This window comes from Mustela lutreola, chromosome 12, assembly GCF_030435805.1.
Source record: "Mustela lutreola isolate mMusLut2 chromosome 12, mMusLut2.pri, whole genome shotgun sequence".
In the NCBI taxonomy this organism is placed as follows: Eukaryota; Metazoa; Chordata; class Mammalia; order Carnivora; family Mustelidae; genus Mustela; species Mustela lutreola.
The window spans coordinates 69,507,529-69,579,617 of NC_081301.1; the positions used below are offsets into that span (position 1 = coordinate 69,507,529).

A 72,089-nucleotide genomic window follows, 5' to 3' on the forward strand; every position below is an offset into this window, starting at 1 on the left:
ATCCTTAATAAAAATGGATGCAAAATTCTCCACAAGATACTTGCCAATAGGACCCAACAGTATATTAACAGGATTATTCACCATGACCAAGTGAGATTTAAGAGTAGTAGAAATAAGTCCAGTTACTCTAACAGAAAGATCCTGATCCTGTGGCTCTCAACCCCTGTAGGTGGGCCAAGCCACTGGCCTGAATTTGTCTCTTACCAAGAAGGGTCTGGGTAGCAAATAGAACACCAAACTGATATCATGAAATCTGTGTTTTATCATTATCTTCCTAGCTCTCATCTGTTAGGGAATGCTTGAAGCTTGCCATAAAGAAACACAAAGGCCCTGGAGTTGTAAAGACACAGAATTAATGTTCTGAAGTTATAGGCTTTAAACATACCCCAATTAGCTAAAAGCTTGTTTGCATATTTAACCTTTCTATATCAGCATATTGTAAATTTATGTCATAATTCTTTTAACCAATGTCCTGGTATTAGTCTTGAACTGGTTTTTAAATATTTTCTATGATTACAATGCCATTCTGACTACATTACATACGTATATCCACATCCATTTAAGGATAATTTCTGTTGGATTAATTTTGAGGAATGAGATTCCTACATTAACTTTCTAGGTAAAATGTTGATACATATTACCAAAATGCCTTCTGAATATTTTTTTTTTTCATTACAAGAATAAAAGAGTATGATAGACTTTTTGGAAAGCAATCCAATGTCATTGCCCAGAATAGAAAGGGTTATCTTCATCACCATGGCTACTATAACAAAAATACTGTAGACTGGAAGGCTTATAAACAACAGAAATTTATTTCTCACTGTTCTGGAGGCTGGAAGTCCAAATTCAGGGTGACAACATGGTCATATTCTGGGATCTGGTGAGACCCCTCTTCATAGCTCATAGATAACCTTCTCCTTCACATTTTTCTTCACATGGCAGAAGGGGCAAGGGAATTTTCTGGGCTCTCCTTTATAAAGGCATTAATTCTATTTAGGAGATTAGTGAATGACCTTCATGACTTAATCACCTCCCAAATGACCTCTTGACCTATTCTCCTCCCAAAAGCCCCACCTCCAAGTATCATCACATTTGGGGATTTAATTTCAACATATGGGGCGCCTGGGTGACTCAGTGGGTTAAGCCTCTGCCTTCAGCTCAGGTCATGGTCTCAGGGTCCTGGGATCAAGCCCCGCATCAGGCTCTCTGCTCAGCAGGGAGCCTGCTCCCCTGTCTCTCTCTGCCTGCCTCTCTGCCTACTTGTGATCTCTCTCTCTCTCTCTGCCAAATAAATAAATAAAATCTTTTAAAAAATAAATTTCAACATATGAATTCTGTGTGGGGACACAAATATTCAGTTTATGATAAGGCCATGCTCACTGGCCTAGCAGTTCCACCTCTAGGAATCGCTCTTAAAGAAAAAATTGAATGAGAAATGATTTACTGGGAAGTTTCAGGGCCACTCACTTCATAGACCACAGCTTTGTATATTTAATTCCATAAAACATATTCCTAAAGACCAATATTGTATAAGCTGAAATACCCACAAAATCTAGATCAGAGTGCATAAAGATATAAGTATGTATATAAGTGATTTGTGAAATCAAAATAACTAGAAATAAAGAAAATATTATGTTATATATAGCCCAGGATTTTCTGACCTCAGCACTATTAACTTTTGACCTCAATATTCTTTGCAGCAAGAGCCTGTCTTATAATTGTAAAAGGTTTAGCAGAGTCCCTGATCTCTACAAACTAGGTTCCAGAAGCACCCTTTCCCTCCAGTTGTAACTAAAATGTCTCTAGACATTGTCATGTATACCTATGAAGCAAGATGCTCTCCTTCCACTGAGAATCACTATAACCATACCAAGGCAAACTATGTAGCTATTAAAATGAATGTCATCACTGTATAAGTGGATATGGAGAAAAAGATAAATATATTTGTTTAATGACAAAATCAAGTTGAAGATCTGTAAAAGTAGTACAAGTCCACTCCACAAGAAGTATACCATCCTTGGGTATATGCACATACATTTGTATGCATATGATAGAAAAGCATTAGAAGGATACACAGCAAATTGTTAGCAGGGGTTACATCTAGGAAGAAGAGTGAGATGGGAGCCAGGTGGAAGAAATGATGGTGAAGAGAAACTTTCATGTGTAAATACATCTTTTAAAAAAAAGATTTTATTTGAGAGAGAGAGCATGAGTAGGGGATGGGAGTAGAGGGAAAGGGAGAAGTAGACCCCCCGACACACACACACACTGAGTAAGAAGCCCAACATGGAGTTCTATTCCAGTATCCTGATATACACGACCTGAGTCAAAGGCAGCCATTTAACTATCTGAGCCCTCCAGGCTCCCCTATAAACATATCTTTAGACACAACCTCATTGTTTCAACCTTTTATACCAGTAAATTGTTACACTAACCTTTTACACATCACTGATTACTCAAAGCAACTTATTTCCTAAAAATGAATGAAAACTATAGAATATGCTATTTAGGTTAGGCTCCTATCAATGGAGTATAAGAGTTTCTGTTTCTTGGGGCGCCTGGGTGGCTCAGTGGGTTGGAGCCTCTGCCTTCGGCTCAGGTCATGATCCCAGGGTCCTGGGATCGAGCCCCGCATCGGGCTCTCTGCTCAGTGGAGAGCCTGCTTCTGCCTCTCTCTCTCTCTACCTGCCTCTCTCTCTCTCTCTACCTGCCTCTCAGCCTACTTGTGATCTCTGTCAAACAAATAAATAAAATCTTAAAAAAAAAAAAAGAGTTTCTGTTTCTCCACATCTTAGCACTGGGTGTTATCAATCTCTTTACTGCCAAATAACAGAAAATATTTTAGTACTATTTTACCTGTATTTCTTTAATAATGAGGTTGGTTGGATATTTAAATATTTATTTACTTTGTGAATTTCTTCTATGAGCTACCTATTCTGCCCTTTAGCCATTTGTTTTTGCTCACTGCTCTTAGATTATTTATCTTTTGCTGATTTACATTAACTTTTAACCTGTCTTTAACAGTGAAGGAGACTGCATTAAAAGAAAAGTAATAATACTTCACTTATATTACAGTCTTAGATACAAAAACATCAGGACATAATAAAAATGGAAATAAGATTTTCCTTTACTCGTGATAGTTTCCTCAAATTTGAAATCTCAACTTATGTTTATTTTCTTTTTATTTAATTAGCAGATTTCAAATAACATCTACACGCCAGGCAACATGCCAGGATTTATGGTTATTAAAGTGGGAAATTAGATAGATGGACTTTTAAATCCTTAGGAATCTTAGGAGACATTTTTCCATCCATTCAATTTATACGTAACTGAGATTCTGAGAGTTCAAATGTCTGCGGGACCTCTGTCAGGAATCCAGTTGGGAGCAGACATTTGGGAAGTCTCTGGTTCCCACCACCATGTCCATCCTCTTTTCATTTATTCAGCAATACTCCACATCTTATCATGTTGCAGACAGTTAACTCATTTTAGAATATCTGCACAAGAATTTTCAAAGGAATTGTTTTATTGCACAAAAAAAGAAAAAGAAAAAAAACGAAAGCATAATGATGCCAAAACCTGTCTGGTGACAAAGCATTCTGGCTCACTTTCAGGACTTTCTGGTTATTATGATTTTCCCATAAATCAAATCTCACTGCCATTAACAAAGCACTTACCTGAACAGTATGCTTTGAGGCTTTTTCTGCTTCCTACAAAACAATCTTAATGTAAATGCAGTCAGAAGTATTCTTTTTTGTATTATTTACTTTCTTTTCAAATAGTATACTACAAATAATCATGCAGGGAAAAGCCAGTTTCACACATGTTTCACATTAGAGAATTAAAAGTGGACCCTCAACACTTTTAACTATGTCTATCTTAGCTGTAAGCACTGCCAGACTTTTGGGGAGCATACAAATATTAATCACATGGCTCAGCACACAGTACAAAGGACAAGATGAGCATTCTCTTTTTTTTTTTTTTAGTTCTTTTTTAAAAATTTACTATATTAGCCAATATATAGTATATCATTAGTTTTGAATGTAGTGTTCAATGATTCATTAGTTCTGTATAACACACAGTGCTCATCACAACATGTGCCCTCCTTAATACCCACCACCCAGTTACCCCATCTCCCCATCTTCCTCCTTTCTGTAATCCTCAATTTGTCTCCTGGTGTCCAGAGTCCCTCATGATTTGTCTCTCTCTCTGGTTTCTTCCCAGTTTTTCCTCCCTTCCCCTATGATCCTCTGTGTTATTTCTTATCTTCCATATATGAGCGAAACCATATGATAATTGTCTTTCTCTGACTTATTTCACCTAGGATAATTACCCTCCAGTTCCATCAGTGTCAGTGCAAATGGTAAGTATTCATACATTCTGATGGCTGAGTATTCCGTTGTATATATGAATCATATCTTTATCCAGTCATCTGTTGAAGGACATCTCAGCTCTCTCCACAGTGTGGCTCTTGTGGAATTGCTACTGTGAACAATAGGGTGCATGTGTGCCTTCTTTCACTACATCTTTATATTTGGGGTAAATACCTATAGTGCAATTGCTGGGTAATAGTGTACCTCTATTTCTAACTTCTTGAGGAACTTTCCTACTGTTTTCCAGAGTGGCTGTACTAGCTTGCATTCCCACCAAAGTGAAAGAAGGTTCCCCTTTCTCCACATCCTTGCCAACATTTGCTGTTTCCTGTCCATTCTATTTTGCCATTCTAAATGGTTTAAGGTGTTATCTCATTGTGGTTTTGATTTGTATCTCCCTGATGGCTAGTAATGTGGAGCATTTTTTCATGTATCTGTTATTCCTTTATGTGTCTTCCTTGGAGAAATGTCTGCTCATATCTTCTGTCCATTTCTTGACTGAGTATGTGGTTTTTGGATATTGAGTTTGAGAAACTCTTTATAGATCTTAAATACCAGCCCTTTATCTGGTATGTCATTTGCAAATTTCTTCTGCTATTCTGTGGGTAGCCTCTTAGTTTTGTTGACTGTTCCTGTGCTATGCAGAAGTTTTTATCTTTTTTTTTTTTTTTTTAAGATTTATTTGACAGAGAGAGTAGGCAGAGAGGCAGAGAGTAGGCAGAGAGGCAGGCAGAGAGAGAGAGAGAGAAGGAAGCAGGCTCTGTGCCGAGCAGAGAGCCTGATTGGGGACCTGATCCCAGGACCCCGAGATCATGACCTGAGCTGAAGGCAGAGCCTTAACCTAGTGAGCCACCCAGGTGCCCCCAGAAGTTTTTATGTTGATGAAGTCCCAAAAATTCATTTTTTCTTTTGTTTCTCTTGCCTTTAGAGATATGTCTTGAGAGAGGTTGCTGTACCCAATGTCAAAGAGGTTATTGCCTATGTTCTCCTCTAGGATTTTTGATGGATTCCTGCCTCACATTGAGGTCTTTGTGTGGGGGGTAAAAGTATGGTCCAGTTTCATTCTTCTGAATGTGGTTGTCCAATTATCCAAGCACCATTTATTGAAAAGACTTTTTTTTCATTGGATGTTCTTTCCTGCTTAGTTGAAGATTGGTTGACATAGAGTTATGAAGCCCTTTGAGGATTTGAGGAAAGCTAAGACCTTTTCTTTAGAAAGGAACAATGTACAGATGTACACATATGAAAGTTTCCCAAGGTCAGAAGCCCAGACAAAAGCAGGGACTTAACAAGAATCCCTAGACTTCTCTGTCATTCCAGCTGCCTCTTGCCAACACCCTTAACAGGGTTTAGTGGCTAAGAATGGAAGAGACCTCAGGGGGTCTCAGGTTGGAAAGATATAGCCATCAGGAGAAGGTTAGAAGAATAGGAAATAAAGGCTTAGGGCACTTATGGGAAGATAAGAGGATCTCAGAGTTAGACTCTGCCCAAGTAACCATTTATCTAGAAGCTCCAGTGGCAAGGTTTCTGGGACTATTAACAGTGAGCAGCTGTAACTAGGCCACTGTCAGTGGGGGTGCAGGGCCAACACCCCATGTTTTGAGCTCAGACATTGGAAGTAACAAGGACTATGGTGATGTTATCCAGGAGGATCTACTAGCTGTTATCCATACTGCATTAATTGTAATTTCTTACTTTTGTATTCCTAATGCTCTGATCTTTGGGACCTTGATCCTGGGGAAGCTGGGCCTCCCAGGGCTAGCTAATTGCTAGAGATAGCAAATTACTCCCTTCAAGTGCATCCTTGATCAAATCAACCAATACAGAGACTATATTCCCAACTGGCTCCTCTAAAAAACCATCACATCCCAAGCCAATATTTCCCCTGCCCTAAATCACCCCAGAGCCAGGTACCCAACAACTAGGGACTACCCTTATAGTCTTCAGCCTGCCAAAATTATTTGAACCAGCCAATCCTAAATTTACTCAGAATACTTACCTTACCTCACCTGCTTCTTTACTAAAAAGCCATAAATAAAGGCTCCAGGCCATGCTCTCCCCTCTTGTGCCTCTATCCCTGAATGACCCTGGTCCTCCATCGTGTGATTCTCGGTGCCATCATGCATCATGCCTCCTAATTCTAGAGATCTGTATCAATATCTTCCTTCATGACAGTCATTTCCATTTCTTTGTGCTTTACCATACCTGATAAAAACAAGTCTTAGTTACAAATTTTAACCCACATACCTGACACCTAAACTGGAACTGGTTATCACATGAACAGAACAATTGGCACTCAGACTAGATACGTGGTGATGGGAACAAAGGTTTGGGGAAGGTCAAATGCTGGCTAACTGAAACACAGGCCCAGGCCATGGTCAAATTAAGCCATCAGTGCTTTGCAATGCAAGTTTTTAAACCAGGCAGTTTGAAATAAATCATCAGATGAAAGACTAATAATTCTCCACTTGTTAATGAATGACTTGTTTCTCCTTGCCTCTCATCTGAATTTAATTCTTGGATAATCACCTTCACCTCCAATGCAGCTGGTCCCAGAGGGAGTTATTCAAGGGAGCTCACCAGTGAATCTTCTCGGTTGGAACTAAGACTTCCCAGAGATATATGCTCAGGAGAAGAGAATTAGGGCTCTAGTTTCAGCAGTTCTTTCTCACTGGAAGGCCACTTTTGGCCCAGGTGGTGGCAGATTTTTTTTTAAGGTTTTTTTTTTTTTTTTTTTTTTTTTTTTTTAATCTATTTGACAGAGAGAGAGATCAAAAGTAGGCAGAGAGGCAGGCAGAGAGAGAGGGGGAAGCAGGCTCCCCACAGAGCAGAGAGCCTGATGCAGAACTCGATCCCAGGACCCTGAGATCACGACCTGAGCTGAAGGCAGAGGCTTAACCCACTGAGCCACAGAGGCACCCCAGATTTTTTTTTAAGCAAATATGCAAGCAAAAAATTTTCAAGCAGAACATTACTTGTTCTGTGTTTTTTCTTTTCTGCTTCCTTTGCATCTGACCTGGTCCCAGAGCCTCTGCAATCCTTGGAGCAACTCTTCTCCTCTCTCGGGTAACCCCAGAGAGGCAAAAAAGTAAAGTTCAAAAACTGAAATGGCATAAATCCCATTTCAAAATAGGGAGAAAGAAGAAAGGCTCTGGCTAATAGTAGTAATAGTAATAGTAATAATAGCAACAATCCATTGAATGAATGTCTGTGCCAGAAGCTGTGCTGGGAAATCCCACATTAGTTGTTAAAATGCTGCCAGGGGGTATTTGAAGAGGCTTTGCCTAATTGCATACCCCTACTTCATTCCTGCCCCTATGTGGACCCTGCCTGAGCCACAGAGAGTTCTTTCAGACTCTGATGTACCTTCCAGGAAGAGGGGTCCTATAGGGCCTCTGACCTGAGCCCATGTTCTTTCATGTCTTCTTCTTCTTCCTTCCCTCTTTTTTATTGTAGGGGAATGAATAATGGATGTTCTTGGGGCTTTGGGCAGAGACATCTTCCTTGTAAGTGAACATCTCATTTGAGTAAGAACTTGAGAGTTGCATAGCCTGGGTTTAGATTCAAATTCTGCCGCTTCCTAACTGTATGACCTAACCTCTATGTGCTCTTCTTCTCCCAATCTAATAAAATATAAAAGTAAGGTAAAAATTTGGACATACAGATACTTATAGATTGAAACCTCAGTTAAACTAGGAACATAACAAATGATTAATTGTGCAAAATTCCAGGTTAGTGGATTAGAAATTTACAGAATTGCCATAAACCAGGTGAAATAATACCACATAAGAGTATTTTGATAACCTTTCTCTTGGAATCTTGCTAATAGTTTAAATAAGGACTGAGGAATCTCATATAACCAAATTGATTGTCATGGCTCTAGGAATATTAATGATAAAGAGAAGGAGAGGAGATAAGAAAGGAAGTGGGGAGAGGGGAGAGAGAGAGAGAATGAGAAGAAGGAAGGAAGGAAGGAAGGAAAAAAGAGAGAAAGGGAGAAAGGAAAAGAATCTGTCATCTGCTAGTTATTCAATTTCACTGTACCTTAATAATGGTATATATATATATGTGTGTGTGTGTGTGTGTGTGTGCATGCACGTGTGTATAAACTTCACTCTTGTGGTTTCAATGTACTCCTTGGAAATATTTTGTATTGAGTTTGTCTTTCTTACATAAAATGTAAGTTTGTCTTTCTTACATAAAATGTTTTCAGAATTAACTCCTCTCTTAATGAAAAAAATATCATCTGTAAAATTTGGTTTTGTTGTTAAAGTAGGCATCCAACTGACAGGAAACTGGCTTATTATGGCACTTTCATAGACTCAGCATTAAATATTGCCACCTCAGCAAGATAAAATTTGAATATCAATATTAGTCAAGGTTGTCACATGTCATGTAAATTATAAATTTCTAACCCACTGAACCAAGTAATAAGTATGCAATTCATAGTCTGGTAGAAGGAGCTGATGAAAATCAGAGCTATTTTTGTCATCAGATGAGTGAGTATTCTGAATGTTTTTCCTAAGGACAAAATGTGCTCCTCCATAATGGGATAAGAGCCACTCTAAAATGAGAAGTCACTCTCACTTGGATGCATTTTACTGGAAAATGCTCACCAGGGGTCAATTCCTGCTCCAACTGGTTAGAGAACTAAGCAGACCATGATATGTCATCACCAGATTCCATTCAAGGATTAATGGCTCCAAAGTACAAGATGCCTCTCTAAGTCTTCCTGTAATGTTACACCCAAGGGTGACTTTTCCCACTATTCCAGTCCCCTTTGCACACCGAGGGTCAGAGGATGGCTTTTCACAAGCCTCAGAAGAACAGGCACATGCATAATCCTGTACATGTTCTAAATCATCACTCTTGGTTCAGGCCAAGTCATAGCACTTGTGGGACCAACCAAAACAGAAGCTCGCCTGCCTTGGAGCTGGTCGGGTAGCAAGAGATGGAATTTATTTAAAGCTGTCTTTCACCACAAGTGAAGACTGCAATGTCCCTGAAAAGATATTGTCTGATTCTGCTACTAATAAGGCTCAAATGACCTTGAAAGGCTCAGGGATTTCTGTAATTCTCCACTCCATTTATAAAGGGCTGCAACAATGAGATTGTAGGACAGTGCCTGTGGCCTTCACAAATCAGAGCTGAGGAGTCAGGAGCAGAGCTGTGAAACTTGACCTCCTCTGTACCACAGCAGGATATCAGCTCACCTGCAAATTCATCTTTAAGGTACAGTGTGTTGAGCTTGTGTTGTTTGATGTGGGAACAGCTCACATTTGGAACTGGGAATTGTGATATACTCCTTATACTATGTCTTGTGTTGGCCACTTGGGCTCATTTTCTCCCCAGTTTGCATCTGTTTGAGAATAGATTTAGATAGATGCTTTCCATCTCTGATTTCTGTGTGTGAACAATGCATAGATTTCAAGTTAAAGGGTATGGGAAAAAAAAAAACCCAACAGAAATTAGTGTCGATCTCACTGAGCAAATTTCTCTAAAGATTAAGTAAAATACAAAATATATCCCATATTGATTGATGGATAACTTAGTCCCAAGGAAACATTCACTATAGCTCCCCAAACTATGGACTCTTCTTGGAAAACTATCAGGAGGGTTAATCTTTAATTTGGGGTTTTTACATGACTAAGTAACCTAGGACTTAAGAAATTAAACCGTAGAATTTTTTTTTTTTAATTTCTATGATTGGCCATTATGTAGTCACTTGTTATACAGACATAACAGAGCCTCACACATAGTCAAAGATTAATAAATGTTACTTAATTAAACTAATAAATATTTAAGAGGGAGTTACTCTTTGAGTGTAAATTAATCTCTAAAGTAAATTTAAGAATTGCCATCAGAATTATGACTTTTCAAGTTGGATATGAGTTACTGCAAATAAACTAATCCTCTCAATACATATAAACTTTAGTAAAAAAAAAAAAAGTTGGGGTGCCTGGGTAGCTCAGTGGGTTCAGGCCTCTGCCTTCGGCTCAGGTCATGATCCCGGGGTCCTGGGATTGAGCCCTGCATTGGGCTCTCTGCTTAGCGGGGAGCCTGCTTCCCCTTCTCTCTCTGCCTGTCTTTCTGCCTACTTGTGATCTCTGTCTGTCAAATAAATAAATGAAATCTTAAAAAAAAAAAAAAAAAAGCTTTTGTTATGGGGGATGCAGAAAAATAGAGCTATTCATTTATCAGAGGACAGCCCCCTTTTGCTAAAGGCCTAATTATTGATATTTGTCCTTTCTTTATGTGCAAGGCAGCCAGATATTCTCATTTGGGGTGAAGAAACTGAAATACAAAGCCCCTGTAATGTTGAAAACACAGATTATTCCCTTGAACTTGATGCTGATAGATTTCCCTAACTATTAGAGCTGGAAGGAAACTCAGTGAACCTCAATTCACAGATGAGGAGAATGAAGTAGAATTTATTTAAAACTGTCTCTCATCACAAGTAAGGCTGCAATGTCCCTGAAAAGATACTGTCTGAATCTTCTATTAAATAGGATCAAATGACCTTAAAGGGCTCAGGGATTTCTGTAATTTCCTCCACTCCATATATAAAAGGCTGCCACTGGGCACCTGGGTGGCTTAGTGTTCTGCCTTTGGCTCAGGTCATGATCTCTGGGTCCTAGGATCTAGCCCCGAATCCGGCTCTGAGTTCAACAGGGAGCCTGCTTCCTCCCCTCCTCCTTTGTCTGCCTCTCTGCCTGCTTGTGATTTCTCTTTCTATCAAATAAGTAAGTAAAATCTTTTTAAAAAAAAATGGCTGCCACAATGAGACTGTAGGACAGTGCCAACCTTTGACAAAATCTAAAAAAGAAACATTTTAAACAGGAAATGACATTCATAAAATAAAAACATTTGAATATATATATGTGAAATAACTATATCTTAGTGATAATATGCTTGAAATAGCTATAAGCCAAATATCATCCAAAGAAAATAGGAGAAATAGAAGTTAAAACTGGCCCTTTCAGAATATCCGGTTAGATCCCTGAACATTTCTTTTTACTTATTTCAGACTACATATCTTTCCTATTAGCAAAAGCATGCCATAAAACTGGTTAAAGTTCATGTTTGTTTAAATGATGAGTTCTTTTTACGCGTGAAGCGTTATTTAATTAAAGGACAAACTGACTGTAAATCAGCATACCATCATTTGCTTATTCATTAATTCAACAAATTTAAATGCCAACTACTTTCTTTTTAACACATTTTCATTTAAATTCAATTAATTAACATACAATGTAGTATTGATTTCAGAGGTACAGGCCTGTGATTCTTCAGTCTTATATAATACCCAGTGCTCATTACATCACATGCCCTCCTTAATGTCCATCACCATTACCCCTTCCCTCCACCCTTCTTCCCTCCAGAAATCCTAGGTTCGTTTCCTATGATTAAGAGTCTCTCATGGTTTGTCTCCCTCTCTGGTTTATCTTGTTTATTTTTTTCTTCTCTTACCCTATGATCCTCTGTTTGGTTTCTTAAATTTCAGTGAGATCATATGATAATTGTCTTTCTCTGACTGACTTATTTTGCTGGACATAACACCCTCTAGTTCCATCCACATCATTGCAAACAAGTGCCAACTACTTTCCATGGTCGATCTTGAGGTATGTTCCTCTGAGTACAAGACCAGAAGCTGGGCTTGTGCCTTTTCACTAACAGCTGAATACATTGGCCTTTTTTGCCCTAGTGGAAACTGAAAGTACTTTTTTAGAAGAGGGTCTCTAAGTCCACCAACACTCAAGTAACCAGAGGGAAATATTACACACTCAATATTTAATGCAATTATACTTTAGGAGTTTAAGTTCCAGATATACTTGTACATATGAGAAAATGTATAATTCGGTGCAATTTTTTGTTAATACACTCAGACAGGATTTAATTTAGATATCCATCAATATAAGAATGATTAAATAAATGATAACATATCCCTTAAAAATGGGGAGCATAAAAAACAATGTGGGCTGGTAAAGAAATACCTTCTTATGTGAAAAAAGCAAAAGGCAGAACAACATATGTAGTATTGTCCTACTTGTAAAAAGGAAAATGTTATATACACATATGTATGTGTACATATGCTTTCGTGAAAATGGAAATAACATCATTAATAGCAGATATCTTCAGGAAATAAGCCTACCAGCAGTGGGGAAGGAGGAGACATCCTTGTAATTTTGTATCTTTCAGTACTTTTTAAAGTGTTGTGCTATATACATACCTTTTTTAAAAATGCAGTTTTAGAAGGCCATCTTTGCTAATAATGTAAAACTTTGTAATCCATTGGCCAAATTATTTGGGAGATTTTATGTTGAGAAATATTGAATACATTATGGCATGAATGATTATCCAAATATATGGACCATCACAACAAAAAGATACAAAGGAAAAACACTGTCCTATAATATTCAAGGGAAAAAAGAAAGTGAATGCTTCTCTAAGTCTCCATATTTCTCCTCTCAAATGTCTTATTTTCTTCAATAACACCAAGATGCCAGTTGCTTGATATTCTTGTCAGCCCTACTCAGTGTTCCTTCCTCCCAGTCCAAAATTACTGCTGAATTTGTGCATTTCAATACAGCTGCCTCTCACACCTCTTGAGTTTCCAAGGAATTATGCTTTATTGATCACAATGATCCAGCTTATTTAGAAAGCACGTTCTGTAAGACAGAAATTAGGAAGAACACCATCATGACTTATTTTCACTCAACAGGGCAATAGAGATGATGAAAGAGAATTTGTTCCAGATATCCCATTTGCTAAAAGGGAAAAAACATTTTGGAAACAATGATTTAGGGAAGTTGGAATCTGGTTAAAGCCTACTTTTTAAAAAAGATACACAGCCTATTTTTTGTTCAGAAAAAAAGTAACAATGATTAGTAGTGCCAGGCACTGGGCTGGAAATTTGGCAAAGGTGGGGAGGAGAGAATCAGTATTTTAGCCAAATTTTGTTTTAACCAACTTACCTTTCAAAGTTTTTAATAGGAATAGAATGTAAGATTTGCTAAAGAAGTTATCATTTGTAGCTCAAAATTCTTTGGAGATTTTTTTTTTCTATTAAATTTGCTAATTTTTATAGTAATAACAATCTAGAATTCTATAAACATATATTTTTATCCCCAGGGGTACAGGTCTGTGAATCACCAGGTTTACACACTTCACAGCACTCACCAAAGCACATACCCTCCCCAATGTCCATAATCCCACCCCCTTCTCCCAAACCCCCTCCCCCCGGCAACCCTCAGTTTGTTTTGTGAGATTAAGAGTCACTTATGGTTTGTCTCCCTCCCAATCCCATCTTGTTTCATTTATTCTTCTTCTACCCACTTAAGCCTCCATGTTGCATCACCACTTCCTCATATCAGGGAGATCATATGATAGTTGTCTTTCTCTGCTTGACTTATTTCGCTAAGCATGATACGCTCTAGTTCCATCCACGTTGTTGCAAATGGCAAGATTTCATTTCTTTTGATGGCTGCATAGTATTCCATTGTGTATATATACCACATCTTCTTGATCCATTCATCTGTTGATGGACATCTAGGTTCTTTCCATAGTTTGGCTATTGTGGACATTGCTGCTATAAACATTCGGGTGCATGTGTCCCTTTGGATCACTACATTTGTATCTTTAGGGTAAATACCCAATAGTGCAATTGCTGGGTCATAGGGCAGTTCTATTTTCAACATTTTGAGGAACCTCCATGCTGTTTTCCAGAGTGGCTGCACCAGCTTGCATTCCCACCAACAGTGTAGGAGGGTTCCCCTTTCTCCGCATCCTCGCCAGCATCTGTCATTTCCTGACTTGTTGATTTTAGCCATTCTGACTGGTGTGAGGTGATATCTCATTGTGGTTTTGATTTGTATTTCCCTGATGCCGAGTGATATGGAGCACTTTTTCATGTGTCTGTTCGCCATCTGGATGTCTTCTTTGCAGAAATGTCTGTTCATGTCCTCTGCCCATTTCTTGATTGGATTATTTGTTCTTTGGGTGTTGAGTTTGCTAAGTTCTTTATAGATTCTGGACACTAGTCCTTTATCTGATATGTCGTTTGCAAATATCTTCTCCCATTCTGTCAGTTGTCTTTTGATTTTGTTAACTGTTTCCTTTGCTGTGCAAAAGCTTTTGATCTTGATGAAATCCCAGTAGTTCATTTTTTCCCTTGCTTCCCTTGCCTTTTGCGTTGTTCCTAGGAAGATATTGCTGCGGCTGAGGTCGAAGAGGTTGCTGCCCGTGTTCTCCTCAAGGATTTTGATGGATTCCTTTCGTACATTGAGGTCCTTCATCCATTTTGAGTCTATTTTTGTGTGTGGTGTAAGGAAATGGTCCAATTTCATTTTTCTGCATGTGGCTGTCCAATTTTCCCAGCACCATTTATTGAAAAGGCTGTCTTTTTTCCATTGGACATTCTTTCCTGCTTTGTCGAAGATTAGTTGACCATAGATTTGAGGGTCTATTTCTGGGCTCTCTATTCTGTTCCATTGATCTATGTGTCTGTTTTTGTGCCAGTACCATGTTGTCTTGATGATGACAGCTTTGTAATAGAGCTTGAAGTCCGGAATTGTGATGCCACCAACGTTGGCTTTCTTTTTCAATATCCCTTTGGCTATTCGAGGTCTTTTCTGGTTCCATATAAATTTTAGAATTATTTGTTCCATTTCTTTGAAAAAGATGGATGGTACTTTGATAGGAATTGCATTAAATGTGTAGATTGCTTTAGGTAGCATAGACATTTTCACAATATTTATTCTTCCAATCCAGGAGCATGGAACATTTTTCCATTTCTTTGTGTCTTCCTCAATTTCTTTCATGAGTACTTTATAGTTTTCTGAGTATAGATTCTGTGCCTCTTTGGTTAGGTTTATTCCTAGGTATCTTATGGGTTTGGATGCAATTGTAAATGGGATTGACTCCTTAATATCTCTTTCTTCTGTCTTGCTGTTGGTGTAGAGAAATGCAACTGATTTCTGTGCATTGATTTTATATCCTGACACTTTACTGAATTCCTGTATAAGTTCTAGCAGTTTTGGAGTGGAGTCTTTTGGGTTTTCCACATATAGTATCATATCATCTGCGAAGAGTGATAATTTGACTTCTTCTTTGCCGATTTGGATGCCTTTAATTTCCTTTTGTTGTCTGATTGCTGAGGCTAGGACCTCTAGTACGACGTTGAATAGCAGTGGTGATAATGGACATCCCTGCCGTGTTCCTGACCTTAGCGGAAAAGCTTTCAGTTTTTCTCCATTGAGAATGATATTTGCGGTGGGTTTTTCATAGATGGCTTTGATGATATTGAGGTATGTGCCCTCTATCCCTACACTTTGAAGAGTTTTGATCAGGAAGGGATGTTGTACTTTGTCAAATGCTTTTTCAGCATCTATTGAGAGTATCATATGGTTCTTGTTCTTTCTTTTATTGATGTGTTGTATCACATTGACTGATTTGCGGATGTTGAACCAACCTTGCAGCCCTGGAATAAATCCCACTTGGTCGTGGTGAATAATCTTTTTAATGTACTGTTGAATCCTATTGGCTAGTATTTTGTTGAGTATTTTCGCATCTGTGTTCATCAAGGATATCGGTCTATAGCTCTCTTTTTTGGTGGGATCCTTGTCTGGTTTTGGGATCAAGGTGATGCTGGCCTCATAAAATGAGTTTGGAAGTTTTCCTTCCATTTCTATTTTTTGGAACAGTTTCAGGAGAATAGGAATTAGTTCTTCTTTAAATGTTTGGTAGAATTCCCCCGGGAAGCCGTCTGGCCCTGGGCTTTTGTTTGTTTGGAGATTTTTAATGACTGTTTCAATCTCCTTACTGGTTATGGGTCTATTCAGGCTTTCTATTTCTTCCTGGTTCAGTTGTGGTAGTTTATATGTTTCTAGGAATGCATCCATTTCTTCCAGATTGTCAAATTTATTGCCGTAGAGTTGCTCATAGTATGTTCTTATAATAGTTTGTATTTCTTTGGTGTTAGTTGTGATCTCTCCTCTTTCATTCATGATTTTATTTATTTGGGTCCTTTCTCTTTTCTTTTTGATAAGTCGGGCCAGGGGTTTATCAATTTTATTAATTCTTTCAAAGAACCAGCTCCTAGTTTCGTTGATTTGTTCTATTGTTTTTTTGGTTTCTATTTCATTGATTTCTGCTCTGATCTTTATGATTTCTCTTCTCCTGCTGGGCTTAGGGTTTCTTTCTTGTTCTTTCTCCAGCTCCTTTAGGTGTAGGGTTAGGTTGTGTACCTGAGACCTTTCTTGTTTCTTGAGAAAGGCTTGTACCGCTATATATTTTCCTCTCAGGACTGCCTTTGTTGTGTCCCACAGATTTTGAACCGTTGTATTTTCATTATCATTTGTTTCCATGATTTTTTTCAATTCTTCTTTAATTTCCCGGTTGACCCATTCATTCTTTAGAAGGATACTGTTTAGTCTCCATGTATTTGGGTTCTTTCCAAACTTCCTTTTGTGGTTGAGTTCTAGCTTTAGAGCATTGTGGTCTGAAAATATGCAGGGAATGATCCCAATCTTTTGATACCGGTTGAGTCCTGATTTAGGACCGAGGATGTGATCTATTCTGGAGAATGTTCCATGTGCACTAGAGAAGAATGTGTATTCTGTTGCTTTGGGATGAAATATTCTGAATATATCTGTGATGTCCATCTGGTCCAGTGTGTCATTTAAGGCCTTTATTTCCTTGCTGATCTTTTGCTTGGATGACCTGTCCATTTCAGTGAGGGGAGTGTTAAAGTCCCCTACTATCATTGTATTATTGTTGATGTGTTTCTTTGATTTTGTTATTAATTGGTTTATATAGTTGGCTGCTCCCACATTGGGGGCATAGATATTTAAAATTGTTAAATCTTCTTGTTGGACAGACCCTTTGAGTATGATATAGTGTCCTTCCTCATCTCTTATTATAGTCTTTGGCTTAAAATCTAATTGATCTGATATAAGGATTGCCACTCTTTGGAGATTTTTTAAAATAAAGACATTTATTTATTTAAGATTTTTATTTATTTATTTGACAGATCACAAGTAGGCAGAGAGGCAGGCAGAGAGAGAGAGAGGAAGAGGAGGCAGGTTCCCTGCTGAGCAGAGGGCCCCATGCAGGGCTCGATCCCAGGACCCTGGGATCATGACCGAAGCCGAAGGCAGAGGTTTTAACCACTGTGACACCCAGGCGCCCCAAGTCATTTATTTATTATTTATTTGACAGTGTGCATGCACAAGGAGGGGGAGGGGCAGAGGAAGAAGCGGACTCCCCACTTAGCAAGGAGCCCGTCAGGGGGATTAATTCCCAGATGGGGAATCAAGATCTGAGCCAAAAGCAGACACTTAACCGACTGAATCACCCAGGTGCCCCTCTTTGGAGATTTTTAATTGACCAGATAAATGGTGTCAGCACAAGAGAATCATAGGTGTTTTGTCTAATGGACAAGCAAGTCCAAAATGCATTGTGTGAAGAGCACCCCAAATCAAGCAGCATCCTAGCTTCAGAGTAGTTCAGAGTCCAGCTAATGGGACAAGCACGTGGAGACCTGGCACCTACTCCTACCTCAGCCAGGTGTGGAAGCTCTTCATGCTTCAAAGGAGTTGGGAAGATGCAGACCCAGGGGCTTCTCTGTGCGTGGCAGGATGGTCTTAATGACCTCTCAGTTCCTTCCCAGCCACAGTTAGGTGGAGAGCAAACGGAACCACTAGAAGGTGACCAATATAAACCTGTAGTGGTTAGCAGTAACCTGAGAGGTGGAGGAGGCTAAATTCTGTTTGATTTTGCTTTGTGATGTTTTATTTAACTCTACATGTGCCTGGTGTATTTTTGTCCTGGAATCTAAGGCATAGCTACATGACTCATGAGGAACTCAGGTTTTCCCTACTGGTACCTATAAGGTTCAAAAACTGGTGACCAAAAGACCAACTCTACCAACGGACATGTTCTGATATTTCATACAATATTTTAAAACATCTTAAATTAACTATTAACATTTTAAAATAAGGAGATTATACACATTTTTAAAAATCAAGATTTCCAACTTCTCTTGGAAAATGAATATCTGATAACACTGGAACAGTGTTCCACTGGCAATATTCAGTTGGAGCTGACTGGTGTATCTCCTTCAAATGGACCAAATGGACCATATGTTCTAGAATTTACCACAAAGCCTTCTAAACACATCTAGGCCAATAATAATAATAATAAAATAAACACACCTAGAACACACAGGCGTCTGAATCTGTGATTTGTAGGTAATCAACATTATGTATATAGATTAGACAACCCAGGATTTTGTTAAGTATTTATTATGTCAAATGCTAAATATTTATCACAGAAGCTTTTTCAGCTGAAAACTGATTAACCTCATGAAAGTACATTTAATTTCATTTTACAGATGGAGAACTGAGACTTAGTTCTGTTTTGGGGGAGAGATATAGAGGTCTCCTAACTCCTAGCTCAGGGTTCTCTGTTTCAAGGCTCCAGGGCAGGATATCTTCGTGTGCATTTGAAAACATTCCTCACCCAGAGAATAGCCCATAGCTCTTAACTGTCCATAGCTTGAGAGGTATGCTTTTGTATAAAGACTATTATCTAGCTTTTTATTAAAGTCATTTTGGGTTTAGACAGAGTTGCAAACCTGCCACCCAGTTTACTCCAATAACATCTTACATGCCAGATACACTTAACAAAACTCTGAAATTAATATTCATACAATAAAATTAACTGCAGACTATTTGAACGCACTTTTTCCACTAACATTTTTTTTTTCCTGTTCCAGGATCCAATCCAAGATAATAGCTATTGGTATCATTAAATGAGATAATTTTCAAGATCTCATTAGCAACTGCAACTTGCTCATTGTTACTAATAAATGATGTGAAGCAGCTGATGAGTAAACAGATGAGGGATGAGTGTTTTTCCTTGAACCAGCTATTATGTTAAATGTCTTGGGTGGTAATCTCATTTAATTCTTAGAACAAACAATTTTTTTTTATATGAGAAACTTAATCTTTAGAAAGGCTATGTTTCCCAAGGTCACATGAACTCAAAGCCCCTTCTTTAGTCATATAATTATTAGTTATTTGAATAATTGTTGATGTCCCTCTATGATGACTTAGTATCATCCCAATTAATTCAAATAAACCCCATAGAAAATAACACGGCTGAGTTATTACAGACACAATGCAAACATTTTTCATATACATCAACTTTTAGTTAAAAGTTCTAACTACTCAAGAACTCATTCATACTTTCCCAAGTGGCCTTTTATTTCACCTGTGCCTTTTCTTAAGACCGGAATATCATACCGCGGGCAAAATCTGAGGTAGCTTTGAAGGACATTAATTGGAGAAACTCAAGACTTAAACTCAAATAACCCAACTGGATTCAGAAGGCAAATAAAAGTAAAAATATAAAATATTTATAAAAATATAAAAAAATAAGTAAAAAATAAAATAAAATAGTGTTTTTTTTTCTGAAAAGGTGCTATGCTGAAGAGAACCACTTTCACATAATGCTCCAAATTCCATATGTGAAGGAGGAGAAGAGAAGTAAATTCACTCTACTCTTTGTCCAGGGGGGCCTGAAGGTGGGATGGGAGGACAAACCCATCAAAGCATCTCAGGCCCATAATCCTGCTGTCATCTTAGCAACTGAACCTAGAAACATCATTCCTAAAGATATTTTCACTAAAGGTGAAAAAGACTACTTGAAAAGAAATGGGATGATGTCTGTGTCCCCCAGCAGCTGTAGAGGCAGAATCTCCAGGTGATAGAACCAGCATTTGGCAGAACAGTGAGAATGTTACAATTTACTAGGTGCTGGAAATATCAGTGGAACAAGGACTTTTGTTTTAGTCCTTATCATGCCACACATAAAACTGATAATAGTGGGCACCTGACAAAGATACTGGAAAGGAGAAGGATCAGTGACATACACAGGTTTTAAATCTGGGCAAGGTTTCAATTCCAGCTCCATCACTTTTGAAGAAGTGACCCTGAGCAGCAATGACCTTGGGCAATGGTTGGCCTCTTTGTACCTCCTCTGTCAAATGTGGGTAGGAACAAGGTTGTAAGAATTAAATGCAAGATGTAAATCACTTTGAAGAGTAAAGAGTATTCAGTAAGTACTCAATAAAAGGTATAAAACTAAGCCACAAATCATAAACTAGCAGCCCACCAGCCAGTAGGTAAATGTGTGGCAGCAAGTTTTACTGGCCCATGGTGGGGGGTGGTCTGTTCCATCCTGAACTCACTTCTACTCTTTGTTGTCCCACCAGGGCCGAGTATCCATTCCCAAAACCTTATTGTCTATCTTAAAGAAGAGAAATAACTCTTTGTATTCATGTTTTTTAATGAAAATTAAGCTTAAAAAAGATAAGAACAGTGAATCTGATATTTTTAAAGGAGGGGAAGTAGATAATATCCCTAAGTGTTGATTATGAAAATAACCAGAACAATTCATTTATGTGAACTTCTGGCCACAAGAGTTATTTAAATTTGCTGCTCCTGAGTTTTGAGGCATTGGGGGTAAAAGACAACACAGCTATCTGGGTATCAAGAAAAATAAATTGTTCTATATTCTTAGAGAATCTCAGGATTAGAGGGAACCAAAAATAAATCAGAAACACACACAATCACTTGAGAAGTCTATTCCTCTCCAATCTGCATATACCATGAGAAGAAAGCAGCAAACTGAAATGTAGAAAGGATGAATGTAAAGATCTAAACTTGGGTTTATAAAAAATTCACTTGCGCAAGAACAGAATGAAGGCATTTGAGTTTGAAAATTTCCTCAGTAAAAAAAATAGGAACTTAATCTCAAATTCTTTAAATGTGACTCAGGATATTTCAGCTCTGCACATTCCTTGGTATTTCGATTTTGTGACTATATAGCACCACTGACTATTAAACACTCCTGTCCCAGAAGAGATCACAGCAGCTTTCCCTTCCTTTTGGTCCCACTAAGGTTAACTTGGGAAAGTAATGCCTTTTCATTCTCATTAGAGCATCTATCAGGGCAGTACCAAATCCAGAGAGCATATAGTTGGTGGTTTTCTCTGTCTAGACCAGCTGCAGGTGCCAAGAGTGACTGTCTGCTTGGGTTTCCCATCAATACCCCCAGGGAAAACTGGACTCTTTATTTTCTGTTCCCTGCCTTATTTTGACATTCTTAAATATGTTGTGCATCACTCACTGAATGTTATTATAGGATCTGACCACAAAGATCCCCAAATATAACATCTTAAATGATGTAAGAGTGAAACTCATCACCAAGAGCTTTTGCTTAAGGCTTCTTTGTATGCAGTCCAACACTGGACCTTGGACAAGAAGGAAAGCATCTTATCCCTGAGATCTAAGGCTGTCTAATTCTGACAGCCCAGCAACAGAAATAAATAAACCTTAAATACATGCTGAGTCAATAAGGACCAAAGTATTTCATATCATGCATAAACTAAAGACAATAACTTATTTAGGTGGTGGTTCAAATTCAGTTAACACTTCTAATCTCTCACCAGGAGCAGGACAACAGATTGTGAGTTTCCCCAAGGGCAAGCATGTACTGGGTTAGTAGATGAACATTTAGGGAATGAATGGCAGTGTATTTGGAACTTTCATCTATATTACCGCATTTCAGCTCCACTACATGGATAGTAAAACTGAGAGGTCAGAGCAACAAAGGGCTTATTATGCAAAGTCACAAAAATGACAACAGTCCTCTGTCCTCCTTCTCATTCCCTGGCCATCCTGTTTGTCAGAGCATAGCCTCCAGATCTGGTGAGTGAGGTGGGATTGCAGTTGTGTTTGGCAGGTGGGACAGCTCTCTCCACACATCCCCGAGTGGGTGAGGTGAGACTTGGTGAAAAGTTCCAATTAAGTTGCTTCAGAGATAATAGCAACAGAAGGACTAACCAACAAGAGCGGTATCCCACGCTCAGGAAAAGGGCTATACATAGAAACTCGGTAAAAGGAAGCAGACTGAGAGAAAGTTGAAATAGTTCAGGATGCCCTGCAGGGAGAGCACAGGGAAGAGGTTTTGAGAAAAGCTGAAGAAGAAAACCAAAACCAACCAAACAAACAAAACAAAAACAAAAACAAAAAAAACCCAGTGGGTCAAAGCTACAGATAGAGAATGCATCCCTTAAAAAGGGCAATGATGGACCCCCTCAGACTTCATCCTTCTTTTGGCTGGCACAGTTTTCAACTCCTTCTTGAATGAGGTATCTCCTCAGAAAACGTCAGTGCCCACCACTCTCTATCACTCTAGACCAGTAACTTCACTCCTATATGAGGCCAGCCTGGTCACTGAGAATACCTAAATTCATGACTCTTCCTGAAGTCCTTCCAAAATTCACAGCCCCAAAAGTGCTTCCTAACCCAATGGGAACAAGAAGCAGAACCAGCACATACCAGATTCTTTCAGAGCCTGCTGCCCGATTTCCTTTAGGGTCACCCTGATTTAATTTATTCCTTTAGTGTATGGACACCAACCTGCTTTCATTTGTTTCTCTTAACCTAGGTCATAATTATGCAACATTGTGTCTGCTAGAATAAATCTTCCTTCCATATCTTCACTCCAAAGGGGTGAATATGAAATGACATGATGATGTGAGTAAACTTTGTGCCTGCATAGGCTTCTTCATTTTTTTTTAATGAAAAATTATTTAGAAAAATGTTAATTCTTAATTTCAAGAAAAGAAAAAAATTCCAGGGGCACCTGGGTGGCTTAGTGGTTAAGTGTCTGCCTTTGGCTCACGATGTCATGATCTCAGGGTCCTGGAATGAGTCCTGCATAGGGCTCTTGTTTGGCCAGAAGCCTACTTCTCCTTCCCCCCTCTTCCCTGCTTGTTTTCCCTCTTTCGCTGTGATTCTCTCTGTCAAATAAATAAATAAAATATTTTTTTAAAAAGGAAAAGGTATGGGGCGCCTGGGTGGCTCAGTGGGTTAAGCCTCTGCCTTCAACTCAGGTCATGATCTCAGGGTCCTGGGATTGAGTCCTACATCACGCTCTCTGCTCGGCGGCAGGGAATCTGCTTCCTCCTCTCTCTCTCTGCCTACTTGTGATCTCTCTCTGTCAAATAAATAAATAAAATCTTTAAAAAAAAAATGAAAAAATAAAAACTTCTAGTGAGTACCTTTTTAACCAAACTGTCCTTTCTGTGAATTCTGAATATCTAATATGAACTTAAAATGTTCAGGAGCATTTTGTAATAAAGGAATGTGTGAATAAGTCATGCATTACTTTTGGTCTACTTAAGTTGCAAGTTTGCAAGTTTGCCTGCTCTAAGCAGGCACTATTTTCTTATCTAGTATTTATACAGGTAGAGTCACATGAGGAAAATGAGAAAACTTAAGAGAACTCTGCAGCTTGAACTTAATCTGTAAGAAACACAATTGCTATAGAAGAACACACATCTATACTGTAGTACTATGAATGTTGGTATATATGTATATGTGTGTGTATATATATATATATACATATATATATATATATAAATTTTTAAAAGATTTTATTTACTTATTTGAAAGGCAGAGAGAAAGACAGTGAGAGAGGGAATACAAGCAGGGGAAGCAGGAGAAGGAGAAGCAGGCTCCCTGAGGAGAAGGAGAAGCAGGCTCCCTGACAAACAGGCAGCCCGATGTGGGGCTCAATCCCAGGACCGTGAGATCATGAACTGAGCCGAAGGCAGTTGCTTAACTACTGAGCCACCCAGGTGCCCCTGCTGGTATATATTTTTAATAACTTTTTAAATATCAAGTGACTAAGAATTTATTAGAATTCCATACACTGAATCCATTAGCATGGGGGAGAAAATAAATGGGAAATATGCCCTTAAAAGATGGAGCATATGCTATCTACAGGCTGGAGCTTCAGAACTCAAGTAAGGCTTAGAGAAAACCTGGAGAGTCTCTCTAGGGCACAACAGCCTCCGGAGACTACAGTAGGCCAATAGGCTTGAGCATGTCCCCTACTCAGAAACTGCAAAAAGTCACACTGCAGACCTTCCCTCAGCATCTGAGATACTTCAGAAAGGCTGTTGGCAATTCCAGGCCAGCTCTTTTTGGAAAAAGAGGTTGACAAAGGCCGTTTAATTTAATAAAGAATTACTAAGAACCTGTTATATATTTCAAGATTCCAAAAACAATAACAAAACAGTAAGGTCCGGGTCCTTCCCAATTTCCAGTTGGGGCCAAAGCTCTTCTCTGAGGAGGTTTTCACCAGCAGTCAGAGGACTTTTTCTGCAGCCTTTTGCATCTGCCTGCCTGCCACAGCTACTAGGATCTGGAAAATGAGTCATGTTCACATAAGAAGTGAACATTTTTGAGAATTAAACATGCACTTTCATGGGACACATACACATGCCACACAAGCTCGCTCTAGACGTGGCCATTTCCAGATATGGTAAACATTTCTTGTGATGAGAATCTCAGAGCCAAGAGCATCCACTTTGAAAATGGACAGATCTAGGTTCAAATTCTCACAATTCCATGTGCAAGTATAAAGAGATAGGCAAATTCTCTCAGTTTCCTCATCTGAACAATGAGTGTAGAATCACCCAGTTCCCAGAGTTGCAAGGAGGATTAAATGCAAGTGTGTATAGAAGGCCTATCACATATTATGTGCTCAATAAATGGTAAAGGTTATTGTTATCTGTGAGGAAAGATGGAAAGGGTATAACATCTGTTGATTACCTATCTGTCATATACTGTGTTTAGAGCTTCTGACGTATATTTCATTTGGTATACATACACACAACTGTGAAGTAACTGTTAAGAATCGTTTCTTTAAGTTAAAATCATAACTATCATACAAATATAAAATGAACATGAGTCAAATATTTATTTAACTTATTAATGATAAGTTAGAACTAATTCAAAAAGAATTAGTTAGAACTAATTCAAAAAGAATTTTTAAAAAGCACATATGTAAGCTATCACAAATACTGAAGTGAATTTAGAAATAGATTAAAATTATTTGGTATCCACACAGCTATCATTTGCATTACCCTAGACAAAATTTATTTGAATCTCTATGTTCAAGAATCATATTTTTTCTATACTTTCAGAGTTGTAAAGGAGCTCAAAGGCAATAAAAGGGGCAGGCCCCTTGTAGAATCAGATAATCTGTAAGGTTATTAAACATCTTTTTAAATTTCATTCATTTCAATTTTTTACTATATTTTCTGACAGAACCATTATTATCCCCATTTGCAGTTGAGAAAACAAAATCATGGTGACTGTGCAATTCGTCTATAATCACAAAAAGTATAAGTGGGGGGCACCTGGGTGGCTCAGTGGGTTAAGCCTCTGCCTTCAGCTCAGGTCATGGTCTCAGGGTCCTCAGATCCAGCCCCTCATTGGGCTCTCTGCTCAGCAGGAAGCCCACTTCCACTCCCCCTGCCTGCCTCTTTGCCTACTTGTGACCTCTGTCAAGTACATAAATAAAATCTTTAAAAAGAAAAGAAAAGAAACTTTAAAAGAAAAAGTGTAAGTGGCAGGGGCTGGATTCAAACACACATTTCATCACTCCAAAATTAGACTGGGATTTTTTTTTTCTTTTGTTTTTCAGGGGATGAACAATCAATATATTCGTCGAGAAGTCTTCTGCTGTGAAACTTGTCATGAGCTCAAAAGCTTCTGGGAAAAAGAAATTAGCAAACAGACTTGTTACAGGGAACTGGAGGAAGATCGTCAGGGAAGGAGCGCCCTGAGAAAGTATGTGGATTATTTCTCTATTATTTTTTAATAATAATGCAATGCATTATTATTAAATTTGTTTGATTGAATTTTCTGTAGAAATATACCAGATGTGAAGATGGGAGACTGAATTATTTTCATTATCACTCTTATAAGAATGCAATTATTCAATATGATATGGTAAAGTCAGTGAGGTCATGAAAAGAAAGGAAAACAGTACCCAGAAGAAGTTTATTATATTCACGGGTCTCAGAGAAAGGGTTACCACATACCATGCAGGGCCACAGAGGAAGCACCAGATCTTGCCCAGTTGTCAAAAGACAGAAGCATGGTGGAAATCTAAGCCAGAACTTTTACTGGAGTTTCTGAACAAAAGGCAAGTCAGAGTAAACAGTTAGCTAATTTGAATCATCTCAGAGGGCTTTGGGCTACCAATGTGGTTTCTAGTTGTCTGGTACCTAGCCCTGGGATAATTTAGGAAAGGGGAAATATGGCTTCATATGTGAGAGTTAGAGGTCATTGGGGCCCAGACGCAGGATTAGTTGACATGTTCACAGCAAGCCTTTGGTAGCTCTAAGAAAAGGCTAGTCCTTTCCATGGCCAGCAAGTTTCTTAAGATGTCAAAACATCATAAAGTATGGAAAATTCAAGACATGATTAGTTAATATACTTATTCCGTCTTTCCACCACCTATACCAGGGTTTTTCAACCTAGCACTTTGATATTTAGAGCCAGATAATTCTTGGGGGGGGGGTCCTGTGCTTTGTAAGATGTTTAGCAACATCCCTCAAACCATTACAGTCCAGTAGGACTCCCCTACTCATTACGACAACAAAAATATCTGCTGATGTTACCAAATATTGCCTAGAGGGCAAAGTCACTCTTTATTGAGAACCAGTGACTTATAGATAAGGATAAGCCTTTTTATAGATCAATAAAAATGAGATTCTGTTATTTATATCTTGATAAACTGAAATTTTGTTTTCCTCACCTCTCCTCTGTTGCAATCCCCAGCACATGAGGTACACTAAATTTCAAGGTTAGGTCAACATATATAAGTATAAAAGATATTACATTTGGGATGATATATATTAATATTCTGGGGAGAGGAAAATGTGGTCTTCTTCTCTTTGGCAAGTAAACTTGATATTCTTGCCAAGGAATCTGCTGAAGGGAAACATATACTTACATGAGGTCACATGTGTCAACATTACTCTGAATAAAAGAGCCAGCACCTGCCTTCCCATGTGCAAAGCTTTGGAACAGACAGAACAACTCACTGTTTGAGAAACTACCTGGGTTCTCTCCCTAAAATGGGAAACAGCCCAGTGAGGCTGTCTGTTTTGCTAAGATGCCTACTCACAATTTAGTGGCAGCTGAGTATTCTGCTAGTCACAAGGCACTAAGCCTTCATGTTTCTGATCATGCTGAGCTGAAAACATGTAATTCACATGTGTTGAATCAACATTAACTTCTAAAAATCTTTATTAGCTCTGGAGGAGAAATAACTTCTCTCCATAGCCAAAGAAGAGCTCTGCCACCATTCTAGCTACATTCCTGTTTATCCAGCAAGCTAAATCAGGCTTTTCTACATGCAGAAGAGTCGCATATTAGAGCATCCAGTCCTGGTGACTCCAGGGGAGTGAGGAAAGTCAGTTGTGTGGTTCCTGCCTTCTTCTAGCCTCCAAGTCTTGGACCACAAGCCAGTGAGAGCCAAATCCCAGCATGAACTCTTTGTATATTTTCCCTTCCAGAACTCTCAAGATATGGAATTAGAAGCATAATTTGTAATATTTTATTTTTATCAGAATATATACACAATCTATCTGTATATGCAAGAAAAAGATTAAAATAAAATACACTAAGATAATAAGAACAATTAATTTTGATTGGTGGAATGACAGATTTTAGTGTATAAGCCCCCCCCCCAGTTTTTCCAAAGTTTCTACAAAGGTGTTCTGCCATTTTGTAATTAGGCAAAATAAAGTTATGAAAAAGACAACCAATTGCAAATGGTCCATGGAACAAATGCATTTACAAATAATTAAATAATTTTTTAAATTTTAAAATAAGTTAAACAAATAATTCTCCGGATTCCCATGTGGCCTAGAAATGACCCCTTCCAAGTTGGGGCAGTTTTCTCTCCCTTCTATAACAAACAGAATAAATCTTCAAAATGTGCTCATCATGAAACATTTCATCATTGTGTCCCACAAATAAATGTTTAAATATGTGAACAGAGCCTCTGCATTGAAAATCTTAAGGGACAGGGGAATAGAGGCAACTTCCTGGGGTTCTCCAATCTGTTCTGGAGTCTCACTTACCAAAGCTATTTCTCTTATCAACTATGGATTAAAAAACTCAAAAGCTTTCTTATTTTGGTTAACAGTGAATGAAAACTAGTGGTTTTGTCATCCCAGATTTATTTTTCACACCAAAACTAGAATGTTGGAATATTGGTTTAAATCCTGCTGATCTGAGCAAACAGTTTGAAACAGAATAATAGTGTACCTTCCAACATATACTTGCAGACCAATGAATGCCATAAACCCCAACGTCCCTATCCTAGCCCTGTGACCTATACTTCCCCATACTCCACTATACATAAGTACACACTCCCAACATACATACATAATACACTATTTTTTATTCTATTCTCCACTTATAAAAGGCAAATTCAAGCCATTATGTAATACAGAAATGTTCTAAGTGAACACTAGAAGACAAAAACCCTAAAATTCTCCACCAGTCCCTTTTCTGGTAGAACAAAATCAATATTTCCTTATATTCTCTGCTGGTCTAACAAGCAAGACTTGTGCCAAAGCTGGGTAGAGAGGAAACAGACATGCTTGTTAGCACACTACTGCACAGAAGAATTCAGACAGAGCTGCAGAGAATCTGGTAACTGATGTAGCTGGCAGAAGCCTTGGAGGTGAGATCATGAAGCAAGATGAATGACCCCAGAAACATAAACCCCTTACTTCCTCTGAGTGTGGCCAGAAAGAAGCAATGCAAGAGGAATAGGATTGGTCAATAGATAAGTTGAAAACTGTTTGCAAATAACTGATGGAGACAATTTGATGCAGTATAGGTGTGATGACCAAACCTCCTTGTTTGGGGGACAGTCCAGGTAAACACCTATCATTTATTATAATTACAGACTATGATTTGCCCTTTTATTTTAAAAGTATTTCAGTTTAGATGATAAATGACATGGACACCTAAGTGTAAATGATCAGCCTGCAGCTATAACTGAGAAATTGTGCAGGCCTTATATTTTAAAAAAATAGTGTTTTAGTATAAATATGGTTTCAAAATACCTCTTCAGAATATAACAGAATTCACAGCATCAGGTAGATATTAAATCTGGAGGACTTGAGTGGTCACTTCAGGACCACTCCTCTCCCTCTGCTTGATTTCTGCTTATCAGTTGTGTCATTCAGGATGCTTTCAGCCGCAGGTAACAAAATATCCAACTCATAATCTCCTAGCCGGATGAAATCATTATCCTAAATCTGTTATAAAATAAGATTTAGTATAGAAAGAGCACCACTGAGAAAAAAATTCAGTTTTTTCATTCAAACTGAGGTGGGGAATGTGATTAGTAAACTGACTTGTTCAAATCATTATGCCAAGGCTGTCATCCTGTGTTGGTTATTGGAGCTCTGCCCCACAATCAGGCCAGTGAGCTTCAGGTCACAAGGAAACCAGGATCAAGCCCATCTCTCCTTACTAAGGAAAAACTAGTATAAAGGTATATCTGTTATTCTACTGGAATAGAAGTGGCAAAATCATTGTCTGACCTTTCATATTCAAACAAAAGTACAGAGATTGTAATGAAGTACCAAGATTCGAAATGGGAGATCAAGAACTCAATAAACTATAAACTCTTTGATGACTGGAATTATTTACTACTCTACATATTGTAGTAACCACAGAAGTACTCTATTCAGAGCTCCTTCAAGGTAGCTTGCAATGGGACACAGGGCTGGCAGAGAGCTCTAGCTGCCACCCTTCTGGATCCATCACTGAGCTTGAGTTAAGGCCAAACTTAACCCAGACTGAGCATGGCAGAGGAAACTAGTTCTGGGCAGTTCCTGCATGACACAGCTCCTTTGCTAGGCACCTTGCCCAGGGCCTCCCCCTCAACCTAGCCCCAGCTTTTTTAGCACTGTACTGTGGGTTGGAGCTCTTCATCCCCACAATTTTTTTTTTCCTCCCTCTCTTTCCACAGGGATCAGGCCAGCATGGAAGTCTGAAGACTGCCTGACTACTTCAATTCATTCTTCACCTTTATTTTTCATGGGTGATTCCTCCAAGTCTGCTTCTTGGAGCATCCAAACTGATACACATATTTAGTGCCTCATACATGATAGAAAAAATCTGATTTTGTCCCAGCTTCTCTTCACTGCTTTCCAGTGAGGATGTTACAATTCTAGTTTAAGAATCTCAGAAAAAAATCATGCTTTCTAGTCAAACCCCAAACTTACCAGGGAGAATCTGTGATCCTATATATTAACTACAACTCCTCCAGATGAATCAGATGAATCTAGAATAATAAATAGTAAATTTTGTTTGGTCTCCATTTGAAAAGTGAGGTCAATATTTGTAGGATTAAGAGAAAATGTTATCTTCAAGTTTCAAATGCCAGTTGTATTGCTCCTCTACTGTATCTCAATCTGTACCAATTTTTGAGCTTTACCTTTCTCATATTGACCTTTCTTACTACAAAATAAAAGGTCTGTATATGCACTTATATTCACCACTTTACTGAGAACCCAAGATAAATGGCAGCAACACAGTGATAAATAATGTTGATCAGAAAGGGGCAGCAAACAGTCTAAATATTCAGAAAACAAGATTTAAAGAGAACTTGGGTAGGTAGCTCTATCTGAATCCTTTGCCATCTGGCAATAAATAGTGTTATAGCTGTCATAAAAAGTGCATAAATGTATTATGAACCCCAAATTCCTAAGCTCTGTTCCTAGAATAAATTTATCATTCCAAATACATTAATTTTGTGAGAAGCAGAGGGCAAGATTTGATGGGTATGATATTTATTGGGGGAAACACCTGTGAGAGAAAAGTAGGGAGGAAGTTGTGGTGTACTAACAAATGTTTAAAAACTGGCTCTCTGTGGAAAAAATGTACATGTGTATATACCTACGTAAGTTTATCATAAATTTCACAGGTATAAAGCATGTGTAGCACACATTTACAAATATTAAGAAAATATGCAATGTTCTTTATTATAAATTCCATATACCTACTGATTTTCATAGTATGCTTTTATCGGTTTATGCCAACCTCTTTCATCTACAGCCAATCTATAGTTGCAGTTCAACCACAATTTGACAAAATTGGATGAGCTTTTCATTACTATTAATTTAACAAATAAGTTAGATCATCAAGGATAGTTTTCTAGTACTGAAAGAATATTTACACAACTTATATGTATGTAATGATTTATTTGTTTGATATTTATAATGTAATAGCTATACACACAGCACAGTTCTAAATTTAATCTGCAATATTAAAATTGTCTTCATCACTTTAAAAGTCTAGATGAGGGGTCAATAAATATTTTTTATAAGGACAAGTTCATAAATTTTGAGGGGGAGCATGTGGTCTCTGTTGCATCTACTCAGTTCTGTCACTGTCATGTGAAAGCAGCCTTAGACAATATGTAAACAAAGGGTCAGAACTATATTTCAAAGAAACTTTATTTATTTACAAACACGGGCAACTGGCCAGATTTATAGTCTTTGCCAACATCCATGTTGTAAATGGTTTATTTCAAGCTATCGATGTGACATCAGTGAAGATGAGTTGAGAAGGCAATGGCACTCCATCATATAATAATTTCACCATTTAAAGATAATAGGCCTAAATAACCTGAAGATAACAGATTATTGTAAAATGCAGTAAAATAACTAGAAAGTGAATTTCACAGTTATTACTGTTTTTAATAAAATTAATATAATATTAAATTAATAGTATTAATAAATTTAATAGATTAAAATTAATATAATTTAATTGTAACTTTACAGTTTACTTTTAGTAATGTTTATATATAATAATGAGCTTACAAAATCCCTAAAAAATTAAGAATTATCCTCACACCCCTAAGAAGAGTCAGAGAAATTAAGGAGAGTCAGAGAAAGGGAAGCAAGTGGAACTGGGTTAGGCATCAGGGCAAACCTAATAAAGTTTTGGCCAGACTAATGGGAAGTCCCTGAGCCAAAGGCAACTGTTCAAAGAAGCTCTGTATCTTGCAGAAAGAGGCCTGCATTGGTACCTCTGCTGTGCTCAGTCACTGGCTGAGAGTAGCCCAAGAAAAGTTTGACCTTGGTGCAAATGCTTGGAGCAGATGTAGATGGGAAGTAGCTGCAGATGGGGTCAGCTATGCTCCCCACAGCAGCATCTCTCAGTGACACATTTTCATGCCCACTACATCCAGAAAAAGTAAAGTCCCTTTAATTAGTGAATGAGTTCATATCACAGTAAGAATTTCATCCAGTTCCATGAAATACACAGATAGCAATTTATTTAAAAACAAATAGTCAGTCATTAGTGAACTTTAAAAGATCTCAGAGACAAAAGTCATGTAACTTTGGAGGCAAATTTATTTAAAGAACCTTTCAGAAATCCTTAATAAGGGGAGCTTGTGAACCTAAAGATTGGTTGCAAGTTGAAATAGAAGGTACATACTTAATAAGCATAATGAAGAAATAACAACTTGTGAAAATTACTAAAAGGTGGATATCAACAGAAGGTCATATAAGCTCAATAAATCATCACTTCCCAAGTAAAGTGTGCAAAAAGCTGTGGGGCAACTGCCTGGCTACAAGAGAACAGCCATTCCATGTTTTATCTCCCCTTTAAACAAGTAAACTGTTATTTTTATGTCAATCACTTTAATTTAATTTGAGGTAGAATGAGGATATAACCAATGTCTTAACATTATTTTCAACATTATTTTCAACTTTCAATTCTTGGTTGCTAATGTGCTTAAGCAACAACTCTAACTAACAACAGCCAGATACTCCATAGTCTTTAAATTCTTTCCTGGGTCTATAATTGAGCAGAGTTTTAAGTGAGAATCTTCCAGAAATCCATTAGTAGTAGGTGCCTAAAGCCTTCAAAATACTTATACCCTCTAACTTACTTTTCTCTAGGAATTCTCCAAGGAAAATAGACAGGTATATTAAGAGAGTATTAAGCATTATTATACTCATTTTAGGACTATTTATAAGGGTGAAAAATTAAGATTAAATCCAAATTTTTAAATTCTTCTTCATATATTCTGATTTCCCTGCAATAAGCATGCATTACTTTGCTTTAGCAATGTTATGAACTGAATTGTATCCCCTCAAATTCATGCTAAAGTCCTAACCCCTGGTATCTCAGAATGTGACTGTATTTGTTTATAGGGCCTTTAAGAGAGGTGACCTGCTTAAAGGAGAACTTTAGCGTCTGCATGATCCAATCTGATTAATGTCCTTATAAGAAGAGGAGATTAGGATGCACGAAGGGACACCAGGAATGGGTACACACCCAGAGGAAAGGCCACATGAGAATGAAGCAAAAAGGCCATCTATCTGCAAGCAAAGGAGAGAGGCATTGAGAGAAAACCAAATCTACTGACACCTTGATCAAGGACTTCCAGTCTCCAGAGCTATGAGAAAATAAATTTCTGTTGTTTAAGACCCCCAGACTATGTTATTTTGTTATGGCTGCTCTAGTAAACTAATAATATTTACCCAATCTTTTCATTTTGGTTATTTTTATATCTATGTAATGAACACAAGTGCATATATATATACACACACATACATACATATGTATATACTTTTTTAATTCAAGTATCACAAAAAGTCATATAATTAGAAGTGAGTATCCTTCTTACTTAGGCTCCTAGACCTGCTGTCCAGGGAAAGCTGTCAAGTTCTTTGTATACCTTTCTCCAAAGCTTCAATTTGAATAAGCAAATAAATATGTGTGCTATATTTTTATGCAAAATGAGACTATACTATCTTCACTAATTTGCACTTTTTTTTTTTTTTTAAACTTACCTGGAAGCTTTTCTACATAAGTGCAACCAGTTCTTCTTTAATGCTTTCCGTTATAATGATGTTAACAATTGATTCAATCAATCACATCAAAGAACACCGGTTGTTTTTCATTTTCTGGCTGTTCTAAATGTTCTAAAAAGAATACTTGCACATACATTTTTGCATACACGGATAAGAATTATGGAATAAGTTCATAAAAATGAAAATCTAAAGTCAAAAGATGAGTTCTTTGTTGTTTTTTTAAATTTTGACTTCCTGACTTCTTGTTTTGCAAAGATGTTGTATTAATTTAAACTCACAACCTGAGTATGGGAGTGCCAATTTTTATAGTTGCTCACACTGTGTGTTGTCAAACTCTTAATCATTGTTAATCTGACAGGTAAAAAATGGCATCTCACTGTTTTAAACTGAATTTTTTTAATTTCTTTTCAGTGTTCCAGAATTAAACTGAATTTAATTAATTACAAGTTTAGATTAAATCTTTTTATATGTATAAGAAACAGCTGGATTTCTTCTTCTGGTGCAGCCATTTAATATCCTCTGCCCATTTTACTATAGATTTTCTTTTTCTCAATTGATTTGTAAGCACCATGCATTTCTTTTCATGTGTACATACAGTTCTGTGAGTTTTTGACAGATGCTTAGAGTCATGTAATTACCACAATCAAGATACAGTATAGTCCCATCACTCTGAAAAATCCCCACATGCTGCTCCTTTGTGGTCAATTCCTCCATTACTTTCTAATCCCTGGCAACCAATGATCTGTTCTTTACCCCTATAGTTTTGCTTTTTCCAGAATTCCATAAATGAAGTATATAATATGTAGTCTCTTGAGTCTGGCTTTTCTCACTCAGCAAAATGTATTTGGGATTAATTATTGTTGTGCATATCAGTTGCCTATTCCTCATCGTTGCTGAGTATTATTCTGTTGTGTGGATGTATCGCAGTTTGGTGATCCACTCCCCACTGGAAGGACATTAGGGTCATTTCTGGTTTTCGATGATTACGAATAAAATTGCTGTAAACATTTGCATACAGATTTCTGTGGAACATAAGTCTCTGTTTCTCTTGAGTCTATACCCAGGATTAAGATTGCTGGGTCATATGGTAAATGCCAAACTATTTTCCCAACTGACTATACCATTTTGTATTTCTACCACAATGTAAAAGAATTTCACTTACTCAACATCCTGACCAACACTTGATTTGAGTTTTGTTGTGAAGGTTTTTAAAATTTTGTTGGGTTTTTTTTGGGAGGAGAGGATTAAGAAGGGACTCTTTTTGTTGTTTTCCTTTTTTGTTTGGGTCATTCTATGAGGCCAGTGTTACCTCATTGTAGTTTAATTTTCATTTTCCTAGTTATGCTAAGTATCAATTTTATTAATTAATTTTATTTTATTTATTAAAATAAAATATTTATATTATTTATTATTTATAAATATTAAAATATTTATATTATTAATTTATTTATTTTATTTTATTTATTAATTTTATGTGCTTATTTACCATCCATACAACTTCTTTGGCCAAATGTTTGTTCAAATTTTTTGCCCATTACATTGTTTATTTTCTTAACATTTAGTTTGAACTTTATATATTCTAGAAACAAGTCTCTTAATGGATTTGTGATTTGCAAATATGTTCTTCACTTATGGCTTGCCTTTTATTCCCTTTTATAGTGCCTCACAGAACAAATTTTTAATTTTTATAAAAATCCAGGTTTTCTTTTTTCAATGAATTATGCTTTTTGTGTTGTAGCTAAGAATTTTTCCCCTAACCCAAGGGAAATAATGGAGATGTTATTTTGTGGGGTTTTTTTTTAGAAGTCTTAGTCTTACATTTTATATTTAGGTCTATGATCCATTTTGAGTTAATTTTGTGTAAGATGTGGATATGGATTAAAGTCCATTTTTTTTTTTAAGATTTCATCCATTTACTTGAGAGAGAGAGCAGAGAGCACAAGCGGGGAGAGGGGAGAAGAGGGGCAGAAGGAAAAAAAGAAGCAGGGAGCCTGATGTGGGGTTCGATCCCAGGCCCCCGAGATTATAACCCAAGCCAAAGACAGAAGCTTAACTGACGGAGCCACCCAGACACTCCTAAAGTCCATTTTTAAAAATATGAATGTATGATGCTTCAGCACCGTTTCATGTTTGTTTGTTTGTTTTTTAAAGATTTTATTTATTTATTTGACAGAGAAAGACACAGCGAGAGAGGAAATACAACCAGGGGGAGTGAGAGAGGGAGAAGGAGGCTTCCTGCTGGGCAGGGACCCCAGTGTGGGGCTCAATCCCAGGACCCTGGGATCATGACCTGAGCCGAAGGCAGACACTTAACTGACAGGCACCCAGGCGCCCCACACCATTTGTTTAAAAAAAAAAAAAAAATCTTTCCTCTATTGCCTTTGTTTCTTGTAAATAATCAATTGGCTGTATTTGGGTATATTTATTTCTGGACTCTATTCTGTTCCATTGACCTATTTGTCTGTTCCTTCACCAGTGCCATACTGTCTTGATTATGAAAACCTCTTAAGTCACAGAATAAAATAATGTGAGTCTTCCAACTTTCTTCTTCAAAGTTGTTCCTAATCTAGTCCTTTTGCCTTGCCATATAAAATTTAGAGTCAGCTTATCTACCAAAAAGTTCTTTCTGGGATTTTGTCTGATGTTACACTGAATCCACACATCAGTTTAGGAAGGAAAAATTTTCATACAACTATATATTCATAGACTTTTATCATTTATCTATTTTTGTCTTCATTAATTTGTAAAATCCATTTGTTTCTCTTAAAAATATTTGTTAGAAGGAAAAACAAAAAAACAAAACAAAACAAAAAACCACCTCAATTGGACCAGCAGATATGGAAACAAAAGCACTAACCACTTGTATTTTTCTCCCCTCAGGCTCAGAGAAGAATGGAAACAGAGACTGGAGAAAAGGCTGCAGATGCTGGACACTCCTGATGAGAAGAAAAAGCAAGCAAGCACAGTGGGCTGAGAGCTGCCTGCTTCATCCACTGCAAAGATAACAAACCACCAAGGGCACTCTTCTAGAAGAAAAATCTAACACCCAAGCTATGTTGATTTACTAACCAGGATACTCTCTTTGCTTTCCCATTTGTAAGGGATTTACATGTGAAACCTCCCCCAGTGCTAATGGGAGTCATTATCCAACTCAATCCTCTCTGCACAGGACAGAGTGACAGGCAATGTGACAGGGAAGCTCAGGTTATTTAATATAAAAAGCTCTTAGAATTAACACTCCCCAGGTTTGAAAGACCCATGTAGTGTAATTTATTTCCATGTTTTCTTTTCATTTTCAAATCTGAATGTTTTATCTAAGCTTACCAAGGGCAATGACCTGGATGGGAATCTGGCTTCTCTGGATCTTCTGGAAAAACAGAGTCAATCTTTTCTTCCTGTCCTGCTTTTTGTGAATACAGAAATGCAACTACTTAAAAAAAAATAAGGCTATTATTATAAAAAGAATAATTTATTAACTATACAGTTTGAAAATGAATTGAACTAAGTATCTTTCTCTTCCCTTCATATGAATTTTTTTCTCATAAACATATTTAATTAGAAACATAAAACAAGATAATGTTTAATAAACTCTGTTGTGCCCTCACTGGAGTGTGCCCTGTGTTAACTCTTTCACGCCTGCTTTGGTTAGTCTCTGGTGTTAGAACAAGTGTCAGCTCCAGCTGTCCCCAGACACATTCTGGAGACACATTCTCAGACACTGTAGTCTCTTCTCAGTTCCAGAGCATGACCACAGAGCTGGGCAGGTTCTATCAATCACAGTAACTAGAGTTCTTCTGCCCACAGAATCCTCTCTGGGGGACAGGTACAGAGGCCCTGAGCACGAAGGAATGCTGATGGCCAGAGGGACCCAGGGGAGATAACCTGAGACAGTGCTGGGAAAGACATCCATCTCTCATTAACACCCTGTGGTAACAACATAAACTTCTTCCCTTGGAAAACTGACAGGACTTCTCAGAGCTAAGAGAACCATGGGGTGGCCAGAGGGTTGGAGATGTGATTCCATATCCCCACAGTTATGAGATCCAGACCCCTGCTACAGGTTCTTATCCAATTTGGATACAACATTTAAACAGTAATCGAAAGCTAGGAAAATCTGAGCAAAGTTTGGAGAAAGAGGCTAATAGTAAAAAAATTTTTAGTAAGGACAAAGAAGGATGGGAATACATATCATGTTACCTAACAATACAAAGTGGTCAGGGAAAGTTCCCTGGGAAATTGATATTTAAGCTGAGACCTATAAAAAAATGAGTAAGGGTCACACATTATATAATTTCATATAAGTGCATAAATCATTATATCATACAGTTTGGTGTGCTTTTATTAATTTTTTATTAACTGTTTTTCCTTGTTTTCACTGTCTTGTTTCCCCCTTTTTTTCCATTCCCTACCGTTGGCAACCCCTGTACCCCATACCATGTTAATAACCGGTATAAGTCCTCCTGTATTTTCCCCATGTTCACATAGGTATGTACAGACACACACATTCACACCCACACTTACACATTGACACAGACATTCACAAATACACATGCATACTCACACACACACTACATCTAAAAGGCTTTGTGTGACTGTTTGTGTGGTAATATTTTACAAAGTAAGATCATATGACACTTCTCTACATCTTGCTTTGCTGACTCAACCTTCCTCATATAAATGCTAGGTCAGTTTATCTCCAATTCCCATTTTTTAATGTGATCATATTATACCCTGATGTAGTTGTTCCATAATAAAGCCAACAATTCTTTTAGAGATGGACAGTCACATAATTTTCAGATTTTGTTCTTCAAACAATGTAGCAGCAAATACTCTTATTCAAAGAGTATTTATTTACTAATTTATTTATTCTATTAGTTCTGTGCTAGAAAATAGATTCCCAGGAATTGGAAGTGAGAACAAACAGTATTGTAGTTCCTACTTTTTAAATGATACTAGAATGCTTTCCAGAAAGGCTGGCAAATTCCCATTTGAACAAACAGTTAATTAGAGTTTACCCTTCTCCCCGTATCACTGCCAGGAATAAGCATTATAGCATCATAGCTGCTCTTCATTTTTTCTAGTCTGAGGGATGATATCATTAGGTTTCTTTGACCCCTAGAGATTGGTTGTGGGTTTTTTTTTGTCATTTGTTTTTTAGTTTAATTTTTTTTTTTTTTTTTTGTCTGTGAATTGCTTAGTCAAACAGACCACCCATTTTTCTAAGGTTTGTCTTTTACATCAAAGTGTATAAACTATTTATACATTGTCAAACCTAACCCCTGGATTATCCTTTGCATTAGGAGTCTGGTAGAAATGAAACAGGAATTCAGCAAAGTGGCAGGATACAAAATCAACACACAGAGGTCAGTTGCATTTGTATACACTGAGCCAGAAGAGAAATCAAGGAATTGATCCCATTTAGAATTACACCCCAAATCATAAGATACTCAGGAATAAACCTAACAAAAGTATTAAAAGATCTGTGCTCTGAAAACTATAGAACACTTATTAAAGAAATTCAGGATGACACAAAAGAATGGAAAAATATTCCGTGCTCATGAATTGGAAGACCAAATGTTGTTAAGATGTCTGTGCTACCCAAAGCAATCTGCATATTCAGTGTAATCCCTAACAAAATATCATTGGCATTTTTCATAGAGCTAGAACAAACAATCCAAAAATTTGTATGAAACCAAAAAAGACCCTGAATAATAGCCAAAGGCATGTTGAAAAAGAAAACCAAAGCTGGGGTATCACAATGCCAGACTTCAAGCTATTTTACAAAGTTGTGATCATCAAGACAGTATGATACTGGCACAAAGACAGAAACACAGATCACTGGAACGGAATATAGAACCCACCAATGGACCCTCTACTCTATGACCAACTAATCTTTGACATATTCAATGGAAAAAGAGTCTCTTCAACAAATGGTGTTAAGAAAACTGGACAGCAACATGCAGAAGAATGATACTGGACCACTTGTTTACACCATACACAAAAATAAATTCCAAGTGGATGAAAGACCTAAATGTGAGACAGGAATCCATCAAAATCCTAGAGGAGAACCTAGGAAGCGACATCTTTGGCCTTAGCTGTAGCAACTTCTTGCTAGACATGTCTCCAAAGGCAAGGGAAACAAAAGCAAAAATTAGTGATTGGGACTTCATCAGGATAAAAATCTTTTTCACAGCAAAGGAAACAATCAACAAAACTAAGGACAACCTACAGAATGGGAGAAGATATTTGCACATCTTATAGATATTTGCACATCTAAAGGGCTAATATCCAAAATCTATAAAGAAATTATCTAAGTCAACACACAAACCCCAAAATTTCTGTCAAGAAATGGGAGAAGACATGAACAGACCTTTCTCCAGAGAATACATATAAATGACAAAGAAACACATGAAAAAATGCTGAACATCATTCAGGATCAGGGAAATACAAATCAAAACCACAATCAGTTACTACCTAACATCCATCAGAGTAGCTAAAATGAACTAGTCAGGAAGCAACAGCTGTTGCAAGGATGCAGAGGGGAACTGCATTACAGCATTTGTGGGAATGCAAACTGGTGCAGCCACTCCAGAAAACAGTATGGCGTTTCCTCAAAAAGTTAAAAATAGAACTACCCTACAACCCAGCAACTGCACTACTTGGTATTTATTCAAAGGATACAAACATAGTGATTTGGAGGGGCACATGCACCCCAATGTTTATAGCAGAAATCTCCACAATAGTCAAAATAAACAAAAAGTCCAGATGTCCCTCAACAGATGAATGGATAATGGAAAAGAAATGGATACATGTGTATATATACATGTATATATATGATACATACATATATATGACACCATTTATTTATATATGTGCATATGTGTATATATATATACATATGTACATATATACCTATACCTACACATATACATACAATAGAATATTACTCAGCCATCAAAAAGAATGAAGTCTTGCCATTTGCAACGATGTGGATGGAACTAAAGGGTATTATGCTAAGCGAAATAAGTCAGTCAGATATAGACAAATAACATAGGATTTCACTCACACTGGAATTTAGGAAACAAAACAGGGAAGGGAAGGAAAAATAAAATAAGATGAAAACAGAGGGAAGCAAACCAAAAGAGATGCTGAACTCTAGGAAACAATCTGAGGGTTGCTGGAGAGGAGATGGGTGGGGCAAGGAATAATTGGGTGATGGGTATTAAGGAGGGCATTTTACATAACAAGCAACTGATGAATCATTAAAAATTCTAGCTCTGAAACTATATATATATATACACAAATAAACATTAATTTAATAAAAGCAGGTTCAGAAAAACCTCTTTACCTCCATCTTTAGCTGCCTACCTATATTAGAATGATAGCTATTAAGAGAGATTCCTCTTTACCTAAGAAACTTAACTATGTAATTGGACACCCTTCATTTTCCAGACACCTTCTTTCACCTTCCTGCTAATGGTCTTCCTAAACTTTATATCCTTAGATGCTGTCCTTCTCCTTAGCTCATAAAAACATTATGTTGCCTGACTGTCTTTGGAATTAAATGACTGTGTGGATTCCCTGAATGTATACTATTTTAATTTTCTCCTGTTAATCTGGTTCATGTCAACTTGATTCTTAGTCTAGCTAGAAGGCTCTTATTTTTTTTTTAAGATTTTAAATAAACAAAATCTAAATTTATTTGACACAGAGAGAGAGAGCACAAGTAGGGAGAGAGGTAGACAGAAGGAGGGGGAGAAGTAGACTCACCGCTGAGCAGAGAGCCCGATGTGGGACTCGATCCCAGGACCCCAGGATCATGACTTGAGCCAAAGGCAGGCAGTTAACCAACTGAGCCACCCAGGTGCCCATAGAAGGATCTTAGAGAGTATAATAAATGTATTCTCCCCAACAGATGTAAATAATTTATTTAAATAATTTTATTTTGATAGCCATTCTACATTTTCACTTCTTTTTCATTTTAGTAAGTATAATCTATCTATCTAGATAGCTTGGCAGCTTTTTGGTTTTCTTGTTTTGTTTTGTTTTAAAGATTTTATTTATTTATTTGCGAGAGAGAGTGAGAATGAGAAAGAGAGAGAGAACATGGGAAGGGGGGCTGGTCAGAGGGAGAAGCAGACTCCCTGCAAAGCAGGGAGCCCAATTCAGCACTCGATCCCAGGACTCCAGTATCATGACATGAGCTGAAGGCAGTCGCTTAGCCCAAGTGCCCCTTGTTGTTTTTTTTTAATTTGTTTTTTTATATCTGTCCAATTACCTGCTTAAGATAAACTCTAAAAAGTGGAACGGCTTGGACAGAGGATGAGCCCTAAAATAGACAACTCATAGCTCATAGAAACCCCCCATCTTCCCTACAATAGTGGAGCCATTGGTTTTGCTTTGCTAGTGTTGATTCCCCCTTTCCCTTAGAAAACAGGCTGTATGGGAGCAGGGGAGATGCAGATCTCCACCTTTCAAGTGGTAGAAAAGGCTAACAACACACCTAGGCCCATCACACAAACCTGGCAGATCAAAAAAGTGTCAGAGATTGTTTCTGGGATGGACCATGACCCTGATAGGTCCAGGGAGAGGCAGGGTCAGGGCCTGGGTTGGATCTATAGGGTCTGCCAGCAGTAAAGCTGATAAAGCTTGTGGATCAAATCAGTCACCTCAGTGAGAGTATTGCCCAAGAACGAAACCAATACAAAGGAAGGCAAAGCTGAGAGATGGTGGAGAGAGGCTTTATTTTGGTCCCTGGACTCTGATGGATCTGGAGCCAGCTTTATTCCCTGGATCCTTTGACTTTTTGAGCTGATATATATATATATATGACCATCATATATATATATATGACCATCATATATATATATATATATATATATATATGACCATCTCATTCCCCCTCCAGTCTTAAATCACTGCAGTCTCTCTTTCTCTTTCTCTCTCTCTCCCATAACTAAAAAAAGTCTTGAATAAGCAAAAGAGTCCTTCTCTGGGGCTGGCCTCCAGGATACAGGCACTGGCCCCAGGGCCCTGTCAGGGGACATTTAGGGATCCTGGTCAGCTGCCTGGTCTCCATGGCTAATCCCATGCCCAACAACCATCAGGAGCTTGGCTGGCCAAAGAGTAAGTACTTGGAGATAAGTAGGTCAGCATTTCACCTGGGTAGAGACATTCCTCCTACACCTGCACAGAGATGCCTGCAGAGGCCTTGTTTACTTCCTTATTGTTCTGCAGAAGAATAATCTCATTTTAAAGGGTGGGGTCAATGTTCATAGCAGCAATGCCCACAGTGGCCAAACTATGGAAAGAACCAAGATGCCTTTCAATGGATGAATGGATAAAGAAGAGATGGTCCATATATACAATGGAATATTATGCCTACATCAGAAAGGATAGATACCCAACTTTTGTATCAACATGGATGGGACTGGAAGACAGAGAGTCAGTGAGAGTCAGTTATCATATGGTTTCACTTATTTGTGGAGCATAAAGAATAATATAGAAGGCATTGGGAGATGGAGAAGAGAGGTGGGTTGGGAGAAGTCAGAGGGGAGACAAACCATGAGAAACTGTGGACTCTGAGAAACAAACTGAGGGTTTGGGGGCTATGGGGTAAGACTGGTGGTGGGTATTATGGAGGGCGGGCTCATTTGCATGGAGCACTGGGTGTGGTCCATAAACAATGAATTTGGGAACACTGAAAAAATAAAATAAAATTCAAAAAAAAAAAGGTGGGGGCAAAGGGCTTATTGTTAGCTAAGTATGAGAAACTCTGGGCTGAAGAACTATGAACAACTTTGCTTTTAAGTGTTTACTTCTGAACTTCTCAGACTAATTAACATGCTAATATTCATCAAGACTCTACAGTGGTTCCATGTGGTCTGGGCTTGCAAATGCCAGACAGCTCAAAATCTGCCAGGTGAAAGTCCTGAGCTACACCCTCCAAACTGAAGACTTTAAGCCAGTCACTTAACCTTTCTGAGCCTTAGTTCCTTCATCTCTAAATCACCAACTTCTGAGGGCTGCAACATATTTGAACAACACCTAAAGCATCAAAAGTCTACAATAAATGTTAGCTATTAACATTTTAGGATTAAATTCCACAATGAACTTCTTCTATTATTGCTTTATCAATTTATCTTCTTGACCAAATGCACAGCCCCCTCCATTCTATTTGTACTTGTGTTTATACCCCAAATACAACCCCAGCAGAGCAGAGAGCAAATAATGCTCTACTGCTTGCTGCTATGGCAGGAGGCCTGTTGACAGGAGGTGACAATGGAAGGTATAGTTTAAGCCATTAAATCAAAGGAGTCAGCTGGGAGTCAAGGTCACCTTGACTTTTTACCTCCACACTGGTTTTAGTGCCTGTTGAGGTTCTTCATGTGTAAACTGTGGTCACAGTGCATCTGCAGCGTGGGTCTGCTCTTCCAGTTGAGGTTTGTTCAGGACTTTGATTCAGGATATTTTTCTCTATTCTCTTTTTGTGTTTTTGGAATTTACACTCTTAAAATGTTGCCATTCGAGATGAAGTTTTTTATTAGAATATGCACACTGAGTAATTGGGGTAAATGAAGATACAGAGCATTCTAGATCCCACACATCCTGCTTTGTTGGGTTGAGAGAGGAAGAGGCAGGTAGGCAAGAGGATGGGCTGTTTACAACTGCATTGCATTTCAGAAGGGTACTTCTTGAGGTGGTAAGCTTAATGATCAGACACTGCTGCCTCTGAACTTCTGCCAAGAAATCAGTATTTTAAACATTGTTTTGTTTTTGGCTAGTCCCAAAATATGTTACAGTTCCTCCCAAGGAGAAAATTCTCATCTCTTCAGATACCTCCTTGAAGCCCAGTGCAATAAATATGGACTGGCTCCTTAAAAACCTTGTTCATCCCCAGGTGCAGTTTTCAGTATCCTTGGTCTCTTTACTTGATTGCAATTGGTAGCCAGTCTTTTCAGGTTTTTGTTTTGTTTTTTGTTTTGTTTTTTCACCAGTACCTTCTATGTGGCAATCAGACCAATGGTAGTCAAAGGCTTTTCAAATATGCTTAATAGATGTATATACATCCTTATATATTGGTAAAATCTGAATGAGGAGTATAAAGAAATATAAAGGGTTTTTTAAATAAAATAATAAATTTACTTAAGTAAAAGCATATTTATATTTTATTTAAATTCAATTAATTAACAAGGAGAGTATTTTTTATAAATGGTAAATGATGGGAAAACAAAGGCAGAAGAAAAATATTAAATTTCCTTACTACCTACAACCTACTGACTAGTCCTTGAAACAGGCAGTGTGACATTCTTCTAGGGGACACAACTGCCTTGATATTGACACTTTGCTAAGGGCAAAAGGAAATCCTAGCCAAAGCCCCACACCCATCCAGGATCCTATAAGCCTACTTTAACACATAAGAATTCTTTTGGAAACTTCCTTTATCTCCTTACTCCCCAAGATACATGTTGGCCATCATCTCCAAGCATATGGCCCACCAATAAACATCTGAAGGGTCTCATGACTAAGATTTTTTTATTATTATATTATGTTAGTCACCATACAGTACTTCATTAGTTTTTTATGTAGTGTTCCATGACTAAGATTTTATTTTTAAGGTAACAAGAATTACCCTCTACAAGGTCCTGTAAAGCTTGTTTCCAAAATTCCTGAGAGACTTACATTATCCTTAACCACCTCCCAACTTGATATATATAATGGGCCACTCCTCCTGACCCCAATGCAACTCTTTCTGCCACAGGTCCTGTTCCATGCTTTAATAAAGCCACCTTTTTGCACCAAATATGTCTCAAGAATTCTTTCTTTACCATCAGTTTGGAACCTTAATGTCTTTTCTACATCGATAAACAAATAACAAAACAGATGGTGCGTAGAGGTGTCAAAACTTGTGTCAAAACTTGTGTCCCAGGTATTGGAACAACACGGGACTCCTGCCCCAGAGTAAGGCAGGAAAAGGGTTTACTCCCTTGCTCTTGGCTGACCCATGTCTGTGAAAGTGTCCTAGTCACTCTAGAACATAAAACAAGTGTTGGGCAGTTGTACATGTATTTCAGTATATTAAAAATTCAAATAGTAGCATATACCCAGTTCAAGTGTTCTGAGGAATACAGTGCAAAGAAGGGTTCCCTCAGAGACCCTACCCAGAGGCCCAATGGTGCAGGAAGGCCCAGTGCTAGAGACTGAATTTTCAAGGATCAACATTTTAAACATAGATTCTTTCCCTCCTTCTCTCCAGTTTATCTGTAACTCTTTACTTACTTTTCTCACTTCTTTCTCTGATTAAGTAAGAGGGAAAGGAAGAGCAAGCTGAACATTTTAGACCAAGCAATTAACCTTTTTCTGCAGTATTCACTTATTTGCAGACACCCTGTATTGCCAAGAGGGTTCACCAAGCAAAGCCCCACAATCCTTCCTCCTAAATGTCTGTCCCAGTCAGTCATTCTTCTACCATCTCTGTTTCCAGGTCAACAAAAAAGTGTCCCTCTTCTCCCCAAATATAAGACTGTTAAAACACAAAATTCAACCAAGTGAATTTGAAGACCTAATTGGTTTTATTAAGTGATTCATGAATTGTGCAGCATTCCATCTAGCAAGCACAAAGATGCTGGAAGAGTTGTACAAATAGAAGGTTTTATATAGGAAGGAGGATAGTGCAAGGAAGTTATTAACAAAAGAAAAAAAAAAAAAGATTGTTTCAGGCCCAGGTGACTCTTGGGGTAGAATGGTCCAGAAGGATTTGTATCATTCACATTACCTCACAAGTGCTGAGGAGGAAATATCAGATTGAGTATTAAAAGGTCACATTCCTGGAATAGGTTGAAACTATAATTAAGTCTGTTGCTGTTGCTGTTGCTTGTTGCTGTTTACTCCACTTGGAGCTTGTTGCCTCTTTTTTAATACACATAATGTCTGACTCTGAAAATTTGATCATAAACACAGTTGTGAATAGCACCAGGTCTTAAGAGAAACTAGTCTTGCTGCAAAACAATCAATGGCAACACCTCATGATCAAGTCAAAGCTAAGCCTCTCTCCTTGCCTCACACTAGGACATTGTCCAGGCACAGCAGGGCATTATCCTTCTTTATCCAAAAGCAGAAGGGAAGAACCTTAAACTTTCTTATAGAACTTTTGAAAAATGAATCAGAGTGCAAGGATTCATCCTCTGGGTGAGTGCCACTGATTAACAATGCGGCTGGCAGATGGAGTTGGAAATGATTGCTGCCTGCAAAGAAGTCACAGTTATTTTCATATTAATATTAATATTTCTATTCAGCTTTCTTTGGTTGGCATTTGTCAGATATTTCTTTTCTATCCTTCTATTTTCCACTGTCCTGTCCTATGTACCACATTGAACATACAATGAAACACCATGAGTCTGACATCTCTCTTGTTTTTTCTATCAGCCAACTCAGCCACATGCACTCAGATAAGTTCCTCCAAATACAGCACAGAGCAGGGACCCTATGTTGCTGAGTAGACAAGTGGGAGGCCCAGAAGATGTCACTTGAATTCTCATGATTGATCTTTCCCATCATGCTTATGATTGGGAGAACATGCAGTCACACTTAGGATTGAGTACTAAAACTTTGTTTAAAAAGTAAAAAGGATTAACTAGAGCTAACTTTTTACTAAGTGTGACCTGATAATAATTCTCTTCTGAGACTTTTTCTAGGATTATATCACAGTATTTACGCCAACAGTCAATGTGTATCTATTCAATGTGTATCTATCCCAATGTGTGGAATAGTGGTTCAGAGTGGTTAACAAAGGAAGAGAAATCCATAAACCTCAATCCATAAACAACCTCAAGTGTTGTTTGCTGGGACTGTGACCAAGACACAAATATAAAGTCTTTATTAGTAGAGCCTGGGGATTAAGTGCATGGGCTTTGGAGTCAGGCAGATCTGAAAGCTAATCTCAGTTCTGCCACTTTTTAGACATGTTAGCTAACTTCTGTAAGAACAGGTTTTCTCACCCTCAGAATAGGAACAATAATTCTACCTCATAGAAATTTTGGAAGGATCACTTGAGAAAATGTACATGGTCTACTTCAAAACTGGAGTCTTAATTTGTCTCAGTACATTACTTGGGAGAATGAGGAATCAGGTCTTGCACTGAAGTGGTTATTTTGTCCTGCATAACAGAGAAGTCTTACTCTGGAATATCCTGAAAATCATGAGATGAGCAGAGAATTTCAGAGAAAATGAGAAAGAACTGAACAGGTACTTTTTGGGGGACAATACCCAGGTGGCCAATGAACATAGAAGAGAGTGGGTGTTAAACCTCACTGTATTGGGAAATTCAAAGCAAAACCATGGTGGGCTGCCATACACACTCACCAGCACAGCTACCAAGAGGATGACTGACAATACCAGGTGTTGGTGAGAGTATAGTGTGTGGGAACACGAATTAATGCACCCACTTTGGAAAATAGTTCAGCATTGTTTACTGATGTGAAGGATGAGCATGGTCCATAGTCCAGCAACTCCATGTGCATCAGGAGATACGTGCAAGAGTGTTCATAGCATTGTTGCAATGACTGTAATCTGGAATTGGCTCAGATGCTATTCAACAGCAGAATGGATAAGTGGATTTGTATTCATGCAATGGAATGTTATATATCAATGAAGATAAAATAATTTCATCTGCATGTAACAATATGGATAAATCTCAAATGTGATATTTAGCAAGAGAAGCTGAACACAAAAGAACACATACTGTGAGATTCCATGGGTGTGAAATTCAAAAACTGCAGGAAAAAAACAAACTTGGAGATGCATATTTGGTAATCCATGATCAAAAGGAACAGGGAAGTGATTACCTTAAATGTCAGGGTGAAGGCTACCTTTGGTGGGGAATGAGGAATTTGTGAGACGGGGGAACTGGGTGGTTTCTGGAGTGCTAACAGTGTTGTGTTTCTTTTTCAATATAGGCAACACTCATATGTGCGTTTGCTTTGTGATAATTCTCTCAAATGCATTTTTTTGTTTTGTAAACTCTTTCTGTATGTGTGTCATATTTCACCACAACAAGGCTTAGAAAAAGAAAATGTGTGTAAATGTTTAGCACAGCTTAAGTTCTCATTAAATAAAGTAGTTGTTGGTTTTCTTTTTTTTTTTTTTTAAGATTTTATTTATTTATTTGACAGGCAGAAATCACAAGTAGGCAGAGAGGCAGGCAGAGAGAGAGGAAGGGAAGCAGGCTCCCTGCTGAGCAGAGAGCCCGATGTGGGGCTCAATCCCAGGACCCTGGGATCATGACCTGAGCCGAAGGCAGAGGCTTTAACCCACTGAGCCACCCAGGTGCCTCAGTTGTTGGTTTTCTTAATATTAGTTTGGAGATGCTCCATTGTAACTGCAAAACTAGATGAAATACTTCAAACTGACAACTCTTTTTCTAGTAGTAAAAGCTAAGACAAAGACAAAAAGTGCCTAGCCCACGAGTGCATCAGGAGATGTCGCTGGATAGGGACTTTTTCATTGCATGTTAACCAAGCCAGCAGGCTGCTGGCAACTGCAGGACACAGTGCCTTGTAAGGTCATGTCCAGCAGAACTCAGAATTATCTAGGCTGTGTAAGCAAGATTTTCTGAAAGTAGAGACAGCTATGGACATTATATGAATCTTTCCTGGTGATTCTAACCTGCAGCCAGAGTTGAGAAGTCTGTATCAGTGCTGAGGTGGAGGATGGCAGCTGTTGTCAGAGAAACATCTATGCTCCCAAGGAGAATAGATACCTTAGAAATGGAGCAGAAGAGTCTTCAGCAGACCCCACACTCTCAAGGAATTCACGTAGCAGGCTGAGAAGAGTAGTGGTCGTGGTGCCTCCTCTGAGTAGCAAGTTGGGAGAGGTTTGTTTCTTAAGGCAGCAGAGCTTCTGTGTTCACAGTAGTATCTTAGGTCCCATTCAGTGCTCAATATTGGAATTACTTTTTCAGAGAAGGGCATTGGCACCCCTTTGGTCCAACATCATCCTGAATAATAGCCCATATACTGACTGCACAGACACCAGTTGTTGAAAATATGGTTTTCAGACCTCCTAAGAAATTTTGACTGTTTAATTACTTAAAAAGTTATAAGCTATTTCAATGCTATAACAATAACCAAAGATGTCAACTTAAATATTTATGAGTCTCTCCCAAGACACATGTGCCTCTAGAGACAAAAGATATGAAATGAAGATAAGAGAAACTGAGCTTACCTGAAGGATGTGGCTCAGAAAAAATCCAGAGGACACCAGGACAAAATAGTCAATAGTCATGTCTCTCTGCCCCTGCCATGAGCACACCCTTTGTGTATAGCATTTCAATTCAAGTCTGATAGAAACACTTGGGAGTTACCATCAGACTCCACAAACTAAAGGTCACAGTTCCAAACAGGATTGTCCCCACTTAAGATGCCAGCCACAAATTCAGGAATCTCCATGGCATATGTACTTCTGACTGAATGACTACAAGTTCAGGAGACTCCCATGCTCACCTCCCCACCTTTATTTCATTAATTCACTAGATTGATTCACAGGACTCAAGAAATCACTGTATTTAAAAATACAGTTTTATTATATAAGATTCAAATCAGGGTGAAACATGAAAAGATACATAGGGCAAGGTCTGGAAGAGTCATAACACAGAGCTTCCATGACCTCCAAGGAACCAGAGAGAAAGGCCTGGCAAATTCTTTATTATACAAAAAGCTTCATACTTTGGGACACAATGTTGTAGAAGAGGTAAAACAGGATAGTCATATTATGAAAACTGAGATTTTGTCTAAAGCAAAAGTCCCATATGTAATGGGACTTTTTTTTTTTTTTTTTTTAAGATTTATGTACTTACTTTTGATAGAGATAGAGCACATGAGAGCATGGAGGAGAGGGACAGAGGAACAGGGAGAGAGAGCATCTCAAGCAGGCTTTCCACTGAGAGCAGAGCCCAACTTGGGGCTTGATGTCTAGCTCCTGAGATCATGACCTGCACTGAAATCAGGAGTCAGTCACCTAATCAACAGAATCACCCAGGTACCCTGGAATGGGACTTCAAATAAACCAAATGATCAAATTCAAAATGTTATTTTTATTTTATTTATTTGTTTTTAAGAGCTTAGTTATTTGACAAACAGAGATCACAAGTAGGCAGAGAGGCAGGCAGAGAGTGAGAAGGAAGCAGGCTCCCCGTTGAGCAGAGAGCCAAATGCGGGGCTTCATCCCAGGACCCTGAGAACACAACCTGAGCCAAAGGCAGAGGCTTTAACCCACTGAGCAACCCAGGTGCCCCCAAAATGTTCTTTTTAAACCAAACTGCTAACTGGCAAGTCTAAAATGTCCTGCCACCCTACAGATTGTAGGCTCATGAGGAAGATCAATTTAAAAGGTTATGGAACTGACTAGCACCAATAAAACTTTCCAGTTTATATAAATCACTAATAAGGTAGCAATTTACAGTAAGGAATGTTTTGAATAGGTGATTGAGAATCATTGTGCCAGATTTTTGGCACCCTTTCAACCTGCAGCAAAGCCAACGAGACATATTAAATAAGAGAATTGTGCTTGGTGACTGGAATGGGAACAGAGGCAACCTCCCCGCTCCCGTACTCTGACCTTTAACCCTCATCTCTACATTCCAGATGTAGCACATCACCCTTCTGTTTTCACGGTAGAATGCTTTCCTTAGACATGCTTATATTTATGTTTATATGTAACCCTTATTTAAATGATATTGTATTTTCTCAAGGACATATCAAAGTCATCTTTTTTTTTTTTTAAAGATTTTATTATTTATCTGACAGAGAGAGATCACAAGTAGGCAGAGAGGCAGGCAGAGAGAGAGGAGGAAGCAGGCTCCCCGCTGAGCAGAGAGCTGGATGCGGGACTCGATCCCAGGACCCCGAGATCATGACCTGAGCTGAAGGCAGCGGCTTAACCCACTGAGCCACCCAGGCGCCCCAGACATATCAAAGTCATCTTAATTGACATTTGTCAACCAAAATTTAAAAAGTTTCCTTCAGTGCATATTTACTATCAAACCTGAGGGTTAATCTCATAGTCTTATCCACTTTAAAATTAGTTATGACCAGTCAGTTCCAGAGAATCAATTTCTGACCTTACCCCAGAATTTGGTGTGTACACTTTTGTACACTATGACAGAACTTAGTCTGTGAGTATAATTCAAAGTTACTGTTCAAGTCAGCCAGGGTTTACTTTTTCAGGAATGTGTGACTAATCATAGGCATTTATTATGTGCTTAGTTGCCTAGATGGTATGTCCTAAGCTAGAGCCTTTAAAAACATTGTTTTCTTGATATTTGGTTGTTAAGTTAAAGCCTTTACATATCTTTCATCAGTGGGACATGAATAAAGAATGAAGTTACTTCAGAATGAGTCTGGCACAGTCCCAGGACTAAGGAGAAGTTAGAGGCAGGAAGGAGAGTTCAAGAACGTTATTTCTGCCTGGAGTGGATCTCCAATGTGTATGTTTTTTATTTTCCAAAATTAAATGAAAAAGCAGCTGTTCTAAGGACTCAATCCTGTGGCAGAACATCACTGTGAGCTTTAGTTATTCAACACCCAGAATCTGCTTTATATGCTGATGTTTCAGAAGCACTCATGATGGTTCATCCTTGAATCTAAAAGACCAGAGTTGGACACACAGATGGCATGCCATTGGTGTATATGCAACACCCACACCACATGCAGTTTTGTCAAGATTCTGTCACAAAGCCAATGTGTCTTCTTTGAGAGCAGCCATTAGAAGAAATTGTTTTTGTCAGCTGCCCAATGGAGCAGGCCAACCTCTGCATGGGCAGTCCATTTGTTTTCTCTTGGGAGTGGTCCTGGATGTTTCACGTGTCCACTGTGAGGCATGTGACAGACATGCCTTAGAGAACACACTGTGCTGTGAGCCAGGTAGTAGCCAGAAATTAGTGTGGGCCTCAGTGAACTCTGTGAACCAGAAATTAGTGTGGGCCTCAGTGAACTCTGAGTCAATATCTATGCATAGAAGCCCCTGCACTGGCTGCTGCAAACTTCCCAAGATCCACAAATTCAGCGTGTCCCAAACAAGAACCATGATACACTTCCACAAACTCCTTCTCTATGTGCTTCCTGTCCTAGTCACTGATACCACCATACATCAAGAAACATGGAGATCTCTCTGGGGTCTCTTCCCTTACCCCTGAGGATCCCATCAAGTTCTGCCAAATCTTCTCAAATATATCCATTTATCTCTATCCCTAATGTCATAGTTCAAGTGGGACCCAATCTCCCACCTGAAGAAATCTAACACTTTCCTAACTGGTCAGCCTCATCTGCTGCTCCTCCACCTGCTCTCCACCCTAGTCCAGGGTGATTTTTTAAAACACAAATACATCACTGCCCTGATGAAAGACTTCCACAGTCTTCCACTAGTTTCAGGACATCAATATCCAAGCTTAATGTGGTCTGCGCCTGTAATTGCAGCTTCTTCTTGGGCCACACAACCCCAAAGTCTTGACAAAAAAGTCCTGCTAGCTATGCTCTCATCCACCCTCCTTCCCACTAGACATTTCTACCTGCTATTCCTTCTGTCTGCAATGGGAACTTCTCAATACCACCCCCATTTGTTTTATTATGGTAAAATAGAAACAACTAATAAATACCATTTTAACCATTTTAAGTATACAGTTGTGTGGCATTAAATACACTCATGTTGTCATGCAAAAAATGCAAAACATGTCACTAGTTTGCATGTCACTCTTGTACAGGGACTATGCTAATCTTCTCTGTATTGTTCCATTTTTAGTCTGTGCCACTGAAGTGAGTACTCATCCTCTTTTCACTATAAAGTCTGACTCATCCTGCAGATCTTAACTTCAAGTCAATTATTCAGGGAAGCCTTCCAAAACCAGGCCCATCTCCTGTCAGACAACCCCTTGACTGCACAGTACCCAGCATGAGCGATATGAGCTCCGTGAGGGCAACACCCCAGGCCAAAGGCGGTAGGCACACAGTAGCTCAGTGCATCCTAGTTAAATGAATAAGTGAATGAATGAATGAGTGAATGAATGAAGAAATGCAATGCTACCCATAGTAGAAGACCACCTTGGCACTTTTGTAGAAAGCCATGTCTTGACATACCTTACATTGTTTTGATCTCCATTCCAGTGTAAGATCTTGGTTCCTCTTTGGAAAACTAAAACCAATAGTGGGAGAGGGTTTTTTTTACCTTTTCTCAAACAGAAAAATTGCTATTCAGACTTCACCTTTCATAAAAGAAGAAAACATGTAGTAATTTTTAAATCCTGTGTTTTAATTTAATTCTATTTATCAGGGTTTCAAAACTACTGAATCTAGACTCAGAGCTCTGCAGCAGTTTGTAATTTCTAAAAACTAATGCAAAGTAGAGCTTATTTTGCATAAGCCATAAAGCAAAGTAGAGCTTATTTTGCGTAAGCCAGAAAGTAAGCCTGATCCTGCCCCACAACATTTGCATAGAAGTCTCTATCATCCATCAGGGCTACTAGTGGGGTCTAGAGGTGGCTTTCCTCAGAACATGGGGCTATCTGCACCCACCATGGAAAGCTTGTCATGCTCACTCCCAAGAAACCTTGCTATGGGCCAGAAATAGATCTAGGCTTTCATGGAACCAAGGACTCCACTCCTGAGTTACAGCTAGAACAGCTGACACATTACCCTTCACGCTTTATGTGTTATTCATAATACCAGGAGCTAGGGATCAACATCATCATCAACACAGTACCCTAATTTTACAGATGAGGGGAAAACATTCAGAGGTCAAGTAGCTGGTCCAAGATTTCTCAGCTACAGCTGGACCAGATTTGGCATCAAGTTTGGATGCCAAAACCCTTGCTTACTCTTTTCATTTCATTTTTCTCCATATGACATTAACTGCTGCCTTTTTAGAGGCAACTTCTATTATAATGGTGCCCTTGAAGTGGTATAAATAATGATTCTCTGGCCACTCTGCACATGGCAAAGCCATAGAAAGTAGGAAGAAATGTAGCCTATGATTATAAGGTCCTTTTTTTTTTTCCCCAAGATTTATCCATCCACTTCAGAAAGAGAGAGAGAAAGAGAGCATGAGAGAGAAGGGGCTGCAAACTTTGAGCAAACTTCCACTGAGCTGGGAGCCCAACTCAGGATTTAATCCCACAACCCATGAGATCACAACCTGAGCAGAAAGCAAGGGTTGAACACAACTGACTGAGACCCATATGTTCCTATAAGGCCCTTGAATATGACTGAACACTTAGCACTGGTAGCACTCTATGGTTATTCAGTGTGTTGACTCATGGGCTGATGAAAAGTCTTAAAGGAGCTATCACATGATGATCAAGGCCGTCTGGTAACACACAAAACCCTAAAAAACCCTGGGCCTATGAGCTGTCCCCCAGGCTCTGCCTCTGCTGTAGAGAATGTCCTAGACACAGGCTAGGAGCTGATTACTGCCGGGATATCTGGAGTTACAAAGTAATTTCACTTTATCTTGGGGGCAAAAAGCTAGAATGCTCTTTGCCTCTAAGCACAGCATCTGGTAGGCAGGTCCCCAGGTTTCCTCTAATCCTGTCTGTTTCCACCCTCTTCATGGAGAACGTGGTGAAGAGCACACTAATCTCTTGGATCAAAGCAAGAACGAAATGCATAACACTCCCACTGTAAGATCAGAGTGTGCTTAGATAACCCCATGGGCTCTTGGCTGAAGAGGTGATGAGAGAGAGGCGCCTATCCTGAGGTTACAGACTGAAACCTTCTGACACCTGTTCCCTTACTACCACCATCCCTGTCCAGCCTTGGCTACACTGAGCCAAAGGTTCCAGTGACCAAAAATGTCCCTAAGTCTGGCATCTCCTATCTCCCCATTAAGTTTTCCTTTTTTTGTATTTACAAATCCTCTTTTCATCACCTCTGCCGAGTGTTCTCAACACCATACTCCCTATGACCCTCATCTCCTTTTCTCTTGGCCACAGCTCATTTATTTCATTTATTTCATTTATTGACTGTCAAAACTCCAACTGGAGCAGAATATAGGTGATTTAGTTTTATTAACACAGCAATGTGTACTCACATTCCCCAAAGTTTATTATTTACCTTCATTTTATGTTTTCCAAAACTTCTTTAACAAAGAAATCTCTCCAGGGTTCCTTCATCTTACTTCAGTGATATCACCTGCCACTTAATTCTGAAAGCACTTCAAACTGTTGGGGAGGTAGGGGCTAGGCTGAGCTGTTTTATATTATTTTCATGATTTTTAAAATTACTGTCATTGTCATTATTATTATTAAGCATTAATTCCCACTGTGATGCTTACTTATAAAATTCTCTCCTGACTTAAAAAAAGTTCTGCTTTTGTATTTCTTGAAATTAATGGTTTTATGGTTGAATCTTAACTTTGTAAGCTTAACAATAATTTCCACTGAACTGTGTATTCCATACCTGCTCATTTCCCCATTAAAGTGTGTGTTTTCATACAAAGACACACTGTGTTTGTGAAAGGCATCAAGAACATGCCTGTGGTTAAGATGCACAACACCCTGCTTATTCAGGTATTTATTCCTGTTCTTTAACTTTTCCTTGCTTTCCAGGGAAAACTGATGCTCTGAGAAAACCACAGGTAGTTGTAGGGAAATACTAATGATCTTTTGAGGGGAAACTCTTACATATCCATTATCAAGTGCTTATTTGGTTCTAGCACTTACAGTTTAAATCACTTAAAAATATGCATTATCATCAATTTTGAAGGGCCCATTTAACAAACCTGTTGAAATTATGGACAGAATGGAAAAGCTGCAGAAAAGACATCGAAGACTGGCACACTGAGCTGGAAACATCTGTGCTACTTTTCTTCTACTGATACTGAAAGGGCTAATCCAACGAAGTCCTGAGGCTGCAAAGTATGGCATTTTGTTGAGAATTAGATTTCTCAGTTTACTGAAAGCAAAACAGATTGCTACACACTGCTATGTGTGATCACTCAGCATGTGTAGGAGGATTTGTGTCTTGTAACAAAACAACAAGCTGTAAATAGTTCTGAAAGCTGAGAGTTGGGGGCCCATAAGCACAGGAAGCTGGTAAGGGATGCAGCTATGGTAATGGGAATAGTGTCCTAGCCAGATGTGTATCACTGGGTAAGTACCAACCTGACTTCCTAGTGCTTCAAAATAAATTGCTAAGGAAATGTTGAAAAAGAAAAACAAAACTGGGGGCATCACGTTGTCTGATTTCAAACTTTACTACAAAGGTGTGATCACCAAGACAGCATGGTACTGGCGCAAAAACAGACACATAGACCAGTAGAATAGAGTAGAGAGCCCAGATATGGACCCTCAACTTTATGGTCAATGAATTTTTGACAAAGCAGGAAAAAATATACAGTGGAAAAAAGACAGTCTCTTCAATAAATGTGTTGGGAAAATTGGACAGCTATGTGTAGAAGAATGAAACTCGACCATTCTCTTACACCATACACAAAGATAAACTCGAAGTGGATAAAAGACCTCAATGTGATGCAGGAATCCATCAGAATCCTAGAGGAGAACATAGGCTGTAACCTCTTTGACATCGGCCACAGCAACTTCTTTCAAGACATGCCTACAAAGGCAAAGGAAACAAAAGCAAAAATGAACTTTTGGGACTTCAGCTAGATCAAAAGCTTTTGCACAACAAAGGAAATAGTAAAAAAAAAAAAAAAAAAAAAAAAAAAAAAAAAAAAAACAGGAGGCAACCCACAGAATGGGAGAACATATTTGCAAATGACAATACAGACAAAGGGCTGCTATCCAGGATCTATAAAGAACTCCTCAAAACTCAACACAGTGCAGCAGAGTTCCCCTTTCTCTACATCTTTGCCAACACGTATTTGTTTCTAATTTTTTTAATTTTACCCATTCTGACAGCTATGAGGTAGAATCTCATCATGGCTTTGATTCGTATTTCCTTGATGATGAGTGATGTTGAGAATATTTTCATGTGTCTGTTAGCCATCTGAATGTCTTCCTTGGAAAAGTGTCTATTCAGAGACAACTAGAAATTTAATTACATGGCATTACTTGTGCATTTTACTATCAGATCTAGATATGTTCTAATTTAAATAATGCCTTATACACAGCACTCAACACTAGTTTTCAGGTAAGGACATAAGATATAAAGATATAAAGCACATTTCAATCATTTATAATTGTGAACTATACCACTCAAATATAACCAGTAACTCTGAAGACAGATATTACCTATCGTTCTATAACAAATTGTCCCAAAATGTATTGGGTAATAAACCAATAAACATTAATAAATAATGTTTATTTAATTGTTTTAATTATTTTATTATTTATAATAAAACAATGAACATTAATATCTCTTGCAGATTAATGAAGTTGTCCCGGCTCCAGGTCTCTCACAAGGTTGTAGTCAAAATGCAGGTCAATACTGTAGGGATCAGATGGCTTGATAGGCTGGAGTCATCATGTCTAGTCCACATCGTAGCAGTGAGGAATTAAACTCCACATATTAAAGGGAGGAGTGTCAAATAGTTTGCAGGTGTGTCTTAAAAGTATATGTGGTTATAGATAAATGTAAATTACTTTTAAATACTTATAGTTTATTTTAAGGTACAATTTATATGAAGTAAAATTTATATATCTTAAGTGTACAGCTGAGTGACTTTTTACTTGAGTATCTACTACCTCTGTAACCACCACGGAGATAAAAATAAATAACAATTTCATCTCCATCATGTGAATTCCTTTGAATTTTTTATTTTTTTTCTTTTTGGTTTTAATTTTTTTAATTTATTTTCAGTGTAACAGTATTTATTGTCATTGCACCACACCTAGTGCTCCTTGCAATCCGTGCCCTCTCCAATACCCACCACCTGGTTCCCCCAACCTCCCACCTCTGGCCCCTTCAAAACCCTCAGATTATTTTTCAGAGTTCATAGTCTCTCATGGTTCACCTCCCCTTCCAATTTCCCTCAACTCCTTTCTCCTCTCTAACTCCCCTTGTCCTCCATGCTATTTGTTATGCTCCACAAATAAGTGATACCATATGATAATTGACTCTCTCTGCTTGACTTATTTCACTCAACATAATCTCTTCCAGTCCCATCCATGTTGCTACAAAAGTTGGGTATTCATCCTTTCTGATGGAGGCCTAATACTCCATAGTGTATATGGACCACATCTTCCTTATCCATTCGTCCATTGAAGGGCATCTTGGTTCTTTCCACAGTTTGGCGACCATGGCCATTGCTGCTATAAACATTGGGGTACAGATGGCCCTTCTTTTCACTACATCTGTATCTTTGGAGTAAATATCCAGTAGTGCAATTGCAGGGTCATAGGAAAGCTCTATTTTTAATTTCTTGAGGAATCTCCACACTATTCTCCAAAGTGGCTGCACCAACTTGCATTCCCACCAACAGTGTAAGAGGGTTCCCCTTTCTCCACACCCTCTCCAACATTTCTTGTTTCTTGCTTTGTCAAATTTTACCATTCTAACTGATGTAAGGTGGTATGTCCATATGGTTTTGATTTAAATTTCCCTTATGGCTAGTGATGATGAACATTTTTTCATGTGTCTGCTAGCCACTTGTATGTCTTCATTGGAGAAGTGCCTGTTCATTCTTCTGCTCATTTTTTTATATGATTGTCTGTTTTGTATGTGTTGAGTTTGAGGAGTTCCTTATAGATCCTGGATATCAACCCCCAAACTACTAGAACTCATACAACAATTCAGCAATGTGGCAGGATAAAAAGTCAATGTACAGAAATCAGTGGCTTTTTTATACACCAACAATGAAAATACAGAAAGGGAAATTAGAGAATTGATTGCATTTACTATAGCACCAAGAACCATAAGATACCTGGGAATAAACCTAACCAAAGAGGTAAAGGATCTGTAATTGAGGAACTACAGAATACTCATGAAAGAAATTGAAGAAGACACAAAAAGATGGAAGACCATTCCATGCTCTTGGATCAGAAGAATAAACATTGTTAAAATGTCTATACTGCCTAGAGAAATCTATACTTTTAATGCCATTCCAATCAAAATTCCACCGGTATTCTTCAAAGAGCTGGAGCAAATAATCCTAAAATTTGTATGGAATCAGAACAGACCCTGAATCACTAAGGAAATGTTGAAAAACAAAAATAAAACTGGGGGCATCACGTTACCTGATTTCAAGCTTTATTACAAAGCTCTGACCACCAAGACAGCATGGTACTGGCATAAAAACAGACACATAGACCAGTGGAACAGTGTAGAGAGCCCAGATATGGACCCTCAACTCTATGGGCAAATAATCTTCGACAAAGCAGGAAAAAATATACAGTGGAAAAAAGACAGTCTCTTCAATAAATGGTGCTAGGAAAACTGGACAGCTATATGTAGAAGAATGAAACTCGACCATTCTCTTACACCGTACACAAAAATAAACTCAAAATGGATAAAAGACCTCAACGTGAGACAGGAATCCATCAGAATCCTAGAGGAGAATATAGGCAGTAACCACTTTGATATCAGCCACAGCAACTTCTTTCAAGATATGTCTCCAAGGGCAAAGGAAACAAAAGCAAAAATGAACTTTTGGGACTTCATCAAAATCAAATGCTTCAGCACAGCAAAGGAGAGTCAAAAAAACAAAGAGGCAACCCATGGAATGGGAGAAGATATTTGCAAATGACAGTACAAAACGTTGATATCCTTTGAACTTTTTATGTACAGAATCACCACCTATGAATAAAGACACCTTTGATTCTTCCTTTTTGATTTATAATTTTCATTTCTTTTCTTGACTTTATGTACTACCAGGACCTCCAGTACAAGATTGAATAGAATGTGATGTGAGTGGACATCCTTGTCTTTTTCTTGACTTAGTAGGAATACATTTGATATTTCACCATGTTTATCTCTAGGTTGTTTTATATATAACTTCATCAGGTTGAGGGATTTCTACTCCTAATTTGATCAAGCTTTGACAGTATAATTGTAAATGGAATCACAAATTGTGATTTTACTACTGCCCATAGCTTTAAGCATTAGTTAGGGTATATCTTTTATCTAATTTAGAGAAAAATTATTCCAGGTCTACACATGAAAAAATATTGTGCAGGCAGTCTTCAATTTCCAAATATATTGATCTCCTAATGTGCATTTGTCAGTTCTTTGGAAATTATAAGACTTTTTCATATGGAAGTTTAATTATTCTTGGTGCTTAATTATAGAGGTCAACTACAAAATTGTATTGAATCTACCTTAAGTACAAACTACAGTCCGTTACTGTTGTGTGGGGTCTTACTGTTTTGAACAGAAATGGGAGGGAAAACAGACGAAACCCTCCACCAACAGCAGCAGCAGTAGCATGGGGGAAAGCAATGCTCACCATGGCAATCTCCCAGAACTGCCTCAAAGCCAGATGTGGCTGACATTTGTGAATCAGCATCATGTGAATCAGGGTTCTTTAAACCCTGCCACATGTGGTGAAGAATTTTTAATGTCTCAACACACAATTTAAATAGCTCTAAAAGCAATAAATTTTAGTACTGCACAAAAACAGACACATAGACCAGTGGAACAGAGTAGAGAACCCCCTCAACTTTATGATAAAATAATCTTTGACAAAGCAGAAAAAACATATACAGTGGAAAAAAGACAGTCTCTTCAATAAATGGTGCTGGGAAAATTGGACAGCTATGTGTAGAAGAGTGAAACTTGACTATTCTCTTACACCATACACAAAGATAAACAAATGAATAAAAGACCTCAAAGTGAGGCAGGAATCTATCAAAATACTAGAGGAGAACATGGGCAGTAACCTCTTCAACATCAGCCACAACTACTTCTTTCAAGATATATCTCCAAAGGCAAAGGAAACAAAAGCAAAAATAAACTTTTGGGACTTCATCAAGATCAAAAGCTTCTGCACAACAAAGAAACAGTCAAAAAAAAAAAAAAAAAAAACAAGGAGGCAACCCATGGAATAGAAGAACATATTCACAAATGATGCTACAGACAAAGGGCTGATATCCAGGATCTATAAAGAACTCTTCAAACTCAACACACACAAAACAGATAATCATGTCAAAAAATGGGCACAAGACATGAACAGACACTGCTCCAATGAAGACATACAAATGGCTAGCAGACACATGAAACAATGTTCATCATCACTAGCCATCAGGGAGATCCAAATCAAAACCACACCGAGATACCACCTTACACAAGTTAGAATGGCCAAAATTAACAAGACAGTAAACAATGTGTGTTTGGGAGGATGTGGAGAAAGGGGAACCCTCTTACACGGCTGGTGAGAATGCAAGTTGGTGCAGCCACTATGGAAAACAGTGTAGAGATTCCTTAAGAAATTCAAAATAGAGCTTCCCTATGACCCTGCAATTGCACTTTGCGGTATTTACCCCAAAGATACAGATGCAGTGAAAAGAAGGGCCATCTGTACCTCAATGTTCATAGCAGCAGTGGCCACAGTTGCCAAACTGTGGAAAGAACCAAGATGCCCTCCAATGGATGAATGGATAAGGAAGATGTAGTCCATATATACTATGGAGTATTATGCCTCCATCAGAAAGGATGAATACCCAACATTTGTATCAACATGGATGGGACTGGAAGAGATTATGTTTTGTGAAATAAGTCAAACAGAGAGTGTCAATTATCGTATGGTTTCACTTACTTGTGGAGCATAAGGAATAACACGGAGGACACTGGGAGATGGAGAGGAGAAGTGAGTTGGGGGAAATCAGAGGGGAGACAAGCCATGAGAGACTGGACTCTGAGAAACAAACTGAAGGTTTTGGAGGGGATGGGGGCTGGGAGGTTGGGTGAGCCTGATGGTGGGTATTATGGAGGGCACATGTTGCATGGAGCACTGGGTGTGGTACATAAACGATGAATTTGGGGACACTGAAAATAAATAAAATGAAAAAAAAAAAGCAACAAATTTTAAAATGAGACCATTTGAATAGCACTGACAAAATGCTCTCAAATTTACTGTCATATTTACTCTTCAGAGAAGTCCTGTGAGGTCAACATCAACATTATAGAGAGGCCACTGATGCTTAGAAACATTCAGTAACTTGCCCAAGATCTCCCGGCTTGTAAGGATCGCACCCAGGTCCTGATCCAAGACTCAGGACATGCAACCTTTTTGCTGCATTGTTTTGGTAACTGATTGCTTGGCAGCTTTTAATATTTTTTAATTGCTGCAGTGGGAGTATTCATCCTTAAGTTAACTTTAATGTTACTTTTTTTAGCAGAAATTGAAGGACTTGTTTTAGATTCCCAGCTCTTGATCATAGCATGCTTAGTCATTTGATTGACCAAATAAATGAATCATTTCTTCCACCTTCATCACATTTTAAGAATTCTGCTCCAGGCACCCAGGTATGAGAGTGTAACAAAACTGATAAGAGAATAATTCTACAATTTGGCAATTACTCTAAGTACCACCCACCTAATAATGAATGAAATAACTAATAATGAGTGAAAATCATTCAGTGTTATCATTTCATTCATGCCACCATTTCTGTTTCCCTATCTTTTTTTTTTTTAAGATTTTATTTATTTATTTGACAGACAGAGATCACAAGTAAGCAGAGAGGCAGGCACAGAGAGAGGAGGAAGGTGTCTCCCTGGGGAGGAGAGAGCCCAATGTGGGGCTCGATCCCAGGACCCTGGGATCATGACCGGTGCTGATGGCAGAGGCTTTAACCCACTGAGCCACCCAGGCATCCTCTGCTTCCCTATCTTGGGCACTGTTAGAGCCATGACTAATTCTTCAGATAACAAGTCTCAGTTTACTAATGCTTCCTAAAAATGTTGGCATCATCTTTGTTTTTCAAATTAAAAAAGAAAACCACACAGAGAACACACACAAAGACACTGTAGCATATTTCAGATTTCAAATTGATTTTCATAGTAAGTGGTAGTCTGCAGTGATGTTTGAGGGCCTCCTTTTGATATCAGATAAGCAGGCAGTGGTGAGACAAGTGAGGATGTCTCAAGTGTCCATTTAGAGTGAAAGTCTTATTTACCACAGAACACTCACATGAGAAGACAAAAGAGAATGGCATCAGGGTACAGAGGGACCTTGTGTGCTATCACTAGGTGAACCTGAGGTTTCTGAGGTGACTGCAGATCCACTGGTCAGAGGGCACCTGGCTGGGCTGGATGTATGTCAGGGTAGCTGTGAGGTACAGACCCAGCAAGGACAGCAAAAAGCACTCTCAGTGCTTACATAATAACTGGTGGCCTCTAAGGAAGAATGACTCATATTTTCTCAAGGCTTTCTATTTGTATTAGATGCACTCAGTGTCAAATATGAAAGCGCATCTTTCCAAAGGCCATTAATACTAGTTTTGTTTGTACTGTAAACAAGGACTAAAGGCTCCAAAGTCATTTTGGATTTGCATTCTGAATGTTTGAGTAGAGATGGTTCCTCTGTTTTTATTACTATCATTCTTAAATTGTTGATTGGATCATCCCATGAATCATGAAAGTTAATAGCAAAGATTGAGTTTTCCAAAAGTTGAAGCAAGATTTGCGTTTGGCTTTCACCTCCTTAATTTCCTGATGTTCCACTAGGGAAGAAACCAGTGTTAGGCAGTTGGTAGGTAGGTTTTAGAAAGCCATTTCAGGGCTCTAGATAATCTGAAATTTTTTTTTTTCCATTTCAACTCCTCCAAGCATTTATATTGAGGTGTCCCTGCCATGGCTTTTATGATTATCTATCTAGGTTTCAGAGAGCTTCCCTGTACAAAATGCAGTCAGGCATAAATCACTTCATACAAACAGAAAGGTGACAAGTGCCCCAACTCCATACCCCAGGAAAATGAGAGAATGAACCCTAAGGAGGATTTGGTCCTTACTGCTGGTTCATCACAGAATCCTTTCATCATTCCCAGACAGGTAATTTCTTGAGTTATTTACTTTCTTTTTAATTTTTTTTATTATTAAAGATTTTATTTATTTATTCAATGATATAGATCACAAGTAGTCAGAGAGGCAGGCAGAGAGAGGAGGAATCAGGCTCCCTGCTGAGCAGAGAGCCCAACACAAGGCTCTATCCCAAGACCCTGGGATCATGACCTGAGCTGAAGGCAGAGGCTTTAACCCACTGAGCCACCCAGGTGCCCCAATTACCTTCTTTTTTAAACAGGATCTCTATAACATATCAGAAGAAATGAATTTTAGACTCTTCCACCAGACATTTTTTCAAGTACTTTCCAATAAAATTTTCATCGTTTATCACACTCTCATCTCTTTTCAGTTTGTGGACTTCTCCGAACCCCAGTTTACATTTTTGCAATGCTCTATCATTGTCCTTTGAGATAATGCTTTCAGAGCTTTGTCATTTTGCTCTGAGGGATGTTTCTTACTCATATCAAAAGAACTAATGTCAAGGGAGGCAAGGTTCTGGTTGTTTAATTTGGAAAGGTTCATTGTTGTTCATTCTCTGAGGTCCTGCTTGAGACAGGTTTATCAAGTTCCTACATGTGATTTCTTATGCTTCTATCTGAGTACAAAAGTAGGTGTCAGTAATCATTTTATCAAATACACTGACTCAGTACTTTAATAAAGACTAATACAGATATGTTAAGACCTAAATTTTTTCCTACTCTATTACTTTGCTGTTTAATTTATAGTTAAGGAGCAGATTGAAAAAAAGTACTTTAGGGTCACATAGTAAAGAAAGTGGTTAAACTCCGGCGTGGGAAACCCCTCAGTAAACATTTTGAAAGGGCATAGAGTAAGACTAAATGATGCAGAGCAAGAAACCACAGGCTTTTTTCATTGCTTCTTATCTCTTTCCATTATTTACTGTTTGGGCCTCCTTAGTGAAGAGGTTTTGTTCTGTACCTCTCTAATTCTCATTCATCCATAATTTCACAATAGTTAAGTCAGAAGTATTTTTATATTAGTATATAATGTATTATTTGCTTCAGGGGTACAGATCTGTGAATCATCAGATTCACAGATTCAGCAGCACTCACCATAACACACACCCTCAGAAATGTCTTAAGTGAGAAAAGCTCATGTCTATTTAGATTTCTAATCATTCCATAGAACTTGAGTTTCATATAATTTGAGAGTCTCCTTTACCTACTACTCTGAGTGTTCTCTAATCACAAATAATGGCTCACTAAATGTCAAATTTTCATCTAGTGATTTATGTTCTTGTTTCACAGATTTTCTTAATATCCTTTAAATAAATCCAAGAAATAGAAAATTGAAGTTTTGGATGCTTTGGAAGATTTACCATTAGTTTATAATCTCTTCTGATAAAACCTGAAATGCTCAATCAACTGAAGCTGTATGTTTGTCACAAGACCCTGCCTTAGAAGAGACCATGTTTCCATGCCAATAGATGCAAAAGAGTCCACCTACTTCCTAGGAATGAGGTTCAGCAGCAAGAAAATGTGTTACTCTCTTAGCCTTTCCCATGACTTCAAATATAACTAGTTACAAATAATAACATGATACCTTTTCTGCTTTATTTTTTTATTGAAGTATACTTGACATACATCATATTAGTTTAGGTTGTACAACAAAATTGTCACTTGTGTATATTGCAAAATTATCACCTGTCACCATAGAAAGTTACAAAAAAAAATTTTTCTATGATCAGAACTTTTGAGATTTACTTTCTTAGCAACTTTTAAATTTGCAATACAATAATATTGACTATAGTAATCATGGTATACATTACCATGTATACATGGTATACATTACCTCTCCGTAACTTAATTATTTCATAGCTGGAAGTTTGTACCTCTTGATCTCCTTCACCCATTTCATCCATTCTCCCAACTCCTTTCCCTCTAGTTTCTTTGGTATCTATGAGTTTGGTTTCATTTTGTTTTGTGTGTTCTTTAGTTCTAGTTTTTTATGTTCCACATATAGATAAATCATATGGTATTTGTCTTTCTCTGTCTGAGTTATTTCACTTAGCCTAATGCTCTCAAAATTAATCCATATTGCAAATGACAAGATTTTATTCTTTTTTCATGGCTAAGTAGTATTCCATGTTGTGTGTGTCTGTGTGTGTGTGTGTGTGTGTGTGTGTGTGTCTGTGTGTGTGTATACATATATATGTGTGTGTATGTATATATATACATATATATGTGTATATATATATATATCACATCTTCTTTATCCATTTATCCATTGGTGAACATTTAGGATGTTTTCATATCTTGGCTATTTTAAATAATGCTGCAAGAAACATAGAGATACATACACTTTTTCAAATTACTATTTTTATTTTCTTCAGATAAATACTCAGAAGTGAATTTGCTGGATTGTATGGTAATTTTGGTTTTTTTTATTAAATTTTTGAGGGACCTCCATATTGTTTTTCATAGTAGTTGTACCAATTCACATACCTACCAACAGTGCACAAGAGTTTCCTTTACTCCACATCCTCACCAACACTTGTCATTTCTTGTACTTTTGATAACACCCATTCTGATAGGTGTGATGTGATATCTCATTGTTTTTTTTTAATTTCCATTTCCCTGTTGATAGGGGATGTTGTGTAGCTTTTCATATACCTTTTGGCTGTTTATGTATCTTTAGAAAATCTCTACTCATGTACTTCACACCCATTTTTGAATTGGATTGTTTTGGTTTTGTTGGCTATCGAGCTGTTTGAATTCTTTATGTATTTTTAATTTAACCCATTAACCCATTAACAAATATATGGTTGAAAATGTTGTCTCTCATTCCACAGGTTGCCTTTTCATTTTCATTTTAGATGCCCAGTAAGGTCAGTCCAACATTGAGTCCCTGGCATTCCAATCGGAATACATGTGCCTGATGTCTCAGCCACAAACCAGACATCACACATGGAATTAAATTTTCCCCAAGCCCAATCTACTTTCTAGTTTGGCAGCACCTATACCATTCATATCTCTGGAGATGTGGTTCTCAATCCTTGTGCCTTCCAAGGGGTGGCAATGTCTGGTGTTCATAATTGGGGAGGTACTAGAGATGTTACTAAACACCCTATAATATGGGAGATGGCTCCCACAACAGAGAAATATCTCACTGAGATAGCTCATTTAGCTCTGCAAAAGCATGCTGCCCACCCAACTCTCATCCAGCCTCCACTGCCACATGCAAACTGAGGGTGAAGCCCTGCAAACAAATGAGTGCACACTGAGAGTGTCAATTCTCTGACTTTGGTCTTCCATATTGTGTTGACTATTCTGTGTCTTTTGCCTCTCTATATAAACTTTAGAATCAGTTTGTCAATATTAACAAAGGAACTTTAGAGATTTTTTATTGGAATTATATTGAATTTATTAACCAAATTGGGAATAATTATTTTAAAAATATTAGTCAACACTGACTTCATATTTAATTGGTGACATGAAAATTTTGTTAAGAGACCAAATTACTATTAGTGATTTAAACAGGTGAAGTAAAAGACCTGAAAAATATATAAACTAGATAATTATCTGTCCAAATAATCAAGAGTTTATGAATTAGATAAGGAATAGAAGGTGCACCTCTTAGTAATGACACACATTTAGAACACTTGGAAAATATATTAACAAAATGTGGTGAATAAGGCCTGGGTTAGAGTAGGAAGACTATCAGAAAGAATCATTTGTGTTGGTCCCAAGTTTCTTAATATAAAATAAATGAATAAAGTCAGAAAATTCAAAAATCTCTCCATTTTTTTTTATTTCAGTAGAACATTCTTTACTGTATTTCACTTGCAGTAGCATTCAAGGGTGAAAAAATAATTAAGGATATTCATTTCAATGAATATTGAAATGAACTGTTTCATTTGTTGTTAATGATAATCTTTGAGTATTAAAATGAAGCAGCTCATTTTAATACCCAAAGTAAGTAATAATCTTAGAGTAAAGTAATACTCTTAGAGTAAAGTAATACTTTTTAAATGATTGAGTATAGAAAAGTTTTTCAAACTGAGAGCTCAGTAAAGTTTTAGTCTGTATATGTGGGTTTCATTTAAGTATGATGCTGTCTCTACCCCCCATTGACATAGCAAATAAAAGTTGACTACAAAGATACGAAATAGTAAACCAAGATACTGGCCTCTAGTGAAACACAAAAGCCCTTCAAAAATTTAAAAATATGAACACTTCACTTGCCAAATTAACAGAGAGAATGAATGAGTATGGTTGATTATATTAACTCATAAAAAGTATCAATAATCAACAATTAGGATTGTACACTTACACAAATTTGGATTAAAAATCAACACTAAGGGTGCCTGGATGGCTCAGATGGTTAAACATCTGCCTTCAGCTCAGGTAATAACCAAGGACTGAGCCCCATATCAGGCTCCTTGGTCAGTGAAGAGTCTGCTTCTCTCTCACCCTCTGCCTCTCTCCCTGCTTGTGCATACGCACTTTCTCTCTTAAATGAATATGTAAAATCTCAAAAAATATTATTAAACAGAAGCTTTTGATCTTGATGAAGTCCCAAAATTGATATTTGCTTTTGTTTTCTTGTCTTTGGAGGCATGTCTTGAAAGAAGTTGCTGTGGCCAGTGTCAAAGAAGTTGCAGCCTATGTTCTCCTCTAGGATTCTGATGGATTCCTGCATCACATTAAGGTCTTTTATCCATTTCGAGTTTATCTTTCTGTATGGTATAAGAGAATGGTCGAGTTTCATTCTTCAACACATAGCTGTCCAATTTTCCCAACAGCATTTATTGAGAGACTGTCTTTTTTCCACCATATATTTTTTCTTGCTTTGTCGAAAATTCATTGACCGTGAAGTTGAGGGTCTATATCTGGGCTCTCTATTCTGTTCCACTGGTCTACGTGTCTGTTTTTGTGCCAGTACCGTGCTGCCTAGAGGATCACAACTTTGTAGTAAAGCTTGAAATCAGGTAACATGATGCCCCCAGTTTTGTTTTTATTTTTCAACATTTCCTTAGCAATTCGGGGGCTCATCTGGTTCCATACAAATTTTAGGATTATTTGCTCCAGCTCTTTGAAAAATGCCTGTGGAATTTTTTTTCTTTTTTTAAAATTTATTTTCAGCATAACAGTATTATTTTTTTTCACCACACCCAGTGCTGCATGCAATCTGTGCCCTCTATAATACCCTCACCTGGTACCCCGACCTCCCATCCCCCTGCCACCTCAAACCCCTTAGATTTTTTTTCAGAGTCCATAGTCTCTCATGGTTCACCTCCCCTTCCAATTTCCCCCAACTCCCTTCTCCCCTCTAACTTCCCATGTCCTCCATGCTACCTGTTATGCTCCACAAATAAGTGAAACCATATGATAATTGACTCTCTCTGCTTGACTCATTTCACTCAGCCTAATCTCTTCCAGTCCTATCCATTTTGCTACAAAAGTTGGATATTCATCCTTTCTGATGGAGGCTTATACTCCATAGTGTATATGGACCACATTTTCCTTATCCATTCGTCCATTGAAGGCCATCTTAGTTCTTTCCACAGTTTGGCGACTGTGGCCATTGCTCCTATAAATGTTGGGTACAGATGGCCCTTCTTTTCACGACATCTGTATCTTTGGAGTAAATACCCAGGAGTGTAATGACAGGGTCATAGGGAAGCTCTATTTTTAATTTCTTGAGGAATCTCCACACTGTTCTCCAAAGAGGTTGCACCAACTTGCATTGCCACCAACAGTGGAAGAGGGTTCCCCTTTCTCCACATCCCCTCCAACACATGTTGTTTCCTGTCTTGTCAATTTTGGCCATTCTAACTGGTGTAAGGTGATATCTCAATGTGGTTTTAATTTGAATCTCCCTGATGGCTAGTGATGATGAACATTTTTTCATGTGTCTGATAGCCATTTGTATGTCTTTATTGGAGAAGTGTCTATCCATATCTTCTGCCCATTTTTTGATATGATTGTCTGTTTTGTGTGTGTTGAGTTTGAGGAGTTCATTATCCAGGAGATCCTGGATATCAACCTTTTGTCTGTACTGTCATTTGCAAATATCTTCTCCCATTCCGTGGGTTGCCTCTTTGTTTTTCTGACTCTTTCCTTTGCTGTGCAGAAGCTTTTGATTTTGATGAAGTCCCAAAAGTTTATTTTCGCTTTTGTTTCCTTTGCCTTTGGAGACATATCTTGAAAGAAGTTGTTGTGGCTGATATCGAAGAGATTACTGCCTATGTTGTCCTATAGGATTCTGATGGATTCCTGTCTCACATTGAGGTCTTTTATCCATTTTGAGTTTATCTTTGTGTACGATGTAAGAGAATGGTCGGGTTTCATTCTTCTACATATAGCTGTCCAGTTTTCCCAGCACCATTTATTGAAGAGACTGTCTTTTTTCCACTGTATATTTTTTCCTGCTTTGTCGAAGATTATTTGCCCATAGAGTTGAGGGTCCATATCTGGGCTCTCTACTCTGTTCCACTGGTCTATGTCTGTTTTTATGCCAGTACCATGCTGTCTTGGTGGTCAGAGCTTTGTAATAAAGCTTGAAATCAGGTAACGTGATGCCCCCAGTTTTATTTTTGTTTTTCAACATTTCCTTAGCGATTCGGGGTCTGTTCTGATTCCATACAAATTTTAGGATTATTTGCTCCAGCTCTTTGAAGAATACCGGTGGAATTTTGATCGGAATGGCATTAAAAGTATAGATTGCTCTAGGCAGTATAGACATTTTAACAATGTTTATTCTTCTGATCCAAGAGCATGGAATGGTCTTCCACCTTTTTAATGTCTTCTTCAATTTCTTTCATGAGTGTTCTGTAGTTCCTCAATTACAGATCCTTTACCTCTTTGGTTAGGTTTATTCCCAGGTATCTTATGGTTCTTGGTGCTATAGTAAATGGAATCGATTCTCTAATTTTCCTTTCTGTATTTTCATTAGTGTTTAAGAAAGCCACTGATTTCTGTACATCGACTTTGTATCCTGCCACGTTGCTGAATTGCTGTT

General features: G+C 38.0%; 1 protein-coding gene and 1 non-coding gene across 2 annotated transcripts; one reads left to right on the forward strand and one right to left on the reverse strand.

The window, feature by feature from the left end:
- The first annotated feature begins 9,203 nt into the window (after positions 1-9,203).
- On the forward strand, positions 9,204-37,719 carry FAM240B (family with sequence similarity 240 member B). The gene is made up of 3 exons (XM_059143253.1): positions 9,204-9,605; positions 25,941-26,086; positions 37,045-37,719. The coding sequence occupies exons 2-3, from the start codon at positions 25,944-25,946 to the stop codon at positions 37,136-37,138; spliced, it is 237 nt and encodes a 78-aa protein (XP_058999236.1). The 5' UTR covers positions 9,204-9,605; positions 25,941-25,943; the 3' UTR covers positions 37,139-37,719.
- Positions 37,720-53,872: 16,153 nt separating this feature from the next.
- Positions 53,873-53,974, reverse strand: LOC131813295 (U6 spliceosomal RNA). Its single transcript, XR_009346720.1, has one exon. It is a non-coding gene; the product is annotated as a U6 spliceosomal RNA (small nuclear RNA).
- Positions 53,975-72,089: the final 18,115 nt, after the last annotated feature.

Bases quoted from the DNA above. Each gene is read 5' to 3' on its own strand.
- FAM240B (XM_059143253.1), top strand. From the start codon at position 25,944: ATGAACAATCAATATATTCGTCGAGAAGTCTTCTGCTGTGAAACTTGT. The intron at 26,087-37,044 runs GTATGTGGATTA...TTCTCCCCTCAG, and splicing joins GGAAGGAGCGCCCTGAGAAA to GCTCAGAGAAGAATGGAAAC.